General features: G+C 40.6%; 1 protein-coding gene and 3 pseudogenes across 1 annotated transcript; all 4 read right to left on the bottom strand.

Annotated features, from left to right (window-relative positions):
* Positions 1-2,256: 2,256 nt before the first annotated feature.
* Positions 2,257-5,438, bottom strand: LOC143402472 (cationic trypsin-3-like; annotated as a pseudogene).
* A 6,992-nt stretch (positions 5,439-12,430) lies between these two features.
* LOC143402470 (cationic trypsin-3-like) lies at positions 12,431-16,430 on the bottom strand (annotated as a pseudogene).
* A 10,115-nt stretch (positions 16,431-26,545) lies between these two features.
* Positions 26,546-30,760, bottom strand: LOC143402462 (cationic trypsin-3). Its single transcript, XM_076859941.1, has 5 exons — positions 30,701-30,760; positions 28,887-29,049; positions 27,933-28,186; positions 27,324-27,460; positions 26,546-26,695 (listed from the first exon to the last, which is right to left on the bottom strand). Exons 1-5 carry the CDS (start codon positions 30,738-30,740, stop codon positions 26,546-26,548), a joined length of 744 nt encoding a protein of 247 aa, XP_076716056.1. The 5' UTR covers positions 30,741-30,760.
* A 17,463-nt stretch (positions 30,761-48,223) lies between these two features.
* LOC143397083 (cationic trypsin-3-like) lies at positions 48,224-49,970 on the bottom strand (annotated as a pseudogene).
* Positions 49,971-72,089: the final 22,119 nt, after the last annotated feature.

The raw sequence follows: 72,089 nt of genomic DNA, 5'->3' as shown, positions 1-72,089 counted from the left end.
TTGGCAGTTGCACAAGATGGAATTTGTCCCAACTAAAGATGGCAGAGGTAGCAGCAGAGGTAATCCAAGATGGAGATAACTGCTTTCAGAGATGGAGCTAGGAGGGCGGGCTGTGTGATGGCATTGGGCTGCCTGTTCATGGATGAACTACTGTGGTGTGCAGTGCTGCAGCAGGCACTTGCCTCCAACCCCTATCTGTTTGTTGTTCCATGGTGGGAACTGCTATTTGGTAAGGACCATGGCAGTGGCTGCAGATGGAGGTGCTGTGGAAGGAGCAACTCCTTGGTGTTGTGGAGCTACAGAGTGGACATCATCTCCGCGTGGCAGGTTCATACCCTCCTCCCCCAAGGCGGCATGTTGTCATGGCCCCTCCTCCTACTTCCTGAGTTCAAGATGCAGGTGCCCTAAGTCTAGCCCTGGGCCTCTATCTGATGAGTCATCTTTAACACCTCACTTCTCTTATAAGGTCTCTGAAACTTCACCTTATCTGTGATGGTAAGTATGTCACCAAAAGTTTGGTCTTTGTCCCGATGTCATTCCAAAAACAAGGACCAAATTTTGAGTACATAAAAAAAGAAGTTTCATTTGATATTTCTCTCTGGATTCCTCTATCCTGAGATGCCTTGTATAGACTGTATGTTGTGTCCACTGAAGGCCTTCTGTTGAAAACTCCACCTCTGATTTGAGTGTATTAAAACATGGGGACTCATAGAGGTAATTAGATTTAGATGAGTACAAGAATATGGAGCCACCGGGATGGGAATTGTGAAAAGAAATAGAGCTATCCATTGGACACAGGAAGACAATGGCAAGAGGATGAGGGTACCTAGCAAACCAGGAGGCTGCCCTCATGGGGTATCAGGACTGCTAGTGATTGGAGTGTTCCTCATTAGCCTCCAGAACTGTGAGAAACAGTATGTTGTGTAGGGCACATGGCTCTGGTATTGTGACAGCAGCCTGAGCTGAGATGCTGTGTCCTCTTCATCTGACTCTAGGCTGCATTTCCAGCATTCATCCCTGCTCTCTCCACTCCAAAGTGCCTGTGCCCAGAGCCCACTGAGTCTTTCCAGAGGACTCATAACAGACTTGCATGGGAATCCTGTGTAGGGACTCTCACTGCAAGCCTGCTCTGGATCATCCATGGGAAGATGAATGATTGTGGCAGAGCAGGAGAGAAACCAAGGCAGAGTGTGTGGTGTCTAGTCATTGGGGGTGGAAGAGGACAGATCACACCTCTAGGGTGAAGACCTTAAAGATCACAGGTAATACATCTTTTTTGGGCAAACATATCCATATTTGTACTTTCTTTTAGACAAACTAGCTTAAATTAGTACCAAAACTGAGCCAGGAGTGGAGGGGACAGGTGGTGGGAGTGTTCCCAGGCCATGCCTCCTGTAGCAATCAGCTTCCAGGAGGAAAACAGGTAGATCTTGGAGAACTGGAACATATGTGTAGGTGACTCCTTGGAAAACTCTAAATTAACACATTTCTACTTCTAGAGTTTTCCCTCCTCATCTTAGATTTTCAGAAGTTTGAAGAAAAGTGAAGAGAGAGCATCTGGAACAGAAGAAGCAAAGCATTTGGGATACTGACTGTGTCCTTTAATGTGGCTGTACTGCGACCTGTCTCATGAATTTGAGCAATTTACTTTACCTCTGTTCATAAGTATTTGTTGTGATGAACATGCAATCTACTCACAAAAAAGTAGGAAGAAATGTTTGTTTTATAAAAATCTCTCTCTCTCTCTCTCTCTCTCTCTCTCTCTCTCTCTCTCTCTCTCTCTCCCACACACACACACACACACACACACACACTCATACACACACACACACACACAATTTTTTCTGAACATTAATAAAGTTGCTTGTATGTATAGAAAATAATTTCTGTGAACATCATCGTTGTATCTACAATGTCACTAACACATCTACAACAGAGTACGTGATTAGTAAATTTGTTAGGATGGGTGAGTGACTGAATAAGCTTTAAAATTCTATCTATGAAACGAAGCTCAACTGCCAGTCAACACATATTATGAAGACAGAACACAGTATGTATAAATACCAAGCAAGGATCATACATGGACATAAATGACACAGAAGAAAATGATTTCATTGAGATGTTTATTTTTGCATAGAAGGATAAGGGATATGATTGGTGTACTGATTAGAAAGAGACATGATGATGTCCTCTGAGGTAACATAGGTTAAAGGTAAAGTTGAGACCAAGGGGTGGATCATGAAGAGAGAAAGGCGTTTAGTTGGCAGCAATGGTCTCTTGAATCCAGTTCAGGTAGTTGCAGACCTTGGTGTAGACACCGGGTTTGCCTTTCAGAGCACAGCCCAAGCCCCAGGACACAATACCCTGGAGCTCACCATTGCAGACCACAGGGCCACCAGAGTCACCCTGGGCAAGAGGGAAAAGACAGTCAGAGCTCTTGTTCATGCCCAGAGGGTAGAATGGGCTCCAGAACATTACTCCATGATCCAGGTGCTATACTTTGATCCAACCTCCCATCCTGGGTGACATACCTTTTCTCCTCCTGAAAAAGCAACCCCCAATCTATTCCTATATCCCCCCTGTTCTTCCTCCTAACCCATGGCCCCTCTTCATTCGTTAGAAGCACCACAGGGCCAAGAAATCTTGAGGACTATACAGATCGAATGTGGTGCCACTGGTTCTGCTTCTCTTACAAGGTTGCATTCCACCCTATGCCTCCTGAGAAGGGCACTAGATGAACTGTTTGCACACCAGTTTCTAGGTATCAGTTTTACCCTCTTTTACTCTACTCATCACTACCACAAAGACAAATCTAGTAATTTATCTCAATGCTTCTCCCCTGTCAAAATCAGTCCCATGGACTCCACAGTCCTCTGAGTTTCAGAGAAGGAGAAACACGGTGGAGAAGAGAAACTGATCTGGATGAAGCAGGAGTAGGAGACACTCACCTGGCAAGAGTCCTTTCCCCCCTCCAGGAAGCCCAGGCAGAACATGTTGCCAGTGACCTTGCCTGGGTAGGAATTGTGGCAAGCAGTGTCAGAGAGCACAGGGGCGTCCAGACACTGCAGGAGGGAAGGATATTTGACTGTAGAGAGCAAGAGTGAAAATGGACAATTATTCACAAGGTTCCCTGATTCCATTCTATTCCCTCTCTTTCACAGTATTACTCTTCAATGTTTCAAGAAGCCAGTGACATGTATTATGCGTGAATATTTTACATAGGTTGTCCACAAAGTTCTAATCAAGTGATTATTTCTTTGACAGGAGCATCACTGGCCACTGATGTCAAGTATAGAGACTGTTTTTCTGGAGGAGGTGTATATTTTACGCCGTAAGAAATTATGAATACCTCTGTTTTTTTTCTATCTTTTTTTAAATCTCTGCACCACTCTAATCATGAATTAAATGCATACCTTAACTTTTTTGTTATCAAGTAATCTTTCTTCATCTTCCTCCATGTTCTCAGGAAAGAAGTCTAGCAGATTTAATTTAGCATCATTTAAGAGTACCTATATCCAAAGCTATCCTTAGGCAACCTTGCCGTGAGTGAAGACTTACACTAACTGACCCTCCAGTGACTCAAGCCTGGCGCTTGTTTCCAGTTATCATTTACCTCCAAAGCTCAGGGTGTTGCCCCAGCCCGACACGAGGCACTGAGTCCCAGTGGATGGACAGGATGTGGGCAGAGAGACTGTAGACACTCGAGCGCTGATGGTGGCGGGGGATGTCAGTTTGATCAGCATGATGTCGTTATTGAAGGTGTCTTTATTAAAGTTGGGGTGCCGGATGATCTTGGTGCCTGAATGAACTGCTCATCTCCCTCCAGGACGTCAATGTCATGTTCTCCCAGACGCACTTGGAGTCGGCTGCGTTAACCATTACCAGTGTCCTAAGTATCCAATCAGAGCTTCTCCTTCCCCAAATCCCCAATCGTGACCACCAACACAAAAGCATTCTCATCAAGCATTTGTTCACACAGGGGATTGTGCCCTTAAGGCAGCATGTGGACCACCAGACATGCTGCAGGTGAGCGAGGTCCTTATGTCAGTGTCGTAGCTTGTACAGACCATGCCGTCCATTGTGTTAAAACAGGAAGGTCTAATAATGGGTAACATGCCACAAGACAAGAGTTGGATAAGATAATGGGATTTGTGGCACCTGCCATTTTACCCCATGTGGCATCACTGAGGGTCACAGAGAGCAGAGGCTGGAGGATTCAAAGACAGCAGGATGTTAAGGGAATAAATTGTGTTGTGCTTGTCTTTATGCTGTACTAGAATTATAATGCCTCTCATCGCCCCCATGTTCATTGGCTGAGCTGTGATGCTGAGGTCCATGTCGGACCATGGCACTTTACCAGCCACTCTGTCCCCTCCACACTTTTAGTACCATCAGCTACAAATACACCAGGAAACTGGTCCACAGGAGACCCTCAACCTGTTGTACAAGGTGAGTGGGTCAGCAGGCCTCAGAATCTGAATCCTGTATCCATCAAAAATACCTACAGTTATGCTTCATTGGTCGAGGATAAAATCATCTTGCACTTGGGAATGTAAAATCAGGTCACTTACAAATTGTAGCAGTGAGCTGCCGTCAGCACCCACTGGTCACTGATGAGGGAGCCTCCACATAAATGGTAGCCCACGTTCAGTGACACCTGGTAGGGCAGGGAGTTCTTTGCACAGGTGTACCCTCCCACAATCTTGTCATCATCAGGGGTGGGGAGAGCAACTGATAATAAAAAAGTTGGAAACTCACAGTTATACAGATCCATCCTGCAATTCCTACTCCACCAGGAAGATTTGTTTTAGACTAACCAGAAAAGAGATGACAGAGTTCTCTTTTCTCACACAATTAGGAGAAAGAAATTTAAGGACTTGTAAAAAAACCCCGTATTTTTCTATACATTAGGCACACCCTACTTGTTCACTATCGTTAAGCCTATAAGTTTTCATGAATGCATTAAATTTGATGTGTTGTGTTTTTATAAATGATCAACCTCAACCTCCCCAAACACATGGCTTCACCTAGGGTCACTTTTAAATTCATGAGAGATCAGTCACTAATCACAATTAGTGTTAGATCACCAAGGTTGAAGTTATAAAATCATATTTACATAAAACTGTGTTTTATGTAAATAGATAGAAATCTTTGTAGTAATATCCCTATTGTCTTTTTGGTCAATAGGATGTTGGTTTTGCATAGTTGTCTCAATTAGATAACATGATAAAAATAAAATCTTTGAGAAGTCTTCTGAGAATATCCCTAGAACATCGTACTTTGATTCTCCCATTTTTTCTCTTGTCTCTAACTAAACTTTCTATTAACTCATTTTAGATAGTGTCTGTATTTATATAGAGGACAGACACCTACAGATTGGTTCATTAGAAAGACTCACCAGCAGCTCCCAGGATGGCAAGGAAGATGAAGGTCTTCATGGTTCCTCACTAGGTCAGGATTGAGAATGGGACGAAGGCTTTTCATCCTCAGATATTTATACCTCCAGCTTGTCATTGACACACATGGCCCCAGGGGCCAGGAAGTGATTTCACTGGAAACTCACCTATCTAAATTTGGATTCACCTGTGTGAAACATGAAATGTGACTCAGCATCAACGTTAAACAACCTCATTTTTCCAGAAGGTTATGGGAATGGAAGTGATAGACCCACCTGGGAGGAACCATTTTCCATTGTAGGAAAATCAACTGGCGTGAAGTCATAGGTCAGCACGCCAGGTTTCCCCATTTTGAGACCAAAATCTTAGGTAATTTGTTGTTTTAAATATGTGGTTTTTCCTAAGGACTTTTTGGTACCCTAAACCCTTCTTCTCTTTCTTCATGCAACAGTTCCCCTATGGATGTGACCCATGTATTCTGCCATCTTTCCTCTCTGCTTTCCTTTACTTTATACAACTATTCACATCATATTCTATTTTTTCTATTTTTGTCAATCAGAATATATATGCTAGTAAGACAGGATTTACACTGTTCATTTTGATTTAGGACAAAAACAAGTAAAAAAGATAGGTAAAAAGGAGACAAATGGAAGAAAAAAAGGAAACTATAACTTTCATTGAAAAGCCTTGCACTAAATTCCTTTCCAAGCCAGTTCTCTCTCCTAGATATACCACTCTTCAAATTCTGGGGAATGTACCAATCTTCTTTTAGAGTCTTAAAGTCACTGAAAAGTCACCCTCTTGTACTTATTACTCTATGTAGCACTAACAAGTTCACTAATGCGTTTATTTTTAAAGTTGGTCGAACAAAGAAACATACAGAAATCTATAACATAGGGAACATTTTCAGTATTATCTATTAATCACATAGCATGGAACACACTGACATTAAGATCTTCAGTATAATCAATCAGTATAAACCAGCTTCTGATCACCATACTGATGTCGTCTTTACATACCTTCCCATGCCCACCTCTTACAAAATTTTCTTTAAAAAGAGGAATCCAATTCTCAAAAAGGGCATCTTACTCTCAAGATAACCTACATTTTTTCTTGAATGGGTACTCTATATTTCTCAATAAAATTCTAAGTCTCAATATCTAATGTGTACTGGATTATTTTTCTATCATGTATGTCAAGGAATGCTGCAATCTAAGTTGAGGTACTACCAATGGCACATCCTGGCACACTCTCTAGTGAAATATACACTGTTGTATTCTTAGTGCATAGAACACAGCCAGAAATATCACCAATCCTCAACAAGTATATGAGTAAGTGATTGAATAAATGAATAGAATGCTTTCCTTTACTTCATTGAAGAACATACCATATTTATTTAGTCATTTGTCTATTAAAGCTATTTACAATATTTCTGATTTTTCAGGGTAGGTAAGTAATGCATCAATAAGCATACATGATTACTCTAGTGGAGCATGTTCTGGCCTTTTTAACCTCTCCTTCTAGTTAAAACATTTACAACAACTTAGTTAACCAAATATAAATAATTAGCCCTCTTAAGCCTTGGGTTCAAGTAAACCTGAATCAGAGATATTAAAAAAACAACAACATTGCATATGTACTAAACACATACAGTCTTATTTTTCCCTCAATATTTGCTAATGAAAATAGGATAACATTTGTATAGCATTTCCATTATATTAGATATCATAAGCAATTCAGAGATGATTTAATGATACAGGAAGTTTTTCATAGGTTACTTGAAAACACAACACCATTTTATATCAAGGAATTGAGGATATGCAGATTTTGGTATCCAGGGGGAGTTTGTGAACCAGCTCTTCATGGTCACCATGAAATCGAGTACCTAGAAATTCATGCTTGTTGAAGAATGAAAAGTCCACCACTTGCTCCAATGCTCTTCCATGTGGCCTAAAGGTAAAGTAAGGCATATAATTTCATTTGATTATTGGTTCAGAGTGTGTTGTGACTGTTTTCTGCAAAGGAGACACTATAAAATATCCTTTGAGAGCTTTGGGGAAAGATGTTTTAAAATAACCGTTGGAATGTCTCTATTCCTTTCTTTTGTTGCACAGACAAGTGTGAGTATGTATCTGAGAGCCATTTGTGATCTTGAGGCTTGAAACTTAGGCTATTGCTGAAAGTAATGAAAGCAGAGGGCATAGACAGAAATAAGGTGATGACATTTTTTAAGTGGCTGGATCAAACCATTCTTGAATTACTCCTAATTATAGGCTTCCATTTATGCATTTTAAAAGATCTTATAAGATGAATATTCTTACGACCAAATATCTTGTAAGGGTTATGTTTGGGTTTACACATTTTTTTTTAATCTTGAGTATCTATTTGAATGGGATGATTAGTGAAGGATCGAGTTGCTATTTAAAAAGGTGCAAAGAACTTACATTATAACAGAAATTCACAAATTGTGAAGAGTCTTTAATCAAAAGAGACTAAAAATGACAGGAAGATGTATTGAAATGTGCTACTGAATTATATCAAGAGCAAATGATCTTCAGCAACTCGGGAGACTGAGGCAACAGGATCACACGTTCAAACCTGGCCTCCACAACTCAGTGAATCCCTAAGCAACTTAACAAGTCTCTGCCTCAAAATAAAGAAAAAAGGCTGGGGATGTCGTTCAGTGGTTCAGTGTCCCTGAGTTTAATCCCTGATACAAAAAACAAAACAAAAAAAAAAAAACAACAAAAAAAAAACCTGACTGGCATGAGGTGAAATCTTAGAGAAGTTTTGATTTGCATTTCTCTAATTACTAGAGATGTTGAACATTTTTTTCGTATATTTGTTGATTGATTATAAATCATCAGTCAGAATGGCAGTTATCAAGAATACAAACAACAATAAGTGTTGGTGTGGATATGGGGAAAAAGGCATACTCATACACTGCAGGTGGGACTGCAGATTGGGACAACCAATCTAGAAAGCAGTATGGAGATTCCTTAGAAATCTTGAACAGAACCACCATTTGACCCAACTATTCCACTCCTTGGTCTATACCCAAAGAACTTAAAATCAGCATACTATATTAATACAGCCACACCAATGTTTAAAACAGCTCAATTCAGAATACCTAAACTGTGGAAGCAACCTAGAAGTCCTTCAATAGATGAATAAATAAAGAAACTGTGTTATAAATACACAGTGGAATATTACTCAGTATTAAATGAGAATAGAATTATGGCATTTGCAGGCAAATGGATAGAGTTGGAGAATATCACACTAAGTAAAGTAAACCAATCCCCCAAAAACCAAAGGCCAAGTATTCTCTCTGATAAGTGGATTCTGACCCATAATGGGGGTAGGGGAGGCATGGGAATATTGGAGGAACTCTGATGAAGCAAAGGGGAGAAAGGGGTGAAAAGGGTAGGTACATGGGGGCAGGAAAGATGGTAGAATGACACGGACATCGTTACTCTGGGTACATGTATGACTGCACGTATGGTGTGACGCTACATTGTGTACAGAGAAATGAAAACTTGTGCAGCATTTGTGTACAATGATCAAAATGCATTCTGCTGTCATATACACCTAATTGGAATAAATGAAGTAATTAATTGAGAAAGAAAGAAAAAATGATCACCTTTATATTAAAATTAATATTACATCATCTATTAAAAATTCTGCTTTCTACTCAAGAAGTTATCACATAATAAAATATTTGAAAATTTAACAAAACAAAACAAAAACAAACCTGTTTGCCTTGCCTCTTGTCTCTGTGGGCCTGCTCTGATGAGTCATCTTTAACACCCGACTTCCCTTGTGAGGTCTCTGAACCTCCCCTGTATCTGTGATGGTAAGGTTGTTACCAAAAGCTGGGCCCTTGTCCCTGATGCCATTCCTCATACAAGGTCAAGGCTTTCAGAATAAAAAGACATTTCATTGCTTCTCCATCAAAGGAGAAGTGCAGGGCACTCCTGTCCTAGAGACTGATTCTGACCATCAGGGGAATAGAGGGTTTTTAAAGAGATGAGTGAAGGGCTACTGTGCCCAGTCAGGGGTCATAACTCATTTATAGCCTTTAGAGATAGCTATTCCTGAGGTCTCCTGGAGCTATCCCCAAGGTTAGAATTGCTTTTTGCCTGTGTTGTGTGTATGTGCTCAAGGACAGAACACTCAGGCTAGGATGGGAAGAGGGACAATCTTGTTTCTCTCAAGGTTAGAGGGGGTGAAGGAAAAGAGAAAGGGGGAAAAAAAAAACACCCAAACTCATGACAGCTTTAAAATAAGCTGCAGTGGCAGGGCAGCAGGGACATGTTCAAAGCATGGAGTGAACCCCCTTACAAGGTAAGTGTCGAGTGGAGAGGGTGGGCAAAATGTTTCAGAGACAACAGTGAAACCTTGAACTCATTTGCATAAGGAGAATCCTGAGTGGTTTGGTTAAGAGAGAACTGAGTGTACTTGTTTAAATAGACATATATATGTGTGTACACACACAGCATTTAAATCATGCAAATATCTAAAAGTAATTCAGCATAAACTAAAGAAATAAGACAGAAAAGATGCTAAGTATGGTGGTGCACGCCTATAATTCCAGTGACTCCAGAGGTTGAACAGGAGGATCACAAGGTCTAGGTCAACTTTATCAATTTAGTGAGACCCTGTTTCAACATGAAGAGGACGGGGGATATAGTTCAGTGATAGCATGTCCCTGGGTTCAATCTCCATGACTGTGAAAGGAAGGAAGAGCAGGAAAAGAAAAAGAAAGAGGTGAGTGGTGACTAAATATTTAAGAGCATTAAATTTCAGAGGATATCAGGTGTGTTCAGGGTATTTCCTGTAGACAAGAGTATTGAATGTCCACCTAAGGGACTTTGACTTCATCCTGGGGAGAGACATAAGACTCAGTTGAGAATTTAGAGCTTATCTCTTCAGAGCTTTCCAGAGTTGCAAAAGGCTAGAAAGTGGGTCATGGTCCCACTCTGTCTTGGTGTTTCTCCCCGGACTCCCCTCTCCTGAGATGCCCAGGACTGACTGTATGTTGTGTTCCCCTGAAGTCCACATGTTGAGGCCTTTACCTCCGATTAGGTGGTATTAGGAAGTGGAGGCTTGGAGAGGTAGTTAGGTTTAGACGAGATCCAGAGGGTGGAGCCACTGGGAGGGGATTCCTGGGTTTATAGGCAGAGAGGAGACTAGAGCCGGCCTTCTTGGCCTAGAGAGGACACAATGACAGGAGGCTGAGGGTGCATAACAAGCCAGGAAGCCAGCCCTCTGCAGACATCAGGCATGCTGGTGTCTTGGCTGTTACTTCCCAGCTCCCAGAACTGCAAGAAACAGTGTGTGCCCTGCACCGACTCTGGAATTGTCACCGCATGCGGAGCTGACACACTGCTCTCTTCTCCTGTCTCTGAGGCTGCATTTGCCCCGTTCTGTCCTGCTCCATGTACTCCAGTGAACCCATGCTCAAAGCTTAGGGAGTCTTTCAATAGATCTGCCTGGGAATCCTGTGTAGAAGTTTGTACTGCAGATCTTCTCTGCACGATCCATGGGAAGATAAAGATTTAGGGGAGAGCAGGAGAGGAACCAAGGCAGAGTGTGGGGCATGCGCTCTCAAGCAGGGAACAAGAGGACATCACACCTGTAGGGCCAAGACCTTTGGGACCACAGGGTAATAATACATCTATTTTCTACAAATGTCCACATTTGTAACTTTCTGTTATCTATAGCTTAAACTGAGCCATGACTTGAGTGGTATTATGGTTTCGAGGTGAGGTGTCCCCCAAAATCACGTGAGAAAGTATGAGAGGGTTCAGAGCAGAAATGATTGGGTTGTGAGAACCTTAACACAATCAGTGAATTAATCCCCTGATGGGCTTAACTGAGTGATGACTAATTGGAGGTAGGTGGGGTGTGGCTGGAGGAGGTAGGGCATTGAGGGAACAGCTTTGGGCTCTGTACTTGTATATGGCAAGTGGAGATTTCTTTCCCTGAATTTTGATCTTCATGTGAGCTGCTTCCTTCCACCATACTCTTCTGCAATGATGTTTTACCTTACCTCCAGCCTCTATGAATGGAACCTACTGTCTAAAGACTGAAACCGTGAACACCTAAACAATCTTCTCTTCATCTACAGTTGTGTTGGATGGGTCTTTTTGTCATAGCAGTGAAAAGGCTAACTAAAACAAGGGGACTGGTGGTTGGACTGGGGCTCAGATTGTCTCCAGAGGCCATGCCTGTCTGGCATTAATCTTCCAGTTGGAAAACAAGATCTCAGAGAACTAGAACATATACATGCAAATCCTTGGAAAACACAGAATCTACAAATTTAAAAAATTCAACAGCTAGAGTTTTTCCTTATCATCATAGATTTTCAGAAAATTGAAGAAAAGCAAACAGAGAACACCTGTCACAGAAGTTGCAAAGCACTTGGGATATGACTGTGCCCTTTGTAGTAGCTATACAGTGAACTGTCTCAATGAATCTGGGCAATTTATTTTAAGTCTTAGTTTTAGTGTCTGTTGTTATGAACACATAATCTACCCCAAAAGAGGTAGTAACAAATGTTTACTTTAGCTAGATCTTATTAAAAAAACATTTTTTTCTGAAGTATTCAAAGTACTTTATTCTTACTTGCAAAAAAAAATCTGGTGACTTTATCATTATATACACAATATCATTATATACACAATGTCACACACAGATCTGCCATAGAGAAAGTGACGGTACATTCATTAGGTTGAATGAGTGACTAAATAACCTTTCAAATCCTCTCTATCACAGAAAGCTCACCTGTCTATTAATATGCATAACTAGTGGCAAGACTCAATGGAATGTTTATAAATACCAACCAAGGGGCATACTTGGACAGACAAGGTATAGAATCAAATGCTTTTATTGAGATGTTTATTTTTTGCACAGAAGGGTTAGCCATGGGATCAGTATATTGATCAGAAAGAGCCACGAAGGTATCTTCTGTGGCTAATATAGAGGGAAAGTAAGTTGATACCAAGGAGTGGATCATGAAGAGAGAAAGGTGTTTAGTTGGCAGCAATGGTCTCTTGAATCCAGTTCAGGTAGTTGCAGACCTTGGTGTAGACACCCGGTTTGCCTTTCAGAGCACAGCCCAAGCCCCCGGAGACAATACCCTGAAGCTCACCATTGCAGACCACGGGGCCACCAGAGTCACCCTGGGCAAGAGGGAAAAGACAGTCAGAGCTCTTGTTCATGCCCAGAACATTTCTCCATGATCCAGGTAGTATATTTTTATCCAATCTCTGATCCCATATGATTTACCTTTCTCCTCCTGAAAATGCAACCCTCAATCTCCCCTTATATCCCTATTGTTCTTCCTCCTTCTAATCAGGTGCCCCTCTTCTTTCCTTAATAGCACCATAGGGCCAAGAAATTTTGAGAACTGTACAGATCTAATGTCGTGCTACTTGTCCTGTCCCTCTTACGAGGGTTCCATTCTACCAGAAGGGCACTTTGATGACCTGTTTGCACATGAGGTTTTAGGTCTCTTTTTTACCCTGCTTTACTCTACTCCTCATTACCACAGAGAGAAAACTTGTAATTTATCTCAAAGCTGCTGCTCCCCTCTCACAATCAGTCCCATGGACTCCACAGTCCTGTGCGTTTCAGAGAAGGAGAAACATGGTGGAGAAGAGAGACTGATCTGGATGAAGCAGGAGCATGAGAAACTCACCTGGCAGGAGTCCTTTCCCCGCTCCAGGAAGCCCAGGCAGAACTTGTTGTTCGTGACCTTGCCTGGGTAGGCCTTGCGGCAAGCAGTGTCAGAGAGCACAGGGGCGTCCAGACCCTGCAGGAGGGAAGGGTACACTTCTGTGGAATGCAAGAGTGAAAATGGAAGATTATCCACAGGATTCCCAGGTTCATGTCCATTCTGTCTCCTCTCTTTCATAATATTCCCACTCTTTTCTTTCCACTTTCCAATGCTTGTAGTTTCAGGGGAACTTAATTTCTAGAAGATATTCTGAAAAGTTCTAATCAGGTGTTTCTCTGACAGGCGCATCAGCAGTCAAAGGTCTCAAAGACAGAGACTGCTTTCTCAAGCAGCTGTATAACTCAGGCCGTACGGAACCCTTTAGCCTCTCTGTTCTAGTTCCCTCCTCGGTATCTTGTTCTTTGCACATCTCTAATAAGCTTTCAGATAGATACCTTGATATTTTTTAGAAGGTAATTTTTCTTGGTCTTCTCCAGGATCTCAGGAAAGAAGTCTTATACATTTTAATTAATATATTCTAACATTGCATCTAGTCAAAACTGTCCTCTGTCAACCTTTTGCCTTGAGTGAAAATTTGTAACTGACCCTCAACATGTCTTTCACCTCCATGTTCTTAAACCTGGTGCTTGTGTTCCAGGTGACACTTAATGCCACTGCTCACAGTGTTGCCCCAGCCAGACTCAAGGCACTGAGTCCCAGCAGATGACAGGATCTCGGCAGAGAGAGAGAGTAGTCACTCGAGAGCTGATGGTGGCCGGGGATGTCAGTTTGATCAACATGATGTCGTTACTGAAGGTGTCTTTATCAAAGTTGGGGTGCTGGATGATCTTGGCTGCCTGAATGAACTGCTCATCACCCTCCAGGACGTCAATATTGTGTTCTCCCAGACGCACCTGTATCCGGCTGGATTCAAGGATTAAATGTTTCATGATGTCCCCCTTGAGCTTCTTCCCCTTCCCCTATCCCCCACTTACAGTAGAAGCACAAACTCCATTCTTTTCCACTATTCAGTTACACAGGTAACGGTGCATGTGAGGTAACAGTGTGCACTACCAAACAAGGTGAAGCTTATGGAACGTTTTAGGCAAAAGTCACTGCACACATAGACTCATTCCCACATCTTGTTAGATTAATAAGGCAGAGGAATAGGTACAAGGAAACAGTTGGTATCAAAAAGGGGATTGGTGACAGCTGCTATTTCTCTTCCAGTTGGGATCACTGAGCACCATAAGGAGATGATGCAAGAATCGTAGAGATAGCAGAAAATTAAAGGAGCAGGATGAATTATGCTTTTGTGTAAGGTATTGTCGGAAATAGGATGCATTTCAGTATCTATTTTCCTTTCTGGTTTAGCTGTGATGATTAGGGCTGTATACTGATCCATGTTCATTTGCCATTGCTAGGGGTACTTCATCCACCACTGTTTCTCCTCCACTTATTTTTTACCAAAGTTTGGGAAGACATCAGGAACATTTATGGGTTCTGCTCCATTTAAAGATCTCTCAATACATTTTACAATTCTTGAATGAATAGTTAGTCTCTTAGGATTTGAATATTTTACTTATTAAGCATAATACCAGTATATACTGTTGGTGTTTTTGCCCAGGTGAGAGGATAAAATGGTCTTAGAATTCAGGAACGTGAATGCAGGTCACTTACCGCTTGTAGCAGTGAGCTACAGACAGCACCCACTGGTCACTGATGAGGGAGCCTCCACATAAATGGAAGCCCGAGTTCAGTGACACCTAGTAGGGCACTGAATTCTTTGCACAGGTGTAGCCTCCAACGATCTTGTCATCATCATCAGTGGGGAGAGCAACTGACAGAGAGAATTGGGTAACTTCCATTAAACAAATCTATTTTGCATTCCCGACTCCACCCTGAAAATTTTGCAGAAGAACCAGGAAAGAGATGAAAATGTTCTCTTGTTTCATAGAATCAGAAAATGGTAGTTTACGGCATTTTTTTTTTTTTTGAAAAGGTATTATTCCATCACTTTAACCTGAACCCCTCTTGTATCCCTATGAATAAGCATCTAATTTTTAAATTGTTTTAAATGTTCTATGTTGTGTGTTTACACATGCACCTTATGTGTCATGCAGAGAGAATCAGGCACCCACACACCCATGAACTCAACAAAAACAGAAACTCTTTACACAATGAATGGCTGGCCACCACTAGCAAGGTTTTAAAGATTCCTTTTATACAGAACATTGCTCTGTAGCTATCCAAACCCGCCAGACATTTTGGAGTCCTCTGACTGGTGTGTGTTTGTGGTGACTAATGGAGTGTTGTTCTGTACAGCAGTCTCCATCAGATTTTGTATTATTCTTTCCTTGAATGAAGTGTGAGTTTTGTACTTTTATTCTCTTTATTTCTCTCCTCAATCCTAGCCTAAAATTTTCACTATGTCATGATGAGATTTTAGGATTATAGGATTTTTCTCCTCAACCTTTCCATAGATCCCAATTATCTCTCAAATTATCTCCAATTATCTCTCAAATGTCTGTCAATGCATTCAGCATTGTGAAGTATGGTCCCCTGATTTGACAAAATTTTCTACTGCTCCAGAATTCTGTGACTTTATTACATACCTTCTTTTATTTCCAATATTTGGACATATATTTAATAATGAAGTGTCCAGGCATGTGTTTAAATGTATTAAATTTATAGCTGTCCAATTTTGGAATCAGCAGCATTAAGTTGTTAGTAGAATCTAAATAGAAATTCACATTTGTCTATTTTCCTTCATGAGTGAATGATGATTGATTTTATTCCAGAAGATTTTCATTAGAAAAGTTGTCACAGAAAAAACAAGAGGAGTGGGAGGAAAATAGCATGACTCCTTGGGTAAACACCATCCCTTTGATATTCAGGAGTCTCAGGTTTTCATGTTCACAGCCCACCGAGAAGCACAGAGGAGTCTCGGTTATAAATTCCAAATTCTTACAGATGTCAAGACAACACTTATTTCATGTGGACTATCCTGTCCTTTACTTTCCTTCTTCATAGAATTCACCTGGAAGTTCAGGACAAGTTGGGCTTTTCTAGGTCTTCTGCTCTGAATGTCCCCTGTCACCATGACCTTCCTTGGATTAGTGAGCGCTAATCATCTCTAACCCTGTAGCTTCAACATTTTAAGCTTCTTGGGTACAGAGCCTAGATCTAACACCTGTGGTTGTTTTCCTCAGCCCAGCCTGCAGATGTACACAGAGGATAGACACCTGCTGATTGGATCATTAGAAAGACTCACCCGCAACTCCCAGGAAAGCAAGGAAGATGAAGGTCTTCATGGTTGCTCACTGTATCAGGACTGGGAATGAGACGAAGGCTTTCCACTAGAGGTATTTAAACCTCCAGTTGGTCCTTGTCACCCATAGCCACAGGAGCCAGAGAAGATTTCATTGGAAACTCATATATCTATGTTTAGATTAATTCCTCAACACATGCAAAGTGACTCAGCATATAATTTTAACACCCACAATTTTCCACTTTTTCAGAAGGTTATAGGAATAAAATTCCCAGACCCACCAGGTAGAAACTCCTCCCCATAATAGGAAAATAAGTTTAGTAAGGTCACACAGCAAAGCTCCAGGTTTCTACATTCCCAGACAAAAATCTTAGATCCTTGGTTGCTCTGATTGTGAAGTTTTAAGCTAAAAAATGTCTGGAGTTCTGCACCCTTATGTTTAATTTCAAGTGTCTGTTAACAATTATATACCTGGTCTTATGCTAGTCCTCATCTTGTATATCCAAGTTAACTTTTCTATATTATCAGGAACAACTAGTTCTGCCCAAAAATGGAAAGTAGGTTTAATTTGGAAATATAATAGTAAAAAAGTAAGAGTAGAAGAATAACAATAAGTAGCACTTATCTAGAGTTTGCTGTATGTCAGGGAGAATTTATTTCATGATATGCGATTCAGTAACAAACAATCCCCAGAAATACTAAATGGACAACTCTAGAAATAAGTAACTAAAGTTTTAATTAATTTTATTATACTACATTATCATATTTGTTTTATGTTGTTATTAGATATTATCATTGTTGTTGTTTGGGTAGTGCTGGGGATTGAACTCAGGGTCTTGCCTATGCTAAGCAAGTGCCAGTAAGCTATGTCCCCAGCCTTTGTTGTTAATTTTTTACTGTGCCCATTTTATTAACTAAATTTTGTCAAATGTATATATGTATAAGAAAAACATTATCCATAGGATTTTGTACTATCTGCAATATCAGGAATCCACTGAGACGTGAACACATTCTGACAGATAAGCCTGGAGTACTGTGTTCTAAGTACTTTGCCTATATTAATACAGTATTCTCATAATAACCATAGAAGATACTTCCTATCATCCCACTTCACTGATGTGAAAACTAAGGCACCATGGTTATAGGGGACTGGCCAAAAAAGCACACAGGAAGCACCTGGAAGAATTGGGATTCCCAGACTCTGTGCTCTTTTGATATTACCCAGGTAATATCAAATTCTTGGCAGATGATCATGCAAGTGGACTGTGTGGAGCGTTTCTCACGCGACCTGCTCTGTCGAAGAGGGGTCTGTGCAACAACTCTTTTTAGAGTCCATTTCTTCAACTGCCAAACTCACATAATAATAGAGAGTGTGTATGAAAACATATTCTGGAACTGCAAAAAAATGGTTCATGGAGCAGAAATTACCAAAATTAATGGAGAATGACACAAGTAGCCAATGGGAGTCAACGGGAAGGAGAAATAACCTCTAGCTGCATAAAATAGCCAGTTTCTACATCTATACAATGTATCTGAAGTTGCCTACCAGGACATTATTTCTGCTAAGGCAAATTATCACTGTTGAAGTTGTTTATGGTTTCTTGTGATTCCATTTGACTTTGTTGTTGTTGTTGTAGTGGTGGCCTTAAGGACACTGATGGAAATGCACAGTTCCTCCAACCTCCACATTATTAAGATTTAGGTACAGATACTATCCAAGTACAACTGTATAGCCTACTTAAAAATAAGTTGTAATGACTGACTGTAGTTTAATAGGCATATTGCATATGCATAATCCTTGGACAGTTGTGATAATGTTAAAAGACATGTATGATCAATGGGTTTGTTTTGTTGAATGAATTAGTGGCTCAGGGTAAAAGAAGAGAGTAATTAATGGAGGAGAAAAAGAATTGTGGTCTGTGAAAAGAAAAATAGAGAAATGACAGGAATCATTTAAAATATTGCTTCCAGGTAATGTTCCAGAAATCTCAAGGCCAATGTGGGAGAGAAACTGGAGGGTGCAGTCTGAGTACGTTAGAACCAAGGAGCATCTCTAAGACTGAGGATATTTGCCTGTGCCTGTTCAACAGATTGGCATTCTAAATTGAATTTTGAAAGCAAGACTAAAATAATACTAAGACAGTCGATATTTTTATTTTTGAATGATCTTTAAATCACTAATTACTCTCCGTGAGTTGCTCAGTTTGGCCTTTCCATAAAATAATGAAGTCAATATGATTGGAAGGCAAAAAGAAACTTGTATTGGTCTTATTTTAAGACAATTTCCTTCATAAAGGGAAATTGGGCATGTGTTGAACTTCATTGCTTTTTCATGGCACAACGGAAACTTGATTATGAAATTTCCCCTGCGAAGTGAAGTAATTATTTCCCAGATGATATACTGATAAGAATAAATAAATGTATTTACATAAGTATCTAAGCTTCTAAGTAGAGATAGTACTTCCCTGAAATTTATATAAAATTTCATAACCATGAGGTTGACAGTTGAGAATTATTTTCTCCAAGCTTTCAGTAGCAAAAGATAAATACATTTATGTATTCAAATAATTAGTTATAGCAAGTGAAAAACCCAGCTTCCAGTCAGTTCCCCATCATCTCAGATTTTTGCCCATTCACATTCCCTCCTACTTGTACAAAAATGTCACCCCTTCCTGGACCATGAGTTAGATGTTTATTACACTCCATATGTTTCAGTAATCTCCTCTGACTTTTCCGAGTGGCTCTTTATGCTGAACTCCAGTATGTCTGGGTGGGCCCTTCATGCTTTTCTTGGGTTTTACTTTAAGCAGAAGGTCTATCTTCCCTTTAGTCAGGTCTCCATTCCTTACAGCATTTGTGCCCTGATCAGCATCATATTCTACTTATTTTCAATCTATTTCCAATCAGAACCCATATGTGAGGAAGTCAGGGTTTATAGGTGTTTGTTTCATCATTTTATCCTTAGTGCATAAACCAGAGCCAGGAATATCACAGACCCTCAGTGTTTGACAAGTAACTGATTGGCTAAATGAATAGAAAACTTAAATTTCCTCCATTGAAGGAAATGCCATGTTTATTTAGTCAATCCTCTGTTAATGTTTATTTGTGTTCTTTCCCTTTTATATCACAGGTAGAGAATTCATCAATAGACATATGTCAGTAGTGGAGACTGTTCTTGCCTCTTGGTCTTCTCCTTTTTCTCTTTGTAACTCTCCTAGCTCAATTTAGCTAACCAAACTTACACCAAACAGATCCTCTGAACCCAAGTTTCTGCACTCTTGGATTCCAAGAACCATAGATCAAAGATATTTTAAAAATAGGGCACATGTGCACTATTGTTCACTAACTTAATTGTCATTATTTCCTAAGAACTACAGTATAACAACTCTTTGCAAAGCAATTCTATTGTATTAGGTACAATAATTAATAGAGAGGTGATCTAAAGATAAGGGGGATATGCACAGGTTATATGTAAGTCACACCCCATTTCACATAGAGGACTTCAATAGCTCCAGATTTCGATATCTCTGGAGAATCCTATTATCAACTCTTCATGGTTACCATGAGACCACAGTGCCACCAAGTCATGCTTTATGCAGAATGAACAACCCACCCCTTGTTCCAGTGCTTGGCTATGTAATTTAATTGTAAAGATATTGGTACAATTTCACTTGATTACTGGTTCAAGGGTATGTAGCAACTGCTTTCAGATAATGAGATACTTACACAATGTCTCATCATGCTTCTGGTGGTAAAGATGCTCTGTAATAAGCTTTGGGGAAACATCCCTTTCCCTAGATATAGGTGGAAGGGGGAGTGTAATTCTGAGAGACATTTTGTGACCTCAAAACTTGGTCCTTAGGATAAAGCTCACAGTAATGAAAGCAGAGGACAGAGGCAGAGATAAGGTATGAGATTTTTTAAGTTGCTGAATCCAACCATCCTTGAGGCCCTCCTGCTCCTTGTGCAGTTTGATTTTTTTTTTTTTAAGTTTCCAGGGATTGAACCCAGAAGTGCTCTACCACTGAGCTACATCTCCAGTTTGTAACCTGTTTTATTTTGAGACAGGGTCTCACTAAGTTGCTCAGGTTGACCTTGAACTTGTGATCTAGCTGGCTCAGCCTCCTGAGCAGCTGAGAATTCCAGTGTGCCCCTCTGAGTGCAGCTGTTCGTGCAGTTCGAAGAACTTATGAGACAGGTAATGTTGGAGCTGAATGTCCCCTATATGTTTTATTTACACCTGTTTTGTATTTCAGGACTTTTTTTTAGTAAGATAAAGTTCTAACGTCTAAGTGGCTATTAAGAAGAGTAAAGAATTTATATGTTTTAGAATTTCACAAGAGGCAAAACTAACTACATAGTTTGTTTTTAAACAAGAGCTGCAAATGACAATAAGATGTATTGAAAAGGGGTTATTGGATGGAATCAAGGACAAACATGTCTTTTCTTGCATCACTTATCTGTGGGGTTGCCCTGATGGCTTTAATGAGCCTCACTTCTGTTTTCAGGTCTCTGAACCTTCTCTTTGTAGCCAGGGTCCCTTGCACAGAGCCGTGGTTCACTTTCTTGCTACTCAACTGCTGGCAGCTTATTTTTTAAAAGACTTTTTTTCCTTCCCTCTTCTCCCTTTTTTTCCTCCCTAACTCAGAGAAAACAAGGTTTTCTGAGCAGAGTCATCTGTCCTTCCACTTACTGCCCACCTGAACAAGAAACTCTGGAAATGAGAGAAGTGTGCTCTTAAGGATTAAGTTAAACATCATTTCTATTTACTGATACTATTTGGAAAGCAGCCCTTGTGTGCGCCTGTTGAAAGCCCTCTGTCCCCCTGCCAGTTAAAACGGCAACTTCTGTGGCCTGGACTTGTTGCCTTACTCCTCTGCTAGCAAAGCAGCAAAACTTCTTTTTCCTTTTTCTCAAAGCCTCGTTCTCATTGGATCGACCCTGGGGACAGGAACCGAGTTTTCAGTATCAAACCTGACACCCCAGGTGGAACCTGAGAGTGGCAGCCATTCTGGACGTCTTGGGCAGCTCTGGTGCTCCAAGGGAGAGCTTCTTGAGAGCTGACCACTGGAGATTTGGGAGACGGGTAAATTTCCCTCACATTGGACTGGAGGCGCTGTTCCTGTAAGTAAAGGGAGGAACTGAGAGACTGTCGCATCAGCTGCCAAGGATACTTCTGCTTTGGGAATCTCCTGCTTTCTCTCCCTAAATGGGTGAGGGTGTGGTCTGGTCCTGCATCTGGTCTATTTGAGAAAAAGAAAACTAAGTGCAATAAGATCATGACACCTTGGCTGCTTGGTAAGTCTCCCAGGGTATGTGCTAAGATCCTGGATCCATGCATGTGGTTTTCCTCCAAGTTAACACTTGGCTCCCCCTCTTGGGGACAACTGTGTCACCAATGTTGTATGAATCCTGGTTCAGTGCGACTCAGGAACATAGGGTTTTCATGCCTGTCTGATCTGTTCCCCACCCCCTCCACGTGGGTTTGAACTGAGGGCCTTGCACAGGGTAGGCTACTAGGCAGGAGCCCCATCACTGAACTGTATGCCCAGCCCTCTGATGTTTTTAAAAGGTTCTCGTGGGTTTATCGGTCTCGGATTCAGTTTCTGTCTCTGTTTTTCTTGGTGTCTGTTACTGGCCTTTTAAGACATGGGCAACACTGTGTCAGTTGGTACCAGAAGTCTCTTGGGAAAGATCTTTGTTAAAGGGATGACACATAGTCTATGACTAAGTAACAAGGTGGTGTTTTTACTGTAGCACAGTCTGGTCCATGTATGATTTGAAAGGTGAGGAAAGGCGGCCACTCTATGACCTTCTGAATTACTTTCCAATTGTTATATTATGCAGTTGGAGTTGGTCTGTCAGAGGTCAGATAAATAAAGATTTCATATGTGCAGACACTGATACAGTTACATGATAAGGAATCTAAAGAGAAAAGCATTGGGAGAAACGGTGGTTGAAGGAGATTCAGCACTTTCAACCCAGTGCTGCGGCTGCACTGCCTGTTGTCTTATCTCCAACTCTCACCTCAATCCCAGGGGCTGCAGATCTTTGCGCTAAGAGCAAAGGGTCACTGAGGGTTGGGGATGCTGCTCAGGCTAAAGAAAAAAAAAATCAGGAAAAGCTCTATGGGCACTAAAAATATTTTGCAAGTGGAGCAGGGGAACCCCTTCCAGCCTGCCTCTGGCTCCAGCAGACTCTCCTCTGCCCTCATAGAACATGGAGGCAGCTGTCAATGAGAGGTATGGATCTGGGGATAGGAATGGTCTCCCTTTTTAAAACCCAACAGGATACTTCATTGGGCCAGGAAAACCCCTGTTGCTAAGGCCAGACAAGTCCCACTAGACCAATACCTCACAGACTAAATGCACAGGTGGACCAACAATCACATGAGAGAAACAACCACACCTGGCAGTGGTTGGAAGATCGATGCCTGAAACACAAAAACCACAGTGTCTTCAGTCAGACTTTGAGGCTCTGGGGCAAGTCGGAGTCAAGAGCAGTAGGGCCTACTTCTGCTGGAGCAACAGAGGAGGCTTCCATCCGAACAAAGAGGCGTCACCTCTGTGGGAGCCCAGCTGTGGCTTCCGAATCCAGGATCCAGAGACCCCTGGCCCCTGACTGTAGCCTGAGGCCACAGCAAGGGAGAAACAAAACTTCATATAATCTAGAGAGCTCAATTTACAGGAAAAATGGAATAAAATAAATCGTACCTTTAAAATAAAGATGATAAAATTCTGTCAACAAACCCACCTTCAATGGCATAAGGTGTGATCAACTGCTCTGTACATACAGGTAACCCCAGAAATAGGCTGAAATTGAGTCCTTACAGCACTGTATATGGGAGACCCTACCTGGTATCTTGGGGAAGAGGATGAATGTGACTAGAGCAGGACAAAACTAGATTAAAACTGTAAGACAGTTAAATGTGGACTGCTGTGCATGAGTGTGCTTCTTCCAGGTCCCCACCAAGTTTCAAATCCCCTTTCCATTCTTTCCAGGAAAGTCCGGGGGTGGGGAGCAGGGAGACAGCAACAGGGACTGAATTTTTGGTATCATCTTTACCTGGGACAGTAAGGTGGGTAAATGTGGATTAGTAGAGGTGATAGCAGGGTAGCAGGGAACCTTAAAATCTTGGGATGTTTAGTTAAAGTGGATCGGAAGCCACTTATTTCGACAGAGAGAATCTTTGTGATAATACAACATGAAGATAAGTCAGTGACAACTAAGGAAACAAAACAGAAAAGAATACCATGACTGCTTAAAAGCCTTGAAAGCCTATCTGATAGCCACACCCACCACAAAATGGGGATCAGAGAAATGCAAATCAAAACTGCTCTAAGATCATCTCACTCCAATCAGAATGGCAGCTATTATGAAGACAAACAACAATGAGTATTGAAAAGGATGTGGGGGGAAAGGGTACACTCATACATTGCTGGTGGAACTGCAAGTTGGTGCAGCCAATATGGAAAGCAGTATGGAAATTCCTTGGAAAACTGGGAATGAAACCACCATTTGACCCAGCTATTCCTCTCCTTGGAAGATATCCAAAGGACTTAAAATCAGCATACTATAGGGACACAGCCACATCAATGTTTATAGCAGCACAGTTCACAATAGCTAAACTATGGAGCCAACCTAGATGCCTTTCAGTGGATGAATGGATTAAAAAAAGTGGCATATATACACAGTGGAATTTTACTCAGCATTAAAAGAGAAAAAAATCATGGCATTTTCAGGTAAATGGATTGCATTGGAGAAGATAATGCTAAGTGAAGTTAGCCAATCCCAAAAAACAAATGCCGAACGTTTTCTCTGATATAAGGAGGCTGATTCATAGTGGGGTACGGAGGGGAGCATGAGGGGATTAGATGAATTCTAGATAGGGAAGAGGGGAGAGAGGGAAAGGGAGGAGGTAGGGATTAGCAAAGATAGTGGAATGTGATGGACATCATTATTCAAAGACTGGAATAATTCCATTATGAAGACTTGAATTGGGTGTCAACCTACTTTATATACAAACAGAGATATGAAAAATTGTGGTATATATGTGTAATAAGAACTGTAATGCAAAAAAAAGTACATGTATAAAGACATGAATTGGCATGAACATACTTTATATACAAAGATGACAAAATTGTGCTCTATATGTGTAATAAGAATTGGAACGCATTCCAAAGTTGTATATTAAAAAAATAAAATAAATAAATAAAGCCTTGAAAACAAAGCTAATGATATTTCCTTTCAACCTAGAGACAGCTGTGTGGCCATATTAAGAACTCAGGACAAACTAGGAAGCCAGTCTTCCAGGGGCATCAGGCCTGCTGGTGACTTGGTGTTACTTAACAGACTGAAACTGTGAGAAACTGTGTAAGGTGCTCTGTAAGGCACCCGACTTTGGTATTGTTGCAGCAGCCTGAGCTGAGACGCTGTGTTCTCTTCACCTGCCTCTGAGGCTACATTTCTCCCATTTAGTCCTGATCCATGTTCTCCAGTGTGCCTGTGCTCAGAGCCCAGTCAGTCTTTCCAATTGTTCCATAACAGATCTCCACTGCAAACCGTCTTTGGATGATTTATGGAAGATCAAAATTGGAGACGATAGCTAGAGAGGAAGGCAGAGGGTGTGGGGTGTACTTGGAGTACGGAAGGGGACAAATCACACCTTTAAGAACAGAACCTCTGGAACCTCATTGTAATATCTCTATTTTCTGAACACCTATCCACATTTGTACATTCTTTGGCCTCTAGTTCTAATTAAATCTAAATCAGGCTGGAAATTGGGGGTCTGGGGGTAGGAGGGGGACTCCAATTGTCCCCATAGGCCATGCCTCCTATAGCAATCATCTTCCAGTTGGAAAACAAGTGGATCTTAGAGAATTGGAACGTATATGTGCGTGAATCCCGAAAAAGATGCAAGAAAACTGAGAAGTTAAAAAAATAAAATCTGGGACTGGGGATGTGGCTCAAGTGGTAGCGCGCCCGCCTGGCATGCGTGCGGCCGGGGTTCGATCCTCAGCACCACATACAAACAAAGATGTTATGCCTGCCGAAAACTAAAAAATAAATATTAAAAAAAAAAAAAACTGAGATTCTGGAGAATATCAGTAAAAATAAAATAAAATAAAATAAAATCTGGGCTGGGGTATTAGCTCAGTGGTAGGCATATGTGAGGCACTGGGTTTGATCCTTAGCACCACATAAAAATAAATGAATAAAATAAGGGTATTGTGTCCACTGACAACTAAAAAAAAAAAAAAATGTTTAAAAAACTCTGCCATGTGCGGTGGCACAGGCCTGTAATTCTAAGTACTCAGGAGGCTGTGGTAGGGAGATCACAAGTTCCAGGTCAGGCTGTGCAATTTAGCAAGGCCCTGTCTCAAAATAAAAGATAAAAAGGGCTTGGAATGTAGCTCAGTAGGAGAGCATCCTGGGTTCAATCTCCAGTGCCAAAACAAAACAAATACTACACCTAGAAGACTACTTTTTCTAGATTCACCATGTGTCAGAAGGATTGAAGGATAAATAAATAAATAAATAAATAAATAAATAAATAAATAAATAAATAAATAAAGACCCAGCCTCTGCCACACAGCAGCAATGCACTGGGTTAAGGCGTGAGCTCCACTGCGGCTTTACTGTGACCTATTCCAGTGTCTTTGGGTAATTGATTTTAAAACCCTGTGGTTTAGTATTATTGTTTGTTAAGTTATGAACATATGATCTATCATAAATAATCCATGCCCTAATGTGTATCATTGCAAAATCATAGTAAACATGTAGCTGATATACTAATAAAGTTGTTTATAATCATTTGTAATAAATGTGATAGTAATAATGAATTTATTTATCTTTATAGGATTGATATCAAGCAGAGTATACTGTACAGTAGGTGATCAGTAAATATATATTTGTATGTTATATTGGTTTTTATTGAATGAGTAAACAACCTTCAAATTCTCACCATACAATATTTCAGCTCTTTCCCCATCTTCCTACCTAGTAAAAAGTTTAAAAAGAAAGCTAATCAATTTCAAGCAAAGAAAATTCTTGGAAAGATGAAATGTGGAACAAAGTGTTTTTATTCAGATAAGGATTTTTGGTGCTGAAGGAAGGTGAAGTAGATAGCAGGAGTGCATTATAAAGAGATAAAGGTGTTTAGTTGGCAGCGATTGTCTGCTGAATCCAACTCACGTAGTTGCAGACCTTGGTGTAGACACCGGGTTTGCCCTTCAGAGCACAGCCATATCCCCAGGACACAACACCCTGGAGTTCACCATTGCAGACCACAGGGCCACCAGAATCACCCTGGAGTAGAAGGAGAAGCAGAATTCTGGTTATATACACATGGGAGAATGGGCTCCTGGATAATCCTCCATAATATAGGGGCTATTTTCAGGGGCTGCTGATCTCCCAGGAAGCACCTTCTCTCCCCCTGAAGACTCCACCCTCATTCTTCTATCTATATCCCTATTGTTCTTCCTCCTTCTTTACTGCCTGCTCCTTGTCTCTCTTTGTGGATCCATTGCACCAAGAACATGTGGGGACTGGAAGTATAAACAACTTTGACGCACAGAGTGCTCCCTTTTCTAGCATCACAGAGTTTCAGATAGATTGAATCAAGCCAGAAGAAGCCATAGGGCACTGGGAACACTAGCATCCCAGCAGCCTGCTCCTCTCGAAGGGTCCACGGCAGATACACTTCCTCAGAAGAGTGCTGGAAAAGCAGCGAACACCTACTTTTGTGTATCTTTTTACCCTGAACACCAACCTTCATTATCACAAACAGAAAATGTATAACTTATCTCAAAGCTTTCTTCATATATCATGATCGATTTTGAGTGGACAATTTTACAATCCTCTGAGTTTCAGAGAAGGAGAAACATGGTGGAGAAGAGAGACTGATCTGGATGAAGCAGGAGTAGGAGACACTCACCTGGCAAGAGTCCTTTCCCCCCTCCAGGAAGCCCAGGCAGAACATGTTGCTAGTGATCTTGCCTGGGTAGGCACTGCGGCAAGAAGAGTCAGAGAGCACAGGGGCATCCAGACACTGCAGGAGGGAAGGATAGTTGGCTGTGGAATGCAAGAGTGAAAATGGAAGAAGATTACACACTGTAAATTTCTTTGCCACTGTCTCTTCTCATACTTTTTTTTTTTTTTCAATATTCCAAAGACTCGTAATTTGAGTGACTTTTTCTCTGGCATCAGAGGCCACAGACCTCGAGTGCAGAGCCTGCTTGCTCAAGCAGGTATATACTTCAGGCAGCACAGAACCTATAGCTTCTGTTCCCATTATCTCCTCTATCTCTGGCTCTCTGAACATCACTAATCACACTTCAGATAACTGTCTTGACATTTTATAGTTGTTTTTATCTTGTCCATGTTCTCAGAAAAAGGAATCTTCCTGATTTTACCTAATACATTGTAAGGCTGCATGCATCCTATCCTCTTTAGCTTTGCCTGGAGTCAAAATCCATACTATCTACCCTCCACCTGTCTTTAACTCTTCTGTCCTCAACCCTGGTGCTTGTGTTCCAACACTTACTTCCACTGCTCAAAGTGTTGCCCCAGCCAGACACGAGGCACTGAGTCCCAGCAGATGGACAGGACCTCGGCAGGGAGACAGCAGACACTCGAGAGTTGATGGTGGCGGGGGAGCTCAGTTTGATCAGCATGATGTCGTTATCGTAGGTGTTCTTATTATAGCTGGGGTGCTGGATGATCTTGGCTGCCTGAATGAACTGCTCGTCCCCCTCGACGACGTCAATGTTGTGTTCTCCCAGACGCACCTGTATCCGGCTGGATTCAAGGATTCAAAGTGTCCAGCTTGAGCTTCTTCCTCTTATTTCAACACCCCAAATGATGACCATGAACACAAACAGCATTCTCACCAAGCATTTGACCCCATGGGTAATTGTGTGCCGAAGGCAGCATTATATACCGCCACACACGGTGCAAGTTAGAGAGGTCCCCAGGCCAGTGTCATCCCAACTAGCGCCTCACAGTCCCCCATCACTTTAGAACCGTGAGGGACGGGCATGGGACGAATGGGTCCAAAGAAAGACGGTACTGAAAAGGGAATTCTCCTCTGTTTAGTATTATCAAATATCATAGGAAGATGAGGCAGGAGTCACGATAAGGCAGGATATAATGACAGCAGGATGTGCTTATTTTGTGCTGTACTCGAAATGTGGTGCTTTCATCACCCCCAGGTGCCATAGCTTCCTTGAGCTGTGATGGTGAGGACCATGTGCTCATTCATCATGCTTCACCAGCCACCGTGTCCCCTCCACATCTTTACCATCACTTAGAAACACACCCGGAAACCCTAAGATACCACTCCATGTAAAAGTCCTTCAACACACTGTATAATTCTGAGTGAATCATCAGGCTCTCTGGGTCTGAATGCTTTGTCCATCAGGTATAACTAGTCAATCTATGTGTGCTTCCCTGGGCTAGAGGATAAACTGATGTTAGGAATGTAATACAGGTCACTTACGACTTGTAGCAGTGAGCCGCAGAGACCACCCACTGGGAACTGATGAGGGAGCCGCCACAGTTGTGGTAGCCAACATTCAGCGACACCTGGTAGGGCAGGGAGTTCTTCCGACAAGTGTAGCCCCCAACAATCTTGTCATCGTCATCATTAGTGGGAAAAGCAACTGACAAGGAAAAGTTGAACTCTGTTAAAAATATCCATCTTGCAATTTCTACTCCACCGTAAAGATTTTGCAAACCAACCAGAAAAGAGATGACAATGTTCTCCCATCTGTCATGATTAGGAAAGTGTATTATATGGGATTTTTTTTTTTAATTTATTTTTCATACTCTAACATACCCTTCTTACATCACTATTAAAAAACATCTAGTAGTTGAACATGGTGGTGCATACCTGTAACCTCAGCGACTCAGGAGGCTGAGGCTTGAGGATTGTGAATTCAAAGCCAGACTCAGCAAAAGTGGGATGCAAAGCAACTCAGTGAGACCCTGTCTCTAAGTAAAAATGCAAAATAAGGCTGAGGATGTGGCTCAGTGGTCGAGTGGCTCTGAGTTTAATGCCTCCCCAATTGCTAGGTTTCTATTTGTGATTTACTTGTGATAAATATGTTCTTACATGTGTGCCTTACACACACACACACACACACACACACACACACACACTAGTCACACCCTCCAAAAACTCACAAAGGTAAGAGGTTTTTAATACAATAAATGCCTGACGACCACTATTGAGGATATGAGAATTGTTTCACACAGAACCCTGCTTTGTACTCATGCAAATAAGAAGAAAACATTGCTATAATCTTGCTGGTGTGCATTCATGGTGTTTAATGGGGTGTTTGTGATGCATAGCTTTCTCTGTAAAGAAGCAGAAAGGAGGCTTTTAGGAGCCATCCTGAGATGAACCTGGCCTGGAAGGAAATGTCCACTTGTTTGATTCTTTATTCACTTATTTTCTGTCTTTAGTCTATCCACAAATCACTTTCAGGACATAGTGATATTCCCCTCCACAACTTCTCCACTATCCCATTTATCTTTACAGTGTCTATCAATGTTTTCAGCACAGACATGGCCCACTGATCTGTCAAGATTTCTCAGAGCTTCAAAATTCTGTAGTTCTATCACAGGAGCCCTGTTTTCTCAGTATTTGAAAATAAGTTTATGATAGAATGTTCCAGGCATATATACAGGTGTATTGGATTTATACCTGTTCTATTTGGGTAGAGTATTGAGTTTAATTAATATCAAAATAGTATTACTATTATCAAAATAGAAGTAGTCATCTCTCTTTTCTCTCAATTTAATAACATATGACTTTATACCTGAGATGACGTTAGGAAAGATATAAAATCAAATCAAAAGTTTTATTCTGAAATAATATACCTTTGCTGTTAGATGTTGGATATAAATAGCTCTTTAGTAAACAGGTGACCCAACCTCTGATGTTCACAGTCTTTTCAAGAAGCACAGATTAGTTTCAGATGTTAACTCCAAATTCTTAGAGGTCAAGACAAGTACTCCTTTCATGTAGACTCTCCTTTCCCTTTTTCTCCTTCTTCTCAGAATTTGCCTGGAAGTTCAGGACAAGTTGGGCCTGCCTATGCCTTCTGCTCTGAACCCCTCATAACCTCAATGACCCTCCTCAGACAAGTATCTCATTATCCTAAACCCATGTGCCTAACCCTCCTGTTTTGACATTTCACCCTTCCAGAGTACAGAGCCTGCATCCAGCATTCATGGTTGCTTTCCTGAGCACAAGGCAATCTCACAGAGAGGATCGGCACCTGCTGATTGTTCCTTAAGAAGACTCACCAGCAGCTCCCAGGAGAGCAAGGAGAATGAAGGTCTTCATGGCTGCTCACTGAGTCTGGACTGGGAATGGGATGGAGGCTTTCCACCCACAGGTATTTATACCTACAGCTTGTCATTGACACCCAGGGCCACAGGAGCCAGGAAAATGATTTCACTGGAAACTCACATATCTAAATTTAGATTCACTTCTGTGGCACATGAAAGGTGATTCAGCACCAAACTTAAACATCAAAAATTTTCCATTTTTCCCGAAGGTTATGGGAATGGAGGTCACAAACTCACCTGCTGGAGCCTGTTCCCCATAACAGGTAAACACGTTAGAATAAGGTCACAGGGGAGAACTCCAGGTTTCTGCATTCCCACAGAAAAATCTTAGGTCCTTGGTTGTCTCAAGTGTGAACGTTTGTACTGAGGAATATCTGGAACCCTGCACCCATGGTGTTTAATTAACATTGGCTCTCGCACACTTAGATAGTTGTCTTTTTTTTTTTCTGATGAAGATTAAATGCAGGTAATTGGGAATATTAGGCAAGCATTTAACATGGGGCTATGTCCCCAGTCCTTACTTAGTCTTGTATTAGTTCTGATCTTGTATATTCATGGTTATTATTCATTTTGAGGATTGAATGTTTGTGTGGATTCTCTCTCATCCAGTGAGGAGGTCCATGGGACAGGGTAGAGGAGAGTGTGGCTGTGGAGTCACTAATCAAGACCTCCGGGGACCAAGCTGGAAGCAGGTCTGATTTTATTGTGTAGTTACCATATATATATACTCAGGCAGTAGCTAAGCAGATTATAGGCAGCCACCAATACAATTTCTGGCCAACTGTCCTTATGGCGACCAATCGAGTGGGCTCATGCTCAGGGTGCTGTGTCTGTGGGGTAAGCGGCCTGTTGCTCACACACCTAGCACGAGTGGAGTGGTTTGCCACTCAGGCGCCCTTAACGTAAGCCATGTATGCAGTACTCCATGCACCTGGCCCCACAAATGTTATCCTGAGAATAGGAAAATTTTGATAGATTAAAAACGGTAGAAAAAAGGAAAAACCTGAAACTTGCTGTATGTCCAAGATACAGCGCTACCCCCAGATGTGAAGATTGGTTTCAATCAGGGACCAAAAAACATTAAAAGGAAAATTCTAGAAATAAGAGTTCACAAATTTTAAAAAATTTATTATATTATATTGCTGTATCTGTTTTATTTTATTAATAGATATTAGTGTTAAACGTACACTATGCCTCATTCATAAATTAAGCTCTTAGATATAGGTATAGAAAAAATCATATATAGGATTTGGTACTAAATTAAGCTTTATCTTAGATATATAGGTATAGAAAAATATTACCTATAGGATTTTGTACTATCTGCAGGTTTAGGCATCCCCTGAAGACTCGAAATGCTTTCCTCATGGATAAGGGGGAACTTTCTACAGGTATCTATTGTCAACCCCACTGTTCCCTCTGGTGGGAAAGGAACAAAGGTATGGAGACTTAACCAGCACCACCCAGCAAGCACCTTACAGGATCAGCATTCCAACCCTGCAATGTGCTTTCAGACTCTCTTTTACCAAGGTAATGGGGAGCTCTTATTAGACGAGGATTGATGTGAAATGCATGGAGAGTTTCCGATGTCTCAGGCATTTCCATGCATCAACTCTTTCAGTCCTCATGGTATCAAAAGCTCTGTCCCTGTCCCCCAGGACAGGGCATTGAGAAAAAAGAAAAATAACTTTTATTGCTTTGCTGGCCAAAGAGAAAGCCAATAGGCTCATGGCACTGGGGCTGCATTGTAACTGCCAGGGGGGATGGAGGGCTTTAACAAGGGGAAAGCAGGGCTGGCTTCCCAATTGTACCTGTAGACGGGATTAGTATTCAACTTTTCCCATTCCAGGTCTGGAGTTTCTTTGTTCAGGTGGGCAAAAAAAAAATGAAGGACAGATAACTCCGCTTAACACAGGACAAACGTTCATCTCTTTTCCCCTGAAGTGAAGGAGAAAAGGAAAGAAAAAAATCATTTTTAAAATAAGCTGCCAGTGGTTGAGCAACAAGGTTTAGATTCAAACATAAAGCGGACCCCTGTTACATGAAAGGGACCCCTGTTACACTCACAGATAACACTATGAAGAGGTAACCATCTGAGGTTGGGGGTAACTGTTGTGCTATAATTTTCACCATTTAGGAGACTGTGGGGAGAGGCTTAGAGAAATCAAATGTTTTTTGCAGAGTCTGATAGTTATTATGTCAATCCAGGCTTCAAGTGCCAGGAAACTCATTTCAGTATTCATGTTCTCAACTATGATGCCATAGACCTAATAAGGGATACAATCTGAGCTCTATCAAATTGAGGGCTAAAGCAAATTCTGGAAAATCCATGGATAGGTCCTTGGAGCTGGAATTATAAGAATTAATGACATGGTACAAGTATCTAGAGTAATTGAATTTCAAGAAGGAACTTCTCACTAGACACAACTATCAGATTCCACATCTCTACAATAAATCTGAAATCTCCAGCCAAGATATTATTTCTACTCAAGCAAATTATCACTCTGGATGCTGTTGTTTTTTTTTTTTTTAATTGTTTGGGTGAGATTTATTTTCATTCTAAATTGTGTAGCTTTGAAGACAACTTAGTCAAAGAAGGAGATTCTCAATTGAGACATTCTTGACATTTGGGGTCAGACTCTATACATATTCGATTTATAGCAACCTTCATATAAAGCTTCGATAACTAATTAAGATTTCGTCTGTGAGCTTTATCATAAATGCATATGTATATATCAAATCACCATGGATGATGGGTATCATATTAGAGGTCATAAAATAGCAGCAGGTTATTTTTGTGAAGAAATTTGTGCCTCAATGTGAAAAGACTAAACCACGGTTGCCTTGTTCTGTAAAAGTTTGAACTTGTGAATAAAAATAATGGAGAAACAAAGGAATCTTTGAAACTCTAAATCCCTACTGGGATCTGGAAATACCATAGTCTATGTAGGATTGAAAAAGATGGTGTGTGACTGGGATATTTGGAACAAATGATTATCTCTAATACTGAAGGCTTTGGAATTTGTATCCTTTTAAGAGTTTGACTTTCTAAATTGAGTTTTAAAAGTAAGACTAAAATAATACTAACACAATAAATATTTTTATTTTAAAATCCATTTAAAATACTAGTTACTTTGTGTGCACATCTGAAATTCCAGTGAGTTGGGAGACTGATGCAGGAGGATTGAAAATTTAAGGTCTGCCTGAGCTATTTAGGGATACCCTGTCTCAAAATAAAAATTAAAAATGGCTGGAGATGTAGCTCAATGATAGAACAACTTGGATTCAATTTCCAGTATGCAATAAAAATCTAAATTAAAAAAGAAAGAAATTTAAAAACGGGTTGGAAATGTAGAGCAGTATTAGAAAACTTCTGGGTTCTATTCAAAGTACTGCAAAGAAAAAAAGTACTAGTGATTTGCCATAAATATAAATAGCTCATATTTTCCATTTAAATAATGAGTTATGTAAGATTTCCAGGGGAATAAAGGCTTGAGCTTGTCTTATTAAAGCAAATTTTCTTAGATAAACTGTTCTTGAGCACATATTGAGGTTACTGCTTGATTATGGGAGAACTAACAACTAGATTATGGAGTGTACCCAGTTGAAATAAAGTAAGTTTTTCCTAGCTGATATACTCTAAAAGAAAAAAATAAATGTATTTTCATAGGTAGCTAAGCTTCTAAGTAGAGATAGCACTTCATTTTAAAAAGTTATAAATGTTATAACCATGAGGTTAACAGTTACGGTTTATCTTCCTCAAGTTACCATTATCTGTACTGTAATTAGACATAGCAAGTATAAAGCTTGACCCTATGCAGTTACCTGCTACCTCAGATGGCTACCTCTTTACATGTCCTTATATCTGCAGTGGAGATGCCATGCTTCCCTGGATCTCATTCAATCATGCATTAGAAATATATTTATAGCTACACGTATGAATGATCTCCTCTGATTCTTTAGAGTGACTGTTTTAAACAGAAGTACATTTTGATAGGGCCTTGATAAATCTTTTTTGGTTTTACATTAGAAGGAGGTCCATGCTTTCCAAGCACCCAACCCTTTATCTAGTTTCTTTTTCTTTACAACTAACACACATAGATCAGCATTATATTCTATTTGTTCTTTGTCTATTTACCAATCAGAATATATCTGATTGGGCAGGGTTTGCTGCAATATTTGTTTCACTACTACATCCTTGGTGCATAAAACAGACTCAGGAATACCACATACCTTCAATAAAGTACTTGACAAGTACTACTTATTGGATAAATTAGGAGAATGCTTACATTTTCTCCACTGAAGGTAATGTCATATATATTTAGTCAATCCTGTATCAATGGCTGTTTGGGTTGTTTCTGGGCTAGATATGTAAAGCATTAATGAACATAGATGATTACTCTAATAAAAATTGCTTTTGCATCTTGACATCTGCTCCTTCACTTAGCAACAGTTCTATCATCATTTAGTTAACCAAATTTAAAAAGCTGGTGCCTCAAGTCTGTGGGGGGACCTCATATTCAAGAAGCCACATATCAGAGATATTTTTAAAATATGGTATCTGTACTGAATAGGTACAGATTTATCTTTCTTATCATTATTCCTTATGCAATAAGGCATTAGAATTCAATCATACATTAGAAATATATTTATAGCTACACGTATGGGCCATCTTTAAGTTTAAATGAAAAACAACTGTTCACATAGTGTTTCCATTACTTATTAGGTGTGGAATTAGGGACCATAATTACTGTAGGTAGAATTTAAAGTTTATAGAAGAACATTCACAGGTTATATGCAAATACCTCCCCAGTTTATGCAAAGGACTTGAGTATATGCAGATTTTCGTGTCCATGGGGAGTCCTTGAAGTAACTCCTCATGGCTACCAAGGGAAGAGAGAATGTCATCCTTTTTGCACAATGAGAACTCTACCCCTTACTCTAGGGCTCTGTCATATAGCTTAATTATAAAGTAATCAGCATAATTTGATTTGATTACTGGTCCAGCAGTGTGTAGTGACTGCTTTCAGTTAAGGAGACACTGTGAAGTGTCCTCTGTGGACTTCCAGGAAGGAGGACTGCAAATAAAATTTCTGGGAACAACTCTGTCCCTTTTCCTAGTTGCATAAATGCTAAAGCTGACAGCAATGAAAGCAGAAGGCAGAGATGGAAATAAAGTGATGACATCTTTTAAGTTGCTGAATCCAGCCATCCTTGAAGCCCTCCTACCCCTAGGCTTCCCTTTGTAAATTTTTATAGATGTTTTCAGGTGAATAACATTGAACCGCCTGCCTTCTAAGTGTCATGCTCATGTTTATGCAGTTTGGGTATTTATATGTACATTTGAATAAGGTGAATTTCTAAAGTCCTAGTTACTATGAGAAAGTGCATAAATAATTTATGTTCTAACAGAAATTCAGAAACTGTGAAGAGTTAGTCATTAAACAAGAGACTGAAAAGGACAAGGAGATGTATTGCAAGGTGCTACCAAATGCTGTCAAGAACAAATGATTTGTCTGGCCTTGCTGCACCTTTCTTGGCCTGCCCAGAGGTCTCAGCATTTATCCACCTCACTTCCCTTGTCTGGGCTCTGAACCTCCCCTTTACCAGAGTAAGGTGAGTAAGAGTGTCTTGGTGGTAGTGACGGCAGGGAACAGGGGCATCTTGATCTCATTTATTTCTAAGGAGAATCCCGAGATGTGTAGTTAAGGTAGATCTGAACCTATTTATATAGGCAGACAAAAGTTACATATAAAAACAGTTCAGGTCATACACAGTCATAAAAGTAATTCAGCTAGAAAAAAGAAGAGAAAAATGTTAGATTGATAGTTTGACCAAATATTTGAGAGACTTGAATGCAAGATTAAGGGACTTTGACCTCATCCTTAGGGCAGTAATGAGGCCATATTAATAACTCAGAACTCTGACCTTAAATGTCATCCAGAGTTTAAAAACAAAAAACAGAGAGTGGGGCATGACCACATGTATCATCCTATACTCTCCCCTCCTGAGATATCTATTATGAACTGCATGTTGTGTCTCTGTAAAATTCCTAACTGACCCCATCCTCTGAGGAGTTCTAACACAGGATAGAAATTTGGGGCCATCATTAAGTTTAAATAAAGTCCTTTGGATGGTGCCTAATGATGAGGCCAGTGTGTTTTTAGCCAGGTGGGCTCTTTTGTCCTCCATCAGAAGAACCAGATAAAGGCACAAGTAGAGGAAAAGACACTTTATTCGGCCTTTTTATCCAGTAGATGGGGACACAGGACTGGCCGACAGAGTGTTGACCTGGCTTTCTTTGTTAAGGATGAGTTGTTGTAGCTGTGAGGAGAACCCCTACATGGGAAATGGTGAAGAACACAAATCATGGCGAGAACAAATTGAAGGGTCTCGGGAACTTGTTGTTTTGATGACTCCTCCATAGCTGTATCCTTTGTGTTGTTTGTCCTTGGAGAGTCATGGTAAGAGCATCCTGGCCCTAATGACACACCTGGTTTCTGTAGCTAATAAGGCTGTTTGAGGGTAGATGGGTGCTATGGTTTGGATGTGAGGTGTCCCCCAAAAGCTCATGTATGAGACAATGTAAGAAGGTTTAGAGGAATAACGATTGGGTTATGAGATCAAAAAAAATCCCCTGGTGGGATTAAATGAATGGTAACTGAAGATAGGTAGAGTGTGGCTGGAGGAGGTGGGTCATTGGAGGTGTGACTTTGGGCTATATATTTTGTATCTGGGGGTGGTTATATATCTTGTTTTTCTTTCTGCTTCCTGATCATCATATGAGCTGCTTCCCTCTGCCACACTCTTCAGCCTTGATGCTCTGCCTCACCTGGAACCTGAGAAATGGAGCCAACCTGCTATGGATTGAGACCTCTGAAACCGTGAGCCCCCAAATAAACTTTTCCTCCTCTAAAATTGTTCTTGTCAGGTCTTTTGGTCACAGCAGTGAAAAAGCTGACTAAAATAATGGGTAAGACACATACCCGGCTTTTGGTGGCAAAGCTATCTATGAGTTAAGATCCCTTTGTACAATTTTGTTTTTCAGGGTGGTACTGATTGAGGCTACTGTTAAGAAGAGAAAGAGAACAGAGATGGCCCTCTAGGACACAATGATTGGAGACATAATGATAGGAGAAAGCCGGTCCTCCCCAACACCAGGCCTGCTGGTGCTTTGGTGGCCATTACTTAACCAGCCTCCAGAAATGAAAGAGAAATAAATATGTGTTGTTTAAGGCACTCAGCTCTGGTATTGTCACAGCAACCACAGTTGACACTGTGCTTCTTCACCTGTCTCTGAGGCTGTGTTTCCCCCATTTACTTCTGTTGCATGAATTACAAAATGCCTGTGCTCAGAACTGTGTCTTACCAGTTGTCCCATACCAGATCTGCAAAGGAATACTGGGTAGGAGTTTCTACTGCAAACCTTCTCTGTATGATCCATGGGAAGATGAAGATTAGAGGAGAGAGCTAGAGAGGAGCTAAGGTAGAGTGTGAGGAGGGGTGCACTATCAGGGAGAGCAAGAGTTCAGATCACACCTCTAGGGCCAAGACCTTTATGACCTCAGGGCAATGCATCGATTTTCTGTAAACTTCTCTGCATTGGAAGGTATTTTACTGTATCTCTTTTTGCAAAGTTTAGATGAATTGAGTAGTAAAGGGAGAGAGAACATCTGTCTATCTCAGAAATAGTGATATGCACTGGGCTTTAATATAGTTTTACTATAAATCATTTCAGTGACTTAGGAAAAATAATTTTAACCCTCCACATTATAGAATGGCGACTGTTATATGTTATAAATACATGATCTAATGTAAATGTGTATCAGAGCAAAATCTTATAAGAAACTTTGATATGTTAATAAAGTACAAACTGATTATCTTGCAAAGAATATGGTGGTTAAGATTAACATTTTCCACCTTAATATTCTCAAGGGAATACAGTCTTCCATGTAGTTGGTGAACAGAGAATTTATATTCACCAGGTTTTATGAATCCCTAACTAACCTTTTAAATTCTTTTCATACGACAGTCTAATGCTCTGTCCACCTTTAAAATAGTAGCAAGGTTCAAGATAAAGTTCTTGAATACCAAGAAAACACCATCCTTTAATGTATGTGGTGCAGAACAAAATGATTTATTTAGATTCTTCATACAACAAATGCTTGACCACCAATACTGAGGATATAAAATATCTTTTTTACCCATAAACTTGCTCTCAGGCATGCAAATTGGTTGGAAGTTTTCAATAATCTTGCTGGTATGTGCTGTTGTGGTATGTGGTATTGGTGTCGCACCACTAGAGTCTTCATAAGGTAACACCAAGAAACTCTGGGAAGCCACTGGAAAGTATTTTGGCTTGGAGTTTTCTGTTTCATACTTTTGTTCTACCAATTTCTTTCAATGCTTCTAGTCTAAATTCTGATTAAATAATTTCAGTCCATAATAATATTTTCCTGTTTCAAACTTTAAATTTATATCAATTTTCTTTTCAACCTTTTGAGTGTATTCATCATTGTGAAATATTATCCACTGAATTCTCAAGATTTCTTGCATCTCAAAAAGTAGGTGACCATACACTATGAGCCCTGTTTTCCAATATATGTTTTCCCAATATATGATTTTAGGAAGAAAATTTCCAGACATTTAGATAGATGTAAAACCTTATGTATGCCCAATTTTAAAAAGTTTAATATTAAATTTACTAGCATAAAATTACTAGAATCATTCCATGATTTAATAATGTGTGATTTTTGTACCAAAGAGACTTCATTAGGAAAGTTGTTACAGAAGCAAGTCAATGGATTTGGTCCTTGAGAAAAAAAAAGAAAAATTATCTTCGCCAGTTAAGGCCACTTGGTAAATAACCATCTCTTATGACCTTGATATGTGGTGGTCTCCAAAAGCTCAAATATGAGATATAGCAAGAACACACAGAAATAACGTGATTGGAATATGAGAGCTGTAACCTACTCAGTGGATTAATCCATTGATATGGATTAACTGGGTGGTAACTGTAGGCAGGTAGGATGTGACTAAAAGAGGTGGGTCGCTGTGGGCCTGCTTTGGGTTTTTATTTTATTCCTGGTGAGCAGAGCTCTCTTTCTGCTTCCTTATTGCCACATCATGAACTACTCTGAGCTACTTTCCTCCACCATGCCCTTCTTACATGATATTCTGATACATTTGACATGAGAGCAATAGAGTCCACCATCTATGGACTGAGTCCACCCAAATAAACTTTCCTCTTCTACATTATTCTTATCAGTTCTTTTGTTCACAGTAATAGAAAAGTTGACTGAAACAGAATTCATTACTGCAGAAGTGGGGTTGTTGTGACGAACCTGACCCTGTCAACAGTCTGAAGCTGTTGGAACTTTTTGGAGTTTATGGGAGGAATTTTGGAAATTTTGATGCAAAGTTTAGAATGTTGTAATTGTTGCTTAATGAGTGATTGTAATTGGAGCTCAGAAGACCAGAATACAATATGACTCTGCACAGTAAAGATTGGGCTCACAAGGTTTCAGAGGGGAAGTAGCGCTCTATTGGAAATTGGACCAGAGGCCATTCATGTTATGTTCTGGCAAATACATTGTCTACATTTTGCCCATGTCCTGAGACTTTCTGTGAAACTGAATTTAAAGGCAATGGGCTGACTAATTAAACTGGCAGAAGAAATTTCAAGGCAGCGGCATAGATATTACTGGCAGCTTTTAGACAAATTTACTGTGATAATTAGGAGCATAAATCAGTTCAGAAAAATTTGAAAAGCTAACAGTGTGTCCACAAAACTCTGAGTAGAACAGGGACAAAGGAAGATTTGCTTATTAAAGAGATGATTGCCAGTAAAGGACTACATTGAACTTTACCCAGAAACAATAGGAAAGATGGATGGAAGACATCTCAGAAATTGGCAAGACCACACACTTCTCAGTATTAGTGATGTGAAAGTAAAAATTTATTTGAGAGAGGCTGGGGATGTGGCTCAAGCGGTAGCGCGCTCGCCTGGCGTGCGTGCGGCCCGGGTTCGATCCTCAGCACCACATACAAACAAAGATGTTGTGTCCGCCGATAACTAAAAAATAAATATTAAAATTCTCTCTCTCTCTCTCTCCCTCTCTCTTTAAAAAAAAATTATTTGAGAAAGGACCATGAGTGTAACCTGCTTATACAGGGCAAGGGCACTAGGAAGTTCTTTCACCATGCTCAGACACCCAGGCACTCAGAGGCTGCTGCAGCCATGGTCCCAGGAGGCTTGGCTACTGCTCAAGATGGTGGCAGACCTTGGTAGCAGCCATGTAGTTCTTGTTCTGCAGGAATGAAAGATGCTGGAGTTAGGGGTCATGGAGGCTTTCACTGAGATGTCAATGGAAGTTCTGGAGGCCAGGCAAAGTGTAGCAGGGTTGGAGTCCCATCAGGCTGTCCCTGAGAGGGTGATAAACAAAGAAGTGAGAAGGAAGCCAAAACTATAGTGACACCCGACAAATTAATGGATGATAGTACTGGGGAATGTCTGCTGAGGAAAGCTGAAGCATTGAGCAGAGAAAAGCCAAGAGAGATTCCATGTGGGCTGCAACCAGTCGGACCAAAGGGGAGGAGCTATGCAAGACCTTTGGAGAGAACATCATGGTGTCATTTGTCCCTGATCCTGGATGTGGAGCTACAGGACTTCTTTGCCTAGCTTGATTTTGGTCTTGCTTTGGTCCCATCTCTTCTTTCTATACCCCTACTTATCCCTTGTGGAGTGAAAATGTTTACTTTTTACTATTATATATTGGATATATGTAACTTGCTTTTGATTTTTACAAAGGCTTATGCCAAGAATTTATCTTGAGTCTCAGGAGACTTTGGACTTGGACTTTAGGGTGATTCTGGAACTGCATAAGACTATAGGGCCTCTTGAAAATGGACTGAATTTATTTTGCATTGTGAGGTGAATATGAGTTATGGGGGGCCAGGGGTGAAATATTATGTTTTGGATATGTGGCGTTCCCCAAAAGTCCATATGTGGGATAATGCAAGAATGTTTAGAGATGAAATGATTGAATTATGAGAGTTGTAACCCAATTGATGAATTAATCCACTGATATAGATTAACTGTATTATAACCATAGGCATGTAGGGGGTGCCTTGAGGAGACAGGGCACTGAGGGTGTGGCTTTGGGGTTTGTATTTTGTTCTTAGTGAGTAGAACTCTCTCTCCACTTCCTTTTGTCTTGTCCTGAGCTACTTTCCTCCACCATGCCCTTCTGCCATGATATTCTGCCTCACTTTTGGCACAGCACAATGGAGTTTTGGACATCTACAGACTGAGACCTCTGAAACCGTGAGCTTCAAACTTATCCTCCTCTGCATTATTTTTGTCATGTTTGTGGTCATAGCAACAGAAAATCTGACTGAAACAACAGTCTTTTAGTCTTTTAGTATTCAGGACCTTCAGGCTTTGATGTCTAAAGCCCCTTCACGTAGCACAGATTAATTTATTTATTAACTCAAATTCTTAGAGAGGTCAGGGTTAGGGTTAGTAAAAAATATTGGATTGTGAGAACTGTGACCATTTCAGTGGACTAATCCATTTTATAAATTAATAATTCAAAAGGGTGATGGTAATTGTTGGAAGCTGGAAATGGTTGGAGGAAGTAGGTCAGTAGGGTTGTGCCTTTGGGGAATTTGTTATTTTGTCTCTGGACTTTCCTTCTCTCTCTCTTTCTGTGCTTCTCAGCAGCCATGAGCTGAGTGACTTTCATTGGCCATGCTCTTGCACCATGACATTTTGCCTCACCTTGCTCCAGGGCAATGGAGTCACAATACCATGAAATGAGACTTCTGAAACTGTGAACCAGATTAAACTTTCCCTTCTTTAAGTAATTCTTGTCAGATATTTTGATCACAGAGACAAAAGCTGACTAACAAGGAAATTGGTACCCAGAAGTAGGCTCATTACTGTGAGTAATCTGACCAGGGGTTCCAAAGCCTTTGGAACTGGCATGAGGTAGGTTTGAAAATTTGGAAATGCAAGCTTGAGAAACCTTAAAAGTTCTAAGTAGAGGTTAATGGGCATCTGGTAGTATCTCAGGACAGAATGCTGATGGGAATGTGAATAGTAAAGATTGAGATTACAAGGCTTCAGATGGGATTTAAAAAACCCTCTATTTGGAATTAAAATGTAGGCCATTTATATTATATCTTGGCAAAGAATTTGTCTGCATGTTGTCTGTGTACTGAGGCATGTATTTCCATTGTATTGGGTACATAAGTAATTTAGAAAGTATTTCAGTTTTACCAGAGGATGTGCAAATACTGCCCTCTTTCATAAGAAGGACCCAAGTAACTACAGATTTGGAGTCCATGCAGAGTCCTGGGACAGTTCCTCACAGTTCACAAGGGATGAAAGTATGGAGTGGGTTAGGCTCAGAATTAAAAGTACACTTTTTTAAAAAAAATTATGCTATGTCATGTAACTTAGTAGTAAAAAGAGTTAGCATACTTTCATTTACTTACTGGTTAACGGCAAGTAGTGACTGCTTTCAATGAAGAAGCAACTATAAAATGTTTACTGAGGGCTTCTTGGGGAAAATTAGCATTAACATAAATGTTCTGAGGAAAACTTTATCCATTTCCATTGATTTATAGACAAGAGAGAGTGTAGACCAGAGAGCCATTTGTGATCCTACTGTTTTAAACTTAGGCTAAAGGTGACAGTAAGGAAAGCAGAGGACAGAGGCAGAAATAAGGTGATGACACTTTTTAATGGAACCATCCTTGAATCACTCCAACTCCTAGGTTTCCATTTGTTCATTTTTAAAGACATTATGACCTGGGCACTCTCGCAACTCCATTCCTTCTCAGAGTCAGGTATGATTTTACACACTTTTGCACATATGTATATTTGAGTAGGCTCTAAGGGATAAGTTGTCATGAAAAAGATTGTAAAAAAAACTTACACTTTAATATAAATTTATAAATTTGAAGATAGATTTTAAATGAGAGATTAAAAATGACAGGAAGACGTATTGAAAAGGGGCTACTGGATGGCATCAAGATCTGTCTGCCCTTGCTGCACTTTTCTGTGGACTTGCCCGATGTCTCCTCTTTAAGGAACATCAATTCTCTTGTCACCTAAGGCATAAGGAGAGTAAACGTGAACAGGTGTAGAGATGGGAGATAAAGGGAGATTCCAAACTCACTTGTTCCTGAGACAATGTTTAATTGCTTTAGATCTAAAGAGACTTGTTTAGATAAAAGTTTTGTTAACGATCAGTTTAGAACACACATAATGATAAACATAATTCAGGGAAAACTAAGAAGGTAAAAACATAAAAGTTTACTTATGAACAAGTACTCAAAAGCCTTGAATGCAACTGAGGATATTTCCCTTCAGCCTAAAGACAGGTGTAGGCCATATTAAGAACACAGGGATTTTATTTCCCACTACATCATCCAGAGTTACGAAAGGCTAGAGTGTGGGTCATGAGCACAGGTCTCTTCCTGTAGTCCCCTTTCCTGAAATGCCAAGTACAGACTGTACAGCTGTCCCCCTGAAGTCCTTATGTTGAAGCCTTAATCTCTCATGAAATTTTGTCAGAAGGGGGAGCCTTGGAGAGGTTTAGGTGAGATCCAGAGGATGGAGCCACCAGGAGGGGATTCATGGACTTATAAGAGGAGAAAGAGACTAGAGCTCTCCCTCTTGGCCACAGCGGGGACACAATGACAGCAGGCAGTTGGTACATAGCAAACCAAGAGGCCAGCGCTCCCCAGACATCAGGCCTGCTGGTGGCTTGGCTGTTCCTCACCAGGCTCTGTGTGTGCTGGGTAAGGTACCTGACTGGTGTGGTTACCACAGCCTGAGCTGAGACCCAGGTCTCCACCTGTCTCTGAGGCTGCATTTCCCTCATTCAGTCCTGCTCCGTCTACTCCACTGTGCCTGTGCTCAGAGCCCAGTGCATCTTTCCAACAGTCTCATAACAGAGCTGCACGGGAATCCTGTGTAGGGGCTTTCACTGCAAACCTTCTCTGGATGATCCACGGGAGATGAAGATTAGAGGGGACAGATGGAGGGGAACTAAGGCAGAGTGTGTGGGGTGCCCTCTTAGGGAGGCTGAAGGGCACAGATCACATCTCGAGGGCCTAGACCTTTGGAACGGCAGGGTAATGCCTCTATTTTCTGCAAATGTATCCACAGTCTTTGGCCTCTAGTTCTAATTAGTACCTAAACTGAACTTGGGGGGGACTTGGGGGTCTCCAGCATATTGCTACATGCCTGCGGTAGCAATAATCTTCCAGAAAGATATTGAAGAACTAGAACCTATTTGTAGGTGAATGTGCAACAGGGGTCAACTTCAGGCTTTGGATATAACCCATGCTGCGCTACCCCGGCAGCTTATTTTAAAACTGACTTTTTTATTTCTTCTTTTCCCTCTACCCTTCTCTAACCAGGGGAAAATAAAATTACCCTTCTTCCTATAAAACTGAGTTATCTTTCCCTTGACTCATCGACCACAGGAACAAATACTTTGAAACTAAGAAGCCACTATTTCTTAAGTCTACCAATGAATTATGATGCTCAAAGAGGCACAGCAGGAGTGTAGACTTTGTGTCCTCTCTTAAAAGCCCAGCTCCCCACTGGATGCGGTGCTGCAGGTCTGTAATCTCAGTGTTCAGGAGGCTGAGGCAGGAGGATCCCATGTTCAAAGCCAGCCTCAGCAAAAGTTAGGCCCTAAGCAACTCAGTGAGATCCCGTCTCTAAATAAAATACAAAATAGGGCTGGGGATGTGGCTTGTCAAGTGCCACTAAATTCAATCCCTGGTACAAGAAAAGAAAAAAAAAAAACAAGAAAGAAAGAAAAGAAAAGCCCACTTTCCCCCTGGAGATTAGAATCACTTCTTCTGAGATAGGAGTCCACTGTGTATTCTTTTTGCAAAACAATAAGATTTCTTTTTCCTTTGTCTCAAAACCTTGCCTTCAAAACTGCATCAGCATCTGGGACTCGGACCAAGCTTTTGATACCAAATTCTGGAAAATTGTGACGTAATATCGTTTTTTCTGATGGACAGGCCTGTAATATCATTCATTAGACAGACAGACTCAAGAGAATTACAATATTGAGGCCAGATCAGAAATTTAGGCATAACCTGACTAAAAATTAAAAGGACTTGGGATCAGTGTGAAGGGATCTGGATTCAAAGTTTATATTCAGTCAAAAAGAAAATCTAAATCCAGAACTTTCTGAATGAAAGGAAGAGAAATACCTGTCACAGAAGTATAACTGTATTGGGAATAAGGTCAGCAGGGGCTTCATTGTAGCTTTACATGGACTATTTCAATGATTTTGGCGGCTGAGTTCTTTATTTGTGTTTTAGATATACATGTCAGTAGGGTGTATTTGGACATATTATACATACATGGGGTGCTACCCATTGCAATTTTGAACTCATTCTTGAGGATAACGTGATATGGAGTTACACTGGTCATGTATTCATATATGAACATAGAAAAGTTACATCTGACTCATTCTACTGTCCCCTATTCCCATCTCCCCTATTTTTCCTTTATTCCCCTTTGTCTAATCCACTTCCTTTCCCTACCCTCCCTTGTTATGGGTTAGCATCCACATATTAGAGAGTATACTCAACCTATGGCTTTTGCAACTCATTTATTTGACTCAGCATGATAGTCTCCAGTTCTACCCATTTACCAGCAAAAGCCATAATTTTGTTCTTCTTTATAGCTGAGTAATATTCCATTGTGCATACACACACACATGCACGCACATGCACACACACACACACATGCACACACACACTCACCACATTTTCTTTATCCATTCATCTGTTGAAGCACATCTAGGTTGGTTCCATATCTTGGCTATTGTGAATTAAGGTGCTATAAATATTGATGTAGCTGTGTCACTGTAGTATGCTGATTTTAAGTACTTTGAGTATAAACTGAGGAGTGGGATACTGGGTTAAATGGTGATTCCATTTTCTAAGGTCTCCATACTGCTTTACAGAGTAGTTGCACCAATTTGTAGTCCCACCAGCAGTGTATGAGTGAACCTTTCCCCCCACATCCTTGTCAACATTTATTGTTACTTTTATTCTTGATAATTGTCATACTCACTGGAGTGAGATGGAATCCCAGTGCACTTTTAATTTGCATTTCTCTAACCATTAGAGATGTTGAACATTTATTTTAAAGAGAGAGAGAGAGAGAGAGAGAGAGAGAGAGTGTGTGTGTGTGTGTGTGTGTGTGTGTGTGTGTGTGTTTTAATATTTATTTTTCAGTTCTCAGTGGACACAACATGTTTGTTTGTATGTGGGGCTGAGGATCAAACCAGGGCCGCACGCATGCCAGGCGAGCGTGCTACCGCTTGAGCCATATCCCCAGCCCCCTGTTGAACATTTTTTATAGGTTTGTTTACGATTCACATTTCTTCTTCTGTGAAGTGCCTGTTCAGTTCCTTACCTATTTCTTGATTGGGTTATTTGTTTGGGGTTTTTTGGTTTTTTTGTTTTAATTTTTGGGTATTAAGTTTTTTTTATGTGTGTTCTTTTTATATCCTGGAGATTAATGTTCTATCTCAGGTGGAAGTGGTAAAGATTTTCTCCCATTATATAGATTCTCTGTTCACGTTCTTTATTTTTTCCTCTGCTGTGAAGAAACTTTATAGTGTGATGTCATCCCATTTATTGACTCTTTATTTTATCTTGTGCTTTAGGAATCTTATTGAGGAAGTCTGTTCCTGAGACCATATGGTGGAGAGTTGGACCTACTTTTTCTTCCAGTGTGTACAGGGTCTCTGGTCTAACGCCTTGAGCCACTTTGGGTTGTGTTTTGTGCATGGTGAGAGATAGGGGTTTAATTTTAATCTACTACATGTGGATTTCCAGTTTTCAGCCCTATTTGTTGAAGAGGCTATCTTTTCTCCAATGTATGTTTATGGTGCCTTCGTCTAGTATGAGATGACTGTATTTATGTGGGTATATCTTCGTGTCCTTTATTCTGTTCGATTGGTCTTCAATTCTGTTTTGGTGCTAATACCATATTGTTTTTATTACTATAACTCTGTAGAATAATTTTTAGTTTGGTATTGTGATGCCTCCTGCATTACTTTCCTCTTGGCAACTGATTTTTATTCTTTGTAATCTAGTGTCATTATCTATTGTTAGATTTATGAACACATGATCTATCATAAACAATACATGACCAAATGTGTCCTAAGGCAAAATTATTATAAAATGTAGCTGGTATATTAATAAAGTTTCTATTTGTGATAAATGTGGTGGTAATAATGAATTTATTTGCCTTTATATACATCAATGTTGAACATAGAATATGCTTTACAGTTGGCAATCAATAAGTTTATATTTGATAGGTTATATTGATTATTGTTGAATGACTAAACAACCTTCAAATTCTCTCTATACCATAGTTCAGCTCTATGTCCACTTTCCTACCTAGCAACATATTTTAAGAGAAAGTTAATCAACTCCAAGCAAAGAAAATTCTTGGAAAGATGTGATGCACAACAAAATATTTTTATTTGAAGAAGGATTTGGAGTGTTGAAGGAAGGTAAAGTTGATAGCAGGACTGCAATTGTCTGCTGAATCCAATTCATGTAGTTGCAGACCTTGGTGTAGACACCGGGTTTGCCCTTCAGAGCACAGCCAAAGCCCAGGACACAACACCCTGGAGTTTGCCACTGCAGACCATGGGGCCACCAGAGTCACCCTGGGGTGGAAGGAGAAACAGTGAGAGCATGGGTTATGTACCCATGGGAGAATGGGTTCCTGGATAATCCTCCACGTTACAGGGGCTATTCTAGGGGCTACTGATCCTCCACAAAGCACCTTCTCTCCCCCTGGAAACCCCACCCTCATTCTTCTTTCTATATCCCTATTGTTCTTCCTCCTTCTTACTGCCCCTCCTATTTCCTAGTGGACCCCTTGGGACAAGAGCATTGAGGACTAGAGACACAAAAAATTCCAGAGTTTTCCCTTTTCTAGCCTCACACAACGAAGGGCATGTGTCCCAGGGACTGCAGGACACTGGGAACGCTGCCCTCCCAGCAGCTCTGCTCCTCTCACAGGTCACACTGCACGATGCCCTTCTCAGGAGAGTGCATAAGTACATCAGATACCTTCTGTGGTCTATCTGTTTACCCTGAACACTAACCTTCCTTATCACAAACAGAAAATGTGTAACCTATCTCAAAGCTTTTTTCATACATCATGATCGATTGAATGGACAGTTTTACAGTTCTTTGTGTTCCACAGAAAGAGAAATATGGTGGAGAAGAGAGACCAATCTGGATGGAGGAGGAGTAAAAACCTTACCTGGCAAGAGACCTTTCCATCCTCCAGGAAGCCCAAGCCACGTTGCTAGTGATCCTGCCTGGGTAGGCATCATGGCAAGCAGTGACAGAGAGCACAGGGGCATCCAGAAACTGCAGAAGGGAAGGTTATTGGCCTGCTGTGCAAAGATGAAATGGAAGAAAATTATTACCCACAGCAATCGTGTAAATTTCTTTGACACGTTCTGTCTCCTGCTCTTTCATTCGATTTTGCAATGAGTTCAAATTTGGGTGAGATTTTTATCCAGAAAATTTCCCAACTGAAAAATGAAAGAGCCCTTCTTTCTCAGATATCAGCATTAGTGACCACAGATCTCAAGTGCAGAGATGATCTCTCAAGCAGGTGTATACTTCAGGCAGCACAGAACCATTTAGCCTATGTTCCTTAACTTCCTGTTTCTGGATCTTTGCACATCAATCACCCTTCAGTTCTATGACCTGACTCTTTATAATAAGCTCATTTAAAAAAAAAATTTTTGTGAATCCTTCATGGTCTCAGTAAAGGAATCTTCCTCACTTCAGTTAATATTTTCTAACACTGTAATACTTGAATGAAAATATTGATTAACCCTCAATGTGCCTTTTACTTCCACTGTGCTCAAACCTGTTACTTTTGTTCCTGGTAACACTTCCAAAGCTCGGGGTGTTTTCCCAGCTGGACACGAGACACTGAGTCTCAGCAGAAAAAGGATCTTGGCAAACACAGTGGACACTCAAGAGCTGATGGTGGTGGGTGAGTTCATTTTAATCAGCATGATGTCAATATCCAAGTTTACTTCATCAAGTTGGAGTATAGGATGAACTTGGCTGCATCAATGAATTGCTCATCTTCCTCAATGACATGAGTGTCATGTTCTCCCCGATGCACCTTCATTCATCAGAAGCTAAGGTGGAAAGTTTTCTAAGTTTCCAACCTGAAGTTTTCTCCCTTCCCCCAGGCCCCAATTATTAACATAAGCATAAACTCTATTCTCTTCCAGCATGCTGTCACACAGGTAGTTGTACAGTTAGGGAAGCATTTCTGCTCCCAAACATGGTGCAGATTAGAGAATTTCCTAGGAATCGGTGCTATTAGAGACTCACAGCACACCACCTTGTGAGAACAGTAAATAGGAATGTGAAGCAAATGAACCTATAAAGCAACTGGAGATGAAAAGAGAGATTGATTGGTACTTACAAGACTATGAATGAGGGTCACTTGTGGACTGTAGAAGTGAGCTGCAGACACCTCCCACTGGGTGTGGTAGACAAGGTTCAGCAACACCTGGGAGGGCAGGGAATTCTTCTCACAAGTGTAGCCCCCAGTGATCTTGTCATCATTATCATCAGTGGGGAAAGCAACTGACAAGGAAAAGTTGGGAATTCTCTGTTAAATAGATCCACATTAGAATCCCTACTCATCCTTGACAATTTTGCAAATGCCTGAAAAAAGAGATTACTAAATCTCGTATAAGCAGGAAAGAGCAATTTTAAATATTTTTGAAAAACTATTATTCCATACCTTTAACATATACCTGCCTTCTATCACTATTAAGAAACATCCAAATTTTTGAAAAACACTTTAAATTTGATCAATATACTGTGTTCTTACATATGTACCATTCGTTCACACAAATACATGTGCATATATGTACAAACTCAAACAAAACCTCAAACATACAAAGGTTGGAGACTCTCTATACCATAAATGCCTTATGACCAATGCTGAGGATATAAAAAGAAGGTCATTTTAGCACATCACCCTGCTCTGCAGACATGAAATATGTTGAAAGCTTTTCAATAATCCTGCTGCTATGTGCATGTGATGGCATATGGTGTTGGCGGTGCAGGGCTGCTGTCCTCAAATGGTAACAGAAAGGAAGTCTTTTGGAACCCCTGGAGAATATTCTGGATTAGCAGAAAATGTGTGTTTTCTGCTTTTATTTTTACCAGTTTCTTTCATTGGTTCTAGTAAAAATTTTTGTTTAAATCATTTTCAGTTCAAAAGATTTCCCTGTTCAACCTTTATAAACTTATACTAATTATCTTCCCTACATTGTTTTGGGTGCATTTGGCATTGTGAAGTATGGTCTATTGATGTGTCAAGATTTCTTACAGCTTCAAAATTTGCTGATTGTATTATATGAGCACTGTTTTCCCAAATTTTAAAATAATTAATGGGGGAAATCAGGCATTTAAGCAGATGTATTAAATTTTTACCTGTCCAATTTGGTTAAATGAATTATTATATTACCTAATACAATAGTCATTAATATGCTATTATGTAAAAATGTGGATGTGTAACCGATGTGATTCTGCAACTTGTATTTGGGGTAAAAATGGGAGTTCATAACCCACTTGAATCAAATGTATGGAAGATGATATGTCATGAGCTTTGTAATGTTTTGAACAACCAATAAAAAAAGAATTATTATATTATAATACTATAAAAATTACTAGTATGGAAATAGAAATTGTCATTTCTCTGAGTCTCTAAGATTTAATGACCTGTGAGTTTGTAAGAGAAATATCATTAGTAAAGTCATCACAAAAACAAGCCAATGATTTTTGTCCTTGAAAAACAGTGTTTTTGATATTTTAAGACCCTTGGTAAATAGCCCTTTGTGTTAAGGTGTTCAAAGTGCCTTCAAAGAACACAAAATAATTTCAATTACTAACTCAAATTCTTAGGTCAAAGAAAGAACTTCTGTCATGTAGATGATCTTTTCCTTTTCTCTTATCATACAACTTACCCAGGATTTTAGAACAAATATGTCTCTATGCCTTCTATTTGGAATGACTCCTGGTCACCATGATCTTCCTTACACAAGTGAGCTGAAGTTTTCTCAAACTTTGTTAGTAGACCCTGTTTTGCCATTTTAAGCTTCTTGGGTATAGAGCCCATATTCAATGTTTGTCACTGTTTCCCGGGTATACCATGCAAACTTCCACAGAGGATTGACACCTGCTGACTGATCATTAAAAATACTCCCCAGCGTCTCCCAGGAGAGTAAGGAAGATGAAGATCTTCATGATTGCTCACTGAATTTGGATTGTAGAATCAAATGAAGATTTTTCATCCACAGGTATTTGTGCCTACAGGGTTGTCATTGCCACTATGGCCACAGTACCAGGAAAGTGATTTCACTGGAAACTCAAAAATCTAAATTTATATTAGATTCTGTGATCTATGGAAGGTGACTCAGCACAAAATTTAAACTTCAACATTTTCCCATTTTTTTAGAAGTTTATAGGAAAGAAGTCACAGACCTACCTGGAGGGAACTGTTGCTCACAACAGGAAAAAAACTGTGAGTGAGATCATAGGTCATAGGGCAGAGCTAGGGGTTTCTGCATTCCCAGACAAAATCTTAGGTTCTTGGTTGTCTCAAGTGTGAATATTTGTTCTGAGGAAAATCTGGAACCCTGCACACTTGGTGTTTAATTGACATTGGCTCTTGTATGTATGTATGTGTGTGTGTGTGTGTGTGTGTGTGTGTGTATATATATATATGTATGTATATATATATTTAGTCTCATGGTAGTTCTGATTTTGTAAATCCAGATTAACTTTGCATTATTAACAACTTTTCCTTCTGAGAAATGAAAAATTGTTCTTTTTGAAATTTCATTGATAAAAGGAGATAATATAAATGATCATCTATAGCTTATTATGTATCAGAGATATAGTAGTCCCCCTTTATGGATGGTTTCATTTTTCCGTAGTTTCAGTTACCCAAGTAGGTCCCAAAACTATCAAAAGAAAAGTTCTAGAAATAAGTAATATACAATTTTAAATTAGCTATTAAAGAGTATTATCATATTATCATGCACATTCTATTTTATTATCAATTATTTTTATTAATCTTTTACTGTGCCTAATTTATAAATTAAACTTTATCATATGTGTATGTCTATAGGGAAAATGTTACATATAGAATTTGGTATTATTTGCAGTTTTGGGCATCCAGCAGGACTTGTGATGAACTCTGATGGATGAGCCAGGATGACTCTATTCTAAATACTTTGCCTGTGTTCATGCAGTATTCTCACAACAACGTAGACCATACCTCCTATCACCTTGATGGAAAATCTAAGGCAACACCATCATAGGGGACTGGCCAAAAGCACACAGGAAGCACCTGGAAGAATCGAGATTCCAACAAGGGAAATCCAGCTTCAGACTCTGTGCTCCTACCCAGGTAATATCAAATTCTTTGTGAATGATGATGCAAGTGGAGGGTGTGGAGTATTTCCCACGTGACCGGCTATGTGGAAGAGGGGTCTGTGCATCGACTCAGTTCTCACAGGCCACACTAAAAATGTTGTGTAATAATTTTCATCATTTAAGAGTTGGTGGGGGTGCTTAGAGAATTCAATTTTTTTTCAAAGCTATGCATTTATTAAATGGTTGTTCAGAGTCATGCAGCCCTACTTCAAGGTCTATGTCCTTAACTGAGGTAAGGGGCACATATAATAAAGGATACAGTCTGAATTTTGTCATACTCAGGGCCAACTTGAAGAAGTATATGGAATTGGGGAAAATACAAGAAATTGGTTCTTGGAGCAGGAGCTTTCAGAATTCATCAGGAATGACACAAATACCCAAAACAAGTGCATCTCAAGGAGAAGGGAGATTAACTGGATACATCAGCCAGAATTCACACTTACACAATTAATCTCAAATGGCCTAACACAACATTATTTCAGCAAATTATCACCTCTGCTGTTGTTTCTGGTTTTTAATTTGTTTGATTTTCATTTGAAATTTTTTTGCTTTGAAGACAGTTTAGTCAAAGGCAGAGTTTCTCAATCTTGCCATTAATGGCCTTTGAGGCCAGATAATTCTTTCTTTGGGGCAAATGTCCTGTTTGTTGTAAGATGTTTATCCGCAACGACCACTAGATGCAAATAGCACCCTCTTCTTCCTGCTGTTGTAACAACCAAAAATGTGTACATATATTGCCAACGTCCCTTGAGAGGCAGAATCATCCTCATTTGAGAAGCACAGTTCTAAGGGGTGAAAATAGGCAGAAAGCTTTATTCATAGAGAATACCTTGAGCTTTGGACAACATAAGCAGGCACTCAGCACTTAGTAAGTAATGACAGCTAAGGCAAGGAGCTGCCATTAATGGATCCCAAGGATAAAAAATACTGAGGAGTAAGCAAAGGAATACTGTCTATGTAAAGAAGGAGGGATTTTCTCATCCTGTTCAGTTAACTTTCACTGGTGACCTCTCATCCTACAAGGTATTGGAAGTTGTCTGATTCTATGCCATCTCCAGAACCTCCCTTGAGCCCCATCAGAGATGTTAGAAATGGGTAGGAAAAACGCATCTCAGAGCAGAACTTTTGATAATAATTTGCTCTTACACTGCTGTGTCCTGGAGTGCTCCCTCTGGTGCTCTAATCTGGATTTTTAGTACCGTAATTCCCTCTAGGAGGGAAAGAGTGAGGTTGCCTGATAGTGGGTATGGGTAGAGCAGTTATCTAGGATAGTTGCAATTTCCTCCAAGATAAAGGAAAGTGCTTCCTAGCTGGCTGGTGTGATGGGTCTTTAGCATCTAAAGCAGCCATGGGCACAGGGGGAAAATCATGAGTGACACTTTCCAAATATGAGTCATCCCCAAACCATTCTCACAGTGTTTTACATGTAAGCCACTTAGCACAACACCTATCACGTTGTTATATTTTGATGTTTCAATGGACTTTTGTTTTTTCAATTACTTTCAAACATCACAGAATTGATTCACAGTGTCTCAGAAGCACAGGGTACCTTATAGGTCTAAGCACCTACCCAGTACATAAGGAACACTTTTTAGGTTTACTTATCCACTTTAAATAAATGACAGATGTACATTCATATATACAGAGACACCTCATGCTGAGTCTGAACTCATCCATATTTTTGGATCTTTAGAATCAACAAATGGCCACCCGCTGCCTTAGCTGCCATTACTCAGCTTTATTGGTTTTTAGACTTTACTTTTTTTCTTCTGAATAACATTGACTTTTGTGTGTCGGCAACTTTTTATCTAATACACATTAAAATGAATACATAATTTTAAAATAAAAATGGTCATCTCCAAATTAGGTAAAGTCACGTTGAAGACTAACAGTGATGGGTATACTACATTTTAAGAAACATGGTGATAACAGAGGGGCTCAGAGAAGCAAGGATGGGAAAGACCCAGGATCACGGGTGGTGGTCACTGAGGTGTTGTTGGTGTCAGTTCCTCAGTGGAAGGGAATGGATGGAGCAGAGTAGGTCAGGATATTCAGTGGGTATAATTAGAATGTTCTATTGAAGAGGTCTGGTGAGTACAGGCTCAGCATGAGGTGTCTCTGTATGTATGAATGTACATCTGTCATTTATTTAAAGTAGATAAATAAACCTGAGGGAGTTTTCCTTACGTACTGTTTAGGGGATTAGACCTATAAGATACCCTGTACTTCCGAGACACTGTGAATCATTCTGGGATGCTTGATAGTGTAGAATTGAATTCAGAGTTCCCAGACTTGACAAATAATGTATTCTTTTCTCACTTTATGTAACATTTCTGTTCTCTGTGGCACCAGGGAATTCTCATTTGCAAATAGCACTGATCATGCCACCATTTGGAGGGGTTGCCTCCAAATAAGAGCCATGAGCCACGGGGAATGTTCGTTTTCCTTCTGCCAACAGAGTGCCTTGGTGTCTGTACTTCATTTTCTCATTTCAAACACGTGGTGGCCCAGAGGCCGGTGCTTATATTTAATTAGTCTGTATTGGTCCCTTTCTTTCCCATACATGTGACTTAGTGACCTTGGAAGACTATTTAATCTTATGCCTAAATTGGGAGCTGGCTGAGCTCCAGCAAATATAGTGGCATTTGTTTTTATAGGAACATGAGACACCAACCTCTGAAGGCAATATCATTCTCTTTTCATCTAAAGGTGCTGTTTCTTCATTTTCCTTAGCTTCCCCAGCCACTTTCCTGGCTAATACATCTCAAGCCACTGGGGTTATGCTGGCTTTTAATCACTCTAGTGAGTAGAGAAAATTTCAATAAAACTCCTTTCATTGAAAACAGATGTCCCAAGATGCTTAAAATATGATGTAAGCAGTCAAAGTAACCAATGTGTGAAAGAAGCAAGGTACAAACTAAATACTTCCTAAATACTCTTGATGCTGACCTGAGGGTTTACTTGCCATCAACAGCAGAAAGTCAGTTCTGGTGAATAGAATGCTCTTTCTTGAGAAAGGAAAGCCTAGAACAGGTCTCAGAACCTACTCAAGAATGCTGTAGGTTTGGGGTGCAGGTACATGTGACTCTCTTCTTGAAATTGTTTGCAGGGAAACTTTTCTGTAAGGATCAAGTAGCAAATGCTTTTGGCATGCCAGGTGATACAGTCTCTGTTCCAACTATTCTGCCATTGCACGTGAATGCAGTTATAAAGGCTATGGAAAGGAATGCATGTGGCTGTGTTTAAAGAAACTTTATTTATTAAAATAGACTGAAGACCAGATTTTTTTTTTCACAAGCTTGTTTCACAAGTTTGTTGACTGTGCTATAGAGAGTAGGGGAAAAACCAATTAAGTGTCTTATATCCAAACTTAAAATTGCATGTTGATTCAGTTTTAATGATCAGAGATGACTTGAAATAAAATTAGTATAAACATTAGTATAAAATAAAGATAAACATCTTCTTTTTACTTCAAATAGTTGTTTAGAAAGAAAGAATGAGAACAGATTGAGGACCTAAGAGTGGGGAGATAAGAGTGACGGAGACTAGCATAAGAGAGAGGTTGACAGAAGCAGAGTATGCACATTAAAGTACAAGAAACAATAAAATATTGAGAAAGGACATTTAAATTTGGTGCCTAGATTCTGAACTTTATTCCATCACCAGTATTTTTTTTTTCTTCTCTGGAAAATATCCTCATGAATGAAATGGACATCACAGAGAATAATGGGCAATTAAGTCACATTAACACAATATTTGATCCACATTTAACAGTTTTGTTAGGGTGCTCTCATGGTTTGGATCTGGAATGTTCCCTAAAAGCTCATGTGTTGAAAGTATGGTCCTCAGTGCAGCAAGGGTCAGAAGTGTAGCTTTTAGACAATGACTTTCATGAGGATTTTGACCTCATCAGTGGATTAATTCACCTGATGGATTAACCCATAGATAGCTAAATGGGCTCCTGGGAGGTGGGACTTACTTGGAGGAAGTAGGTCACTGAAAGTGCATTTGTGCCCGGAAGTGTTTATCTTCTCCCCAGCGCTTCTCTCTTTCTCTCTGTACTTTCTGTCTACCGTGAACCCAGCAGCTTTCCTCTGCTACGCTCTTACCTCCATAATGTTTCTACCTGGAGTCAGCCAACCGTGTGCTGAATTCTCTGAAATCATGAGCCAAAATAAAGCTTTCCTCCTCAAAGTCGTTCTTGTCAGGAACTTTGGTCATAACATGCAAAGTTGACGAACACAGATGGCAACAAAACGATGTCTGTTAAAACTCTATGTGCTCACTTTAAATCACTCTGTCTCCTGTTTGTGGCCAGATCCAACTCAGTCCCACAAGATTAGACAGCAAAGAGGACCTAACAAAAAATGAATTAAATTTTATTGCAGAAGTAGACAGATGTGCATATCAGAAATCCACACTTGTCAAAACAAGAGGTACAAATGCCATCATAAAAGAACTTGAAAACATGCCACTTCTAAACATGTTGAGTTAGGGACTTATGGATAAAAAGAATCCCATTAAATTGGAAGGAAATAAGATTAAGAAGCAAAACAGATGGAGACTGAAGTGAAGTTGAAGGTCAAAATGGAGCATCATAAGTGGAAAAGATAAAAATAGGGAAAGAACATATAATATACACTTCATATTCGTTTCATTTTGATGATTCTAGGGATTAAACCTAAGGTATCTTGGTGTCTTATACATTAATTAATGCCACAGATAACTGAATTGAGGTACACAAGAATCTCCTTCAAAATTAAAACATGGCTGGGTTATAATCATAGCTTTCCAATCATGTGGTCTCTTTTATATAATATCAGACTCAGCATTCACCTGTGAATTAGATTTAATGTCATCCCTAATAAGTGGACTCCAAGGACACTGAGGCCAATGATGTAACATGAACTGGTCACCATCGGACATAGAGTCATCTGTTTGTCAGGCTTCTCAGCCTTTGCAATGGTCGGTCGCTACAACAAAATCCTCATTTAACACCATCTCCAGTTCTCATTTTTTTATGTTAAAATCCATATGTTATCTCAATTCTTTAGACACAGCATGGAGTCTCTTGTTCTTACTGGTCTGTGTAACCAAATTGTCAACCCCTGAGCTCAACATACTGCCTTCCTCCATTTCCTCTGAGGTTGACAGTTATCTTCCTGGGCTTCCTCCATTTCTCTGATCTAGAATCCCCGCTTTGTGTCAATCAGCTTGCTTCCAACTGCCTACTCCTGAGGCCTGTGGAGAGTATGTTTCAGCTGCCATGATACACAGACAAAGCCAGTAATGGACTCTGTCTCTAGGAGTACAAGCTGCTTGGTGAGAGTAGTGAGGTTCTTCTGAGGGATAGTTAAGGAGACCTGGGGCTAGAGAAGAGATTCCCCAGGGGTGTGATAATAGTGCCAACTGTTTAACAGGACTCTCAGTGTCTGGAAGCACTGCTATGCTAGGAAACACAGAATTTCTCCTCAGGTTTCCAGATGACAGGACAGGAACCAAGAAAGAGCGTTTCAGTGTAATAAAACTTTCTAACAACAGATAGCAACCTGTGTGAGTAGAAGTAAGGACTTCCTCTATCTTGTGGCTATTCTAAGGAAAGATTTTGATGTTCTCTGACAGATTTTATTTTATCTTGGCCTTTATCAACCAAAGCATTTACTTCTTTTCACACAAACAAGCATATTTTGATACTTGAGATACTACGAAGCAAACTATCTGTAGCTTTCGCTGTAAAGATTGAAGGATCATCAGGGTGGCAGCTTGTACTAACACCTTACTTGCAGCAAGCTGAGTGAGACAAAGCTCTAAGAGGAAGGGAGATCTTCCCTGGGCCAGAGGTCTCTAACATGAGGTGCATATGGTCTGAAAGAAAGTGGTGGTTAGAAATGCAGAGGACTTTTGAATACTGGTAGAGCCCAATAGCATGAAGTTTTAAAAAGCTCCTTGGAATGATTTGGATTTAGGTGGTTTGGGGACTCCATTTGGTGAACCATTACTCTAACTCTTTTCCTTGAAAGCTAGACTAACCTTGAAGGATGAGCAAGAGTTTTAGTGAGACAATTTTATTTCCTCCTTTACCTGAGAAATATGATCCCATTCAAATGGGTGGCTGGGGGTCCCATGCCCTGGAACTGAACCCTGGGAGGGTGGAAATTCCCCAGTTGGCCATCTTGGTGTCCTGGACCCATCACTTAGTTGCAGACTTTGGTTTTGACAAAGTCTGCAACTTTACCTTTGAGAGCACAGACTCTGCCCAGGAAAGAATGCCTCAAAGTGCTGCTTTGCAGACCACAGGGCCACCTGATTCATCCTGAGGGCAGAGAAGAGATTATCAGAAGTATGCCCACCTCCTCAGTAGATGCAGAGGCCAGGGAAAAGATGTTTCAAGTACATCTTCCAGGCCACCTTGCTACCCAGGCAGCTCATGCTGTTTTTGATTGGACTGGGTAGGCTTTGGGGCAGGTGCTGTTGGAGAGTATAGGTACTTCAGATACTGCAGGGAACTTGGATCCAGGCTCCCCCCTCCACACACTCTCTGTACACCACATTCTTGAACAAAGTCATGACAATAATTGTTATCTACAGACACTAACATCCACCTGTGCAGTGCCCCTTTCTCCAATCTCCTCAAGGGTCAGGATCCCTGAAGGGCAGCAATAAGCCAGTATAGACTGATTACCCTATCTACAACATGCTTATAATGAGAAGTGATTGAGATTTAATTTTATCAGATTTTGGAATACTTTCATATGCATAATAAGATATCTCAGGGATGAGACTCAAGTGGACACATGCAATTCATTTACATTTTATACACAACTTATATGCTTATCCTGAAAGTAATTTTATATGGTATTTTCAGTGTGTCTGCATTTTGGCTATGACCTCTTACCTGAGGTCAGGTGTGTAATTTTCCACTGTGGCATGTTGGTGTTCAAAAAGTGCTGGAATTTGGAGCAATTCAGATTTTAGAGTTTTGACTTTGGGATGTTCAACCTGTAGTAAAAATAGTAACCACAATTGACATTTCTTGAGCGCTTAATTCTCAAAGCTCCTTCCACATGTTATCTCCTCTAATGCTTAAACTCAATTACCTAGGAATTATGATTATGATATTCTGATTATCATCCCCATGTTATAGAGGTGGAAACCAAATTAAGTAATTCCCAATGAATTCCTCCAAAATCATTGAGTTGTCTAAACCCAGGCATTCTGTCTGAACAACCCTCAAACTCAGCTGTCCCTTAGTTTCACTGCTGCGGTCCTTCTGACCTCCTCAGACATTCATGTTCCCATGATCCAGTACTCCATACTATTTCAAGTGGAGTGGAAACACCACAAATTTTGTTCTTGGTCTCTTACCTACACAGGAGACCATGGAAACTGGCAATTAAGTCTCTATATCACTCTCTCTTACTTCAAAATTGGAGGGAAAAAAGGCTTACAAGTTCATGATAGAAATGGAAAGTTCATGGAAATTTTCTAAATGCACTCAGAGTGATACAGAAGAAGAGGGAATGGTCCCCAGGACCCCCAGTCTAGTCACCTTTCCTGTGGTCAAGGCCCCTTTCCTGTGGTCAAGGCCTCTGGGAAACAGATGCAGCATGAGGTTTGGATCTTCATCGGAGGGGCCTCTCATGGCCTTCTTGGTTTAGTAAGTATTTACTTCCAGACACTGAGAGTTCTATTAAACAGAACTCTACATCTCTTGAAGAATTAAATATTTCCAGTACAAGTGATGAAAAAATTCTTTTTTCAATGTACACATTCTCTTACATGGATTTCCTTAGCATTTAGAATCTATCCAACCCCCCCTCCTCACCGCAATGCCATCTTCTCCCTGAGCTTTCCTTGGGTGCAGCTTCTACCTGAGCACATCTGCCCAAGCTCCTCCAGGTAACTTGATTGGGTCAGAGCTTCCTCTTGCTGTTTCCTGCCAGTGCAAAGCAGTTTCACTCGTAGTTCAGTCACACTTGAATGTGGAAGTCACCTTTAACTTCTCCATTCACTTTACTCAAATACCAAGTCTTGGAGATTTTGTTGGTCTCAAAGATCCTGGGCTCATCTGTCAAGTCACCCACCTGTGCCTTAGTTCTGGACCACATTCTCTCCTGACAGTGGAACAGTGCTATGAGCACCTTCTTGTTTCTGGACACATTCTCCTTCAATCCACCCTCTACACTCAAGCAAGCTTTCTAAAGTAGACACAGGCATGTATTTGTCTTGCTTAAAATCCTTAGGTGGCTCCACATCCACATCAGCACAGCTGTAAGTCCCAGGGCACAGCACTGAGGCTTATGCTCCTGGACATTGCATGTGGTTTTATACCACTGCCCACCCCGCCCCCCGCCATGCCATGCACCTCACTTGGTCCTCAGTCCTCAGTTCTCTAACCTGCGTTCTCCAGTTAGCCTTCCTGAGGTTTCCCATCATTCTTTTCTTTTATTACATTTACTCCCATTCATATTGTGCCTGTAAATATCTACTTAATGCTGCTAGCTCCAAGGGCACAAAAATTTCCTATTTGCTAAATATTATGTCTCAAAACCAACAAGTGCCAGGGACAATAATTCCTCAGTGAATGCTTATTGAATGAATGGGCTTATTTTCTTCCCTTTTTGCTGGTGAACTCTTACTCCTCCATTAAAGCTCATCCTAAATTATCATTCTTAGAATGACATTTACCTGAGTCAACCCCTAACTCCACCCCCGTGGCTCTCTGATTTGTGAGATGCCGAGCTCTTCTGTTCCTTGTTAAAATGCTGTGTATGTTGCTACTATAGCTTTTGACTTTTGTCAATAGTTTTGATTTATGTGTCTACTTCTTCAACTTCAGTATAAACTCCCAGAGCAAATGTTTTCCTGTTTAACTCCCCATTCTGAAACACTGTCTTTGACAGATGTTCCTGGCACCACTGAACATTGGAGCCTCATCTACAACCTTCCCATCAAAGGTCATCCAGCCTTTATGCTGGAGACCATAATGCCTTCTTAATATCCAGATGGAAAATTCTTCCTGATGATGAATGAGGAAACTGTCTCCTTGGATCCCATAAACATTTGTTCTTAGTCCTACCCTTAGAGGACTCAGGGTCAGAGAAGCAGTGGTAAGAAGAAGTGGTGAGCAGAGACCAGACCCAACAGAGGATTGTGGGTTCAAAATTAGTAAGTGATTCAAGAGATGTTAAAATTTCAACCATGCAGAGATGTTTCTGTCTCTTTCTGTAACAATTACAAACCTCAAAATGCATCCCTAAAGTTGCTTCATACTACTGAAAAATGGCATGCTAAATAGTATTAATCAATGCTAGATACTGACCTCTTCGTGGACAATCTGGCAGAAAAGTTCTTAGAAATGACAAATTGGTACTGGACTGGTTAGAATAACAATCTAAACCAAGACTTAAATTCATTTCCTCCAGAAAGACTTCACCAACTGTTGTAGTTCTCAAATGATAATTGTTTTTCTTCCCTCATGGTACTGGGTATTGATCATTGTTTTTCTACATGAACTTCCCATGCTGATGAAAACAGTGTCTATCCATTATTTTACAATTAGTCAAAAATCACAGAATAATTTTTTGTTTGTTTGTTTGCAGTACTGGGATTGAACTCAGGGACACTCTACCACTAGTGTCTCATTAAATTCCCCAGGCTGGCCTTGAACTTGGGATCTTCCTCCATCAGTTTCCTTAGTAGCTGGGATTGCAGTCCTGCATCACCAAGCCTGATTCATAGTGATTTTTTAAAATTTGTTTCATCTCAGTATTGGCTCCATTCCCATATACAACATTTACAAATGCTAAAAACAAAGCTATATACCCTATAACTTTTAAAAAATTACTGTTTTGCTTCTTCCTTTTTCATAGTACCCATTATAATAAGGGCCCTTTATAGATTCACAATCAATGGACATTTGGTGGCTAGAACATAGCTTGGGATGTCACCTTGAGGAACCTAGACTTCAGGGTAGATCTTCCAATGCTGAGAAGAAACCATCTGGTTGTGATTCTGAGGCCTGAGGTCCTAGCAAGATGTGTGGGTGGTGATTAGTGTGTTTGCACACCTGGGAATACTGGAAGGCATCTCCCAGTTCCCACTTATAAGGTAGGAAATGGTGAAAAACAAGTAGTAGGCACAAAAGCTTGTGGCCAGAAACAACTGCTATTTCCAGCAAGGAGATGCACACTTAAGGTGCTATGCAAATACTGGCAGGTGAAGAGGGGGATTGTGCTAGGGAGGAGAAAAAAAGAAATGAAGGTCCAATCTGCGACCTTTGAAGGTCAAATCCAGAGGAAAGACAAAGATGCAAAAATAATGTGTTAGGTTGGAAGGGAAGCCAGAGAAAATCTAGGGCTTCTAGAACAAAGAACCTGACATTGTTTCCTGGAAAACAGGTTGAAAAAAGAATTGAGAGATACAAGGGCTCAGAGAGCCCAAGTGAGTTAGATGTAAGTCCAATGGTCACAGCTGCCACTCTAAACACTGGGAAGATGGGTCTTGTGCATGTGGGGGCAGACAGATCTTGAGTCCTTTCCTTCCTATCACCATCCCGGGTGCCTCAAATTATGCAACAAGCATACTGTGAAGGGAAATACCTTTGTTGTCAGAGGACTAAACAAATGTATTTCTTTGTTTCTATGTAGAAAGGAGGCCCAGGCCCAGTGGGAGGTGATAGACACCAAGCCAAGTGAGGAGACAATTCAGATGGAGTAGGGTGTTGGAATCCAAGTGGGGTATGAAAGCATCCTTGTGCACGCTGTAGAAGCCTCAGAAGATTGAGAAGGGCATCCATGTGGGAAAGGCATGCCCTGTGTCAAGTGTTGGAAACTGTATTGAGGTGCTCTCCCCAGCACAGGGAGTTAGAAGTTCAGCAGGTGAGGAGGGTGGAAATTACTACAGACAATTATTTACGTGTGAGGAGAGTAATCAAATATGTAAGCCTATTAAGGACAGCAGAAGCCAAGCTTCTTGGCATTACATGAGGGAGTTGCAAATATAGAAAGGGAGAATGCTAGAATAAGCCTTATTATACTGGATTGGAACTGTTGTGTATACTGGTTTCTCAATATGGATGGATATGGGATTAGAGACACATGCACATGTGTGTACGTTTGTATGTGCATGTACAAGTGCATATTCCGTAGCTCTGACCACAGTGATAACCTGGGAGTGGTGTTACCCCAGAATCACAGATCTAGTACCCATCTCCTGTTTTTCTGAATACCCTTTTCCACTAAAAGGAACCAGATGTTTTTGGAAGAAGATCAGATGCCAGCACTGAAAACCTAGAATATCTCAATGTGCCCTAAAGCAAGGGAAGAGGATCTAAGAAGGGAGGTGATTCCTTTCCTCCTATACCTCCTCTGCACAATGCCTGACACACTTTGAAAAGTTATCAAACTGTTGAAAGGTTATTTAAACTCCCATTTAAATGAAAATTAACACAACAAGTTGAGCTCATGCCAGACACATTAACTTTCATTAGTTACATTCCAGCCTTAAATCCTGAGACCATACTCCTGATTTTTGCAAAGCCACCAATACAAATAAGCCAATGCCAACAAAGCCTCATTAGAAACACAATTTTTAATGGTCAAACTTATATTTTACAGGTGGTCTCTAACTATGTCCTATCCCACCCAGCCGGTCCTTCATTCATTAAATAAGCACATATTAAGTGCCTATAACATATGGAGTATTGTGATGGGTTGGGGGAATCCTGGACCCCGTGGAACAGCAGACTAGTGGACATCTGGAGAGAAGTTTACCCAGATTCACTCACAATGCTTTAGAATTGGTCAGAGGGTGACAGATAATTATTTCAGCCTTTTCCCATATCTAGGTTTCATGAATGAGGAAATGAGAATGTGAGTAGATGAAATGATTCAGGCACTTAAACGCCAATTATATTTAAGCCTTCCATAGCATGCATTTTATAACCTTACAGATTGGACATTATCTGAAAATATGTCACTGCTCCTCCAGGTCTATAAATATTTTGAGGATATTATTCACATTGTTCACAGGTGCCTGTTGAACAAGTTAAAATAGCCTCTATGCCTATGAGAGTCTGTTTTACTCATGTCTCTTCCTGGTCCTGGAGCAATGCCTGACATATAGCACATGCTCAACAAATACTTACTGAATAAGTTTTTAAAAAGAACATCCAATGTTCACATGATGGTGGTCCCTGCTGCTTTACCAGTAGGTGATACTTAGAGTTGCTAAATGTCTCCTTGGACTATGGTTTTCCCTGCCTTAAATGTCCAGGCTTTATCCCTTTGTCCACACCTCTGTGCTCCTCAGGGGCGCTATCTGGGGCCTAGAGTCACTCCGAGATGAGGGCAATGTGCTCTGTGACCTCTAGGTGGCACTGTGCCCTCGCTGAAACTCCTGAGGTGGGTGGGAGAGAGCCTGGGGAGAAGGGAGGGAAGGGAGGAAGCAGGACTCTGGCATCAGGGTTTGCTCCTTGTTCTGGTTGGGAGAGAGCAGGAGCCCAACGTGAAGACATTAAAGTCCCTTCTGCACTGGACTTCACCAGCCTGCATGGCATTGTCTCCGCAGTCCCTTTAGCTGAGTGCCTTGGGCCTTTTGTTGTTCTTGGGCTGTAGGAATAAGCTCCATGTCTACTGTGGGGAGATGCTCCCTGGGGGCGGGGCTGCAGCTTGTTCCTCTGGGATCCCCTCAGCATGCACTGGGGAGGGCTACCTAGTTGATGAGCATTAAATTACTGTGTTTAAAAGGAGGCACAGCTGGCTCTAGGGCAGGATCCATAAACCAGGCAAGGCAGTGTCTTTGGATTAATCAGGACAGGACGAGGGAGTAGACTACCAGCTGATGATTGGCTCACAGCGGCCCCAGCAACATCTAGCAACATCTAGCTGATTGGCTCCTCTGCGGTGATGCTCATTGGGCTGTTTCCCTGCCCTTTCAGACCACGGAGCTGCTCATTGGGGGACTTTTTTGGCTGTGGCTCTCAACACACAAGCTCCAGGGGGCTTTTCCTGGGTCTGTGGGAAGCAGTGAAGGGCACCTATCCAAGGGGAGGGAATCTGTGCATGAAGCAGGAAGAAGAAAGAAATGCCTAGTTCCGCCTTGTGGGGTGGGCAGTGGCTACAGCAACTTCCTCAGCAACCTCTGGAAGCACCTGGGAGTGGTCTCTTGGGCCCTTCCCAGGCATGCTCAGTCCTGCCAAGCATGAAGGGCAAAGCAGTGTGAGCTGTAGCAACTCACAGAAGTAGTGACTTCCAAGCAAACCCTCCTGCAGGGTGGGGACCCTGAGGGGAGACACAGGTCCCATCCTGTGATGTTACAATGGGCTCCAGGCTCCTCTGCTGTGTGGTCCTGGGAGCAGGTGAGTTCTGGACCCAGTGGGGCATTACTGTCTTAGCTCTTGTAGCTTATTCAGGGAACTTTTTCATATAATGGTTCTCTGGCTTAGCCGAGATTAGGTTTCTTATTCCTATAAGTCCTGTGAACCCCGGAATTACCCAGATACCAAAACACCTGATGACAATGATGGAGAATTAAAGGACCCTGAAATGTGAACAATGTCAGGGACACATTCCTCTGGTATAGACAGAATGCTAAGAAGGGTCCAGAACTCATGTTTTCCTACTCCTTCAAAATGAGCCTGTTCCAGGTCACTTCACATGTGACAATCTAGACAGCCCTCACTTATTCCTTCACAATGGATGACCTGGAGATAAAGGATTCAGTTGTGTACCTCTGTGCCAGCAGCTGAGACAGCCCTGCAGAGTGACTGCCTCCCCATGCACAAAACTCCTGGGCCTAGGCAGGAGGTTGTGGGGACGTTGTGTCCACCTGAGCCCTGAGACTAGTTGGGTATCCACAGGTCTCAGAAACCTCGGGCCTCACGTGGATCACCTGCATGAGGGTTCTCTGTCCTGTAGAGGGCACTGCAGGGATGATAGGTGCCAATTCACTGGATATGGCAATGCTAAATTCACATCCAGACCTCAACAGTCTGTGGTCTGGTTCCGACTTGAACAAGACTGCCTGCATTGCAGGACAAAGACTCAAGTTTAAGTTGCTTCAAGTATCTCCCAGTTGACTTGTGCCGCACCCCCAACAACTGGAAAAATCTTTTGTCAATCACTTAACACAGGCTGCACCAATCTTCCTTTTTCATGTATACTTTTATTTTATTTATTGACTTTAATGTGGTGCTGAAGATTGAACCCAGTGCCCTCACGTGTGCTAGGCAAGCGCTATACCACTGAGCTATAGCCCAGTCCACCAATCTTCATTCTAATATGGATCATTTTTTAAAAAAACTTCTATTTTGGTCCTCATCCTAACTCCAAATACATTTAGACCTTTTTCTTTTTCTTTTTTCTTTTCGATACTGAGAACTCAACCCAAGGCATTTTACTACTGTGCTATATTCCCAAGCCCTTTTTAATTTTTTTTTTTTTTTTTTTTTGAGACAGAATCACTAAGTTGCTTAGTCTGGACTTGAACTCACAATCTTCCTTCACAGTCTCCTGTGTTGCTGGGATTACAGGTGCACTGATTTTTTCCATAATATCCCATATCTTCCCCAAGTGGCTCTGACAGTTCCTGTCACCAAAGACAATAATTTCCCAGTCTGTTTGCATCCTTCACAGGTCTCTAGTTCTCTCCCTTGCAGAACATTCAGGTTCAGGGTTGACTTCCCTCTTTCACTGGGACTTTAGCACTTTCACTCTTGATTCCTTTCCCTCTGTCTTTTAATCCTAGTACTAAATTATGTTGTTCTTTACTAGAGTCTGGTGCCCTGGATAATATTGCTCACAACAGATAATGACAAAGGGAAGTCTCCCCCCTCGTCTTGTGTGTGATGCTGGGAATTGAACCCAGGGCTTCTTTACAGCTAGACAGGTGCTCTACTACTGAGCTACATCCCCAGGCTTTTTTAGATTGAGGCAGTGTCTCATTAAGTCACCAGGTCAGCCTCGAACTTGCGATTCTCCTGCCTCAGTCTCTAAAATAGTTGGAATTATAGGTGTGTACCTTCACACCCTGCTCTATGACAGGAAAATTTCTTGACATTTTTACACTAGACTACAGTTGGGGTAATTTTAGCTGAGCTCCACACCCTTCACAGTAATACCCTCTGCCCTGCACCCACCCTGAGAACAGAGTCCTTCTCCCTGGGATGGCTGATGTGGATCACCTGCAGGAGGGTTCTCTGTCCTGTAGAGGGCACTGCAGGGGTGATAGGTTGGAACCAGAGACAGTTTAAAATCCCTGCCAGACCTCCTCTGTGGAACCATGGGGCTTCAGCCTGCTCCTCTTCAGTTTCTGATGACCTGGGCTAAGAGAGGATCTTCCTGCTGTGACCCTACTATGGATACCTGGCTCTTTTGTTGGACAATTTTTAATCTCCTGAAAGCAGGTGGAGTCATAAGACTCTAAGAAATTGTCAACTCAGACTTCCCCAAGACGGTCCTAAACCATTCTCTTAATGTTTTTTCTCTTCCCACAGTACATATGGAATCTGAAGTCATACAGATCCCCAGCCATCAAGTCACAAAAATGGGACAGACGGTGATCCTGAGTTGTGACCCCATTTTTGGTCACTCATTCTTCTATTGGTACCAACAAATCTTGGAGCAGAGGCTGGAGTTTCTGGTTTCCTTCTATAATGGTAAAACCTTGGAGAAGTCTGAAATATTGAAGGATCGATTCTCAGTTGAAAAGCCTGATAAATCCTACTTCACCCTGAAGATCCATCTCACAAAGCTGGAGGACTCAGCCATGTACCTCTGTGCGAGCAGTTTAACCACAGCCTTGAAAACACACCTCCAGCCCGTGCACAAACACTCATGTGTCTCCCTTTTTCTCAGCTACCAGCCCAAGAGGAGGAAGTCTGGTTGTGTCTGTTGTTGCAGCTGTCCCCAAATAGATGAATATCTGAAATTAAATTACCAAGATAGATATGTCTGGCAGGAATGTCTAAAAGCCATGGGGTGTACAGATTTTCTTCCAAAGATGCTCCAAAGTGTGACTCTGGGTTGTAAGCATTAGTTGCTCCGGAAGTGACCAAATGAAATATGTCTTCTCTTTATTCTGTTTTGTTGGATTTTTGTTTGCTTGATTTAGTTTTTAGGGGAAATATTTTAACCCATAAAATGAAGAAATGGTTGCTGAGTAGGGACTCAGGTATTTACTTGATAGCATAGAGGGACAGTGGAAATCTTCAGATGAACAAGAAGATCAGTACAGGACCTAAATACAGGTGAGTCTTGGCCAGAATGTAGTCAAGATCAGAAGTACTCGATGACCCCGTCAATCTGCATTTGGTGCAATGATTTTAGCTCACATGAGAATAAGTAACTATGAGGTTCAATATAAGGAAATCGCTTCAAGGTTAACAGAGGTCTGCACCAGCAAGGGAATCACTAGTGTACAGCTGGGCCTCACAAGAACATATTCTACAGCAAGGTCAAGTGGAATCTATAGGCCCAGGCAGAAGTGAATTTGTCACTTTCGTCTTGACATTGGGACAGCCAGATTAACTTCCTGCATTTCAAGTAATATCCAGCGATCTTGAGAAACTGGATCGGAGAAGGTGGAAGGAAGACTTCAAAAGGAAAAGAAAGGATTTACTCATGATAAACCAGAATGAGCTCAAGGAATGCATGAAACAAACAAGCGTGAACAGATCATATCAGTCATAAACACCTGAATTCATTGATTCACTTACTCCTGTCACCTCCATCACCATTTGGAATGAAATAATAGATTCATGACCGTGGAATTTATTTATTTTTCCTTCTCTAATGTACTCCATAACACAGAAACATCTGGCTTCAAAAAATGATAGGGTGATTTATCGAAGGTTTATCTACGGCTCAGAGATAGCATCATGAGGCTGGGGTGCTATTCCCCTGCACAGCAAATACATTGACTCTATGGCTGGGGTCTGATGTTTTATGCCCAACGCATGAATCCAGAAGCCAAGAGTGGAAGTAAGATCATCACCCTGCGCATATCACTCTGGTGACCCAGTTGCAGTTGCACATTTGTATCTTCTGTCACTGTGTTTTGTTTTGTTTGGGGGGAGTCTGACAGATAAGAGATCCTTATTTGTGAGGGAAGAAGGGAGAAAGGAATGGGTTCTTCTACCACAGGACATAATAAGGATTCCTCTGAACCTGAACTATGACTATGGTCATTTTGGTCTCTTCTTATTTGAAAACCAGCAGGTAAGAGTGGAAATATTTAATTTTTATTATCATGAGGTCATACATTTGCTGCTCCATTATGGGAATAAGGAACTTTTTCTCTGGAATTCAGTAATTAACACATGTATCTCTTGGTGCTTCAATTCCTGGTGATGGTGATAATTTTCCAATTTGGGCAATCATAACATGACAAAGTAAATGCACATAAGAACTCAAAACCTTAACGGGTGAAGGTCAGGGTCACCCCCACCAAATAAATAACGTAGATCACTGAAGTGCTGAGAAAGATTGAGGGAAACCTGGAACTAGTGGTGAAAGGAGATGATGGATAGCTTCTATGGCTTGATAGACAAATGGAAGTGGTGCAACAGGTCTATAGATTATTTCCCTAAATCTGTATTTGTACAGATTGCAGCTGATTGCTACCTTCAGCAATCTTAGTGGAAGAATTGACTGTGCCAGATGCCTCTATGTACCACTTCATATCCTCTTGGTCTCACCTTTGATTCCAGCCACAGCTATGATGAACATTTTCAGATAGACGTTGACCCAATCCACAATCATTGCCCCTCATTTTAAGAGTGTGCCAAATATTCTTACTCCATTGCTATGGCAACAAACATCGTAGGCCTTCATGGAAATTATGCATGTTCAACTCAGAAATGTGAGGAAGCGAATTTCCTACAGAGCAATCCTCAGTCATGAGGAATGAGGATTGATGGATAAAAGGTTTTGCATTAGTCTCAGTCTCCCTAGAGGGTTCAAAATTTATCATCTTTCTATGGTGAAGGCCTTCCTTTGTCTTTTTATCCTTTTTCTTTTGTGATTTACTCTGGGTGTTTTCATCTGACTTACCTACTAGGTTATCCATTCTTTTTAGAAGATTTCTAAATATATACATTGAATTCTTAATTTTAGGTCTTTTATATATTTCAGTTCTAGAATTCTCATTTAAATCTTAACTGTAGTTTCCAGTTGTCTGCTAAAACTCTCCCTTTTGTTATATACTTTTTTGAACATATGAATTTCAATTATTTTAATACAAGTTTCTGACAACTCCAATATCTGAATTTGAATCTTTCTTTTGTCAGTTTTCTTTTCTTGGTTTTTGTTCATATTACCTTCTTTTTCCTCACATGCCTGGTAATTCTTTTGTATATATAAAAAACTATGGAGATAACTTGAGGCTCTGAATAATTTCATATTATTCCAGAAAGGAGCAAGTTTTTTTGCTTCTGATACAAAATTGTAACAGGAGTAAGTCACATTAATTTATTTGATAATCTGGATGGACTGAAGTGGGGCTTCATCCTTTGTGATGGTATAGACATTGAATTTTCAAACTTAATATCTGGAGAATTTTTAATAGCTTTATTGAGTAAAATTGACGAAACATTACTTACTCCAAGTATACAATTCCGTGAGTTTCAATAGATCTTGGAGTTGTATAACTCTCACCATGACCCAGTTCGAAAATATTCTCAGCCCTCTGAAAAATTCTTCAGTGCTCATTTTCAGTAAATGCCTGCTCCTACCCCTACTCCTAAGGCCTAGGGTCTTTACCTGGGGTCTTATTCAGCAATCAGTGA

Source organism: Callospermophilus lateralis, chromosome 1, assembly GCF_048772815.1.
Source record: "Callospermophilus lateralis isolate mCalLat2 chromosome 1, mCalLat2.hap1, whole genome shotgun sequence".
NCBI classification, from domain to species: domain Eukaryota; kingdom Metazoa; phylum Chordata; class Mammalia; order Rodentia; family Sciuridae; genus Callospermophilus; species Callospermophilus lateralis.
The sequence above is the reverse complement of the archived record's forward strand: the minus strand, read 5'-3'. Positions and strand labels throughout refer to the sequence as shown.

Bases quoted from the DNA above. Each gene is read 5' to 3' on its own strand.
- LOC143402462 (XM_076859941.1), bottom strand. From the start codon at position 30,740: ATGAAGACCTTCATTCTCCTTGCTCTCCTGGGAGCTGCTG. The intron at 28,187-28,886 runs GTAAGTGACCTG...CCTTGAATCCAG, and splicing joins GCGGCTCACTGCTACAAGTC to CCGGATACAGGTGCGTCTGG. The intron at 27,461-27,932 runs GTAAGTGTTGGA...TGCATTCCACAG, and splicing joins CAACACTTTGAGCAGTGGAA to CCAACTATCCTTCCCTCCTG.